Source organism: Telmatherina bonti, assembly GCF_933228915.1.
Source record: "Telmatherina bonti genome assembly, chromosome: 14".
Lineage (NCBI taxonomy): Eukaryota > Metazoa > Chordata > Actinopteri > Atheriniformes > Telmatherinidae > Telmatherina > Telmatherina bonti.
The window spans coordinates 12455786-12519834 of record NC_136612.1 but is presented as its reverse complement, the minus strand read 5'-3'; the positions used below and the strand labels follow the sequence as shown (position 1 = coordinate 12519834).

Below are 64049 nucleotides of genomic sequence, written 5' to 3'. Positions count from 1 at the left end.
GGCCTTTTGGGCTGGTGTTCTGTTGAAAGGCGCCACTGTAAGCTGAGTTTATAGGTTTGTATATTGATGAATGCTGCATTTATTTTAAATAGTTTCAAGATTATTAATCCACAAATTTGTGGATTGATGATCTGTAATTACATATTTAAGGGGATTTTGGAATCCTGGAGGCACAACCCACACGATTCCACAGAAGCTCTGTCCTGACAAGTTGTACATGATTGTAAAGAGGAATAGTCACACACACAAGCTCCATGTATAACAATGTGTGACATAGTTTTTCATTTTATTGATGAAAAAACAAAGAAAACTGGCTCATCTATCATCTAATTTGCACCAAGTCCAGGAGCGAGTGCTAAGCAATGTCTCATGCTGCTGCACCTCAAACTCAACTGTCTCTACTTGTCTTTGTATTTAGTTAATATTTTCAAGGTTACCATTAAAGTGGAACTATTCTGTGCATTTCAGGCCAATTTATTTTTATTTCTGAGCCCAGATTGATTGAGTTATTGTCACAAATGGCTTTATTTACTTCAGACCGACCCTCTCCGTAGGCTGTCAGATCAGCCTGCGGGCAAAATGAGTGGATTGAGACTCCACATTAAGCCCCGCCTCCCGCCACTACACTACATCGGGAGCGCGCACCACAACTGCTTTTGCCATCATTGTAACGTCTCATAAACAGAAGGATTAGGCTAATATGAACTCAATAAAATAAACAAAATACAATGTCAACACATAGCATACCGCCCTACATGTTGGAACCTGAATCAGACCCTGAAAACGAAGTGGAAAACAGCAACCCACAGCAACGAATGCAGCAGGATGTCTCTCTTTGGTAAACTCACCAGCCATCGCTGGAAATAACTTTATCCCACGTTTTCCACCCGCCTGATGTATTTGTACATGCCCTTGTTAACCAGTAGAAGGTAACCAATCACCGAACCTTATCCCCCGGGACGTCACAAGGATTTCCAAGTAGAAAAAACTCTCTAAAACGACGCGTTTTTCGTCGCCATGGAAACCAAACGGACAGAGTGCTCAAACTCAAACTCAAACATGCGTTTAGGTGATAAAAAACAGTGCCGTTCACATGTCTGATGAGGATTCAACACTGTAACACTGTAGAAAGCTCAGAAAACTCCAAATACCACAATAGGACCCCTTTAAGATTTCTTGTTGTGAAATATATGATAAATATTTTGCTGTGGCTGATTCTGGTCTTGCACTAGTAAAACTTGGATTCATTGTACATGTAAAAAATACCAGCCCATTAAAATTCATGATATAAGCTGCAAATCAGCACATTTCCTGTGTTGAAGACAAAGAAGAGGGAACTGATTCTAATAGATGCTAAAATAAAAAAAAAAGTCCTTTATGACTTAATGCTGTAAACTTGAAACTTGTAAAATAGTTTCTAATTTTGCCTCTGCTGACTGGGGAAGTGTTATTAATGTTCTCCAGCCATCATTCCTGTTAATTTCACTTAATTTCCTCAGCGGTATTTTCATTCATCCTTTCAGAGTCACACGCTGCTTCTCAAATATGTTGCAGGCAGCGAGGGAAGACATGGGGGAGTGTTTGGGACTGACAGACAAGGCCCGCCATTGACGGAGAGCAAATGACAGCGCTGGAACAATAAACCAGATCTGCATGAAGACCCGTGGGGAATCCGGGCTCATGGTCGAGTCCTTTTGTCTGTGGCAGGAAGCCATCGCCACTGTGGGGAGGAATAACATATCCTGAAACATGTCAGTCAGAAAAGCTGCTTCTACAGACACAATACATGACTGTTGGGATCTCAGTGCGGCTGCTTTGGAGTAAAAGAATCATGTGTTTTTGTTTTTATTTTAAGAAAAAAAAGCTTCTTTATCATGCTGTATCCTTTCAGAGCTCCTCAGCCCCAGTGGGAGCATGCACACCAACATGTTGGTACAAGTATGCAGAAATGCACAAATCCCAAAGAATAAAGCACCAACGTTTACGTAATGTGGCATCTCACAGCATCATGAGGCTGATTCTGCTTTTCTGTTGGACAGATTGTGAGGAAACGACCCCCACCATGAATGAGGCATAACAGAGCCTAAATAAGAGGCCCCCTCTGACCTACTGACATGGCTTTAGGCTGCCTTCATTGCTTGTGTTATTTTAACAGAGAGCACAGGGGACGACCTGCAGCAAAGGGCTCCAGGCCACAACTGCCTGCATGGAGGTGCAGCAGCCTCTGCATGAACACATTATGCTTCATTTCTGTAGCTCCCAACTTGTTGGTCAGCATGAGTTTATTAACTGTGGCGGAGCTTAAAGAAAATGTCAAATACTTTTAAAATCTTGGTTCTGTTTCACCACGTTTGGCGTGGTGAACATCTTCAGTGGAAAACAGTCAAACGCTGAGCAAGAATGCCAAAAACCGTAACCACAGAAAGACTGGGATTTTACCCTGCCTGTCAAAGCAGCCTGGTTTGATCACGGAGGGGTTTAGACTGCTATTCACATGGATGTGAGCCGATCCTTGGGAAAGGTATTTCGTATTCATCCATGCAGGTCTCAGCTGACTTTCGGGAAAGTGATTTATGTGGATTTTGGTGAGTTTACAGTGAACATAATAATAATAATAAAAAAGAATGAGCAAAAAAAAAAAAAAAAGTGGAAGCAGAAAAACATCAAGTATGAGGAACCCACTGGTGTTCCTGCTCTTATTGCTCCAACGAAGAGAAAAACATCCGTTTCAATGAGGGAAACCTGTTGCTCCTGCACTTGGGTAAAAAGCATAAAAAAAAAAGCTTGAAAAAAAACATAAATGCAGTTAATGTGGTTTGTAGGATCATATTTAATTCATTTGTGGCTTTGAGAAGCAGCCTTAACCAATAAGAACCCACTGTGACATATATATGTGCAGTTTCTGAGACATTTGGCATCATTTTGTAGAACAAACTTTGCTTAAAATCCTGTAAAACACAATCAGATTTATCTTCTGGCCCTGAATGGACCCCGGAAAGCAGAAGATTACACTGTGAACAAACCACATGGTGTCATGGTTTGGACTTTTTGTGTCTTTTTAGTTTCGGTTTCCTGTCTTATTTTGTAGTTTTCCCTGTTTAGTTCCCTTGTGTCTTGTCTCCTGTTTTGCTTTCCCATTCATTAGGTTCACTTGGACTCCATCGGTTCATCCATTTCACCCGGGTCTTGCTCTGTTTCCCAGTATTTATAGCCTTTGGTTTCTGTTCCCACTTGCTGGTTTGCGTGTTTGTTGTTTCTGTCTGCTTCATGTGTTAGTTTGTGTTCAGAAGATTTTTTTTTTCTATTAAAATGTCTAAATTCTGCATCCTGCCTCCCATCCCTACATTTCAGTCCACACCTCCACCACACTGTGACACATGGTAAATAAATGGCAAATCTTCCTAAAAATGTTGGTTCTTTTTTATTTTACATTTTGTTAATGATGCCAATACTCATGCAATTAAATATACAAAAACCCTAACATTTTTTCATGGGTTGGGTCTTAATCTAACATAGATGACTGGACAGAACATGCAGTTATTTCCACCAGCGCTTCTCAGACTGTATTGATCCCCAAACCCCAAGACAACAGACGGTTGTGTTCGTGACCCCCACCTTGATGTACTTGCCGTACTTGTTGCTGCAGGATTTCTTTCCTGTAAGTTCTGGGTCAAACTCAGAGATGGGACCTGAGCCTCTGGACCAGTTTTAGCCGGGGTGAGATACTTTAGTTTCAGCTGCATAGTGCTCAGAAAGCAAGCTGCTGTTGCAGCAGGATTGTATTAATATTAATGGATCTAATCAACCTAATTGTTTAAATTTTCACGTTTCTACAACCACAAAAGCTGAGGAGGAGGCGTGGCAGCTATCTTTAAGTCAGAACTATTGATCAGTTCAGACCAAAGAATAATTATAATTCCTTCTAACAGCTGACTGTCCGTCTATCTCACCTGAAATGGAAATCAGAGAACCGTCACGCTGGACTTTGATCACAGTTTCTGACTGAATTTTCTGACTTCTTATCAGTCTTACTGCTGAATACTGATAAGGTTGTTATACTGGAGGACTTTAACATTCATGTTGATAAAAATCACCTTTGCCTTTAACTCTGTTAAATTCAATTGGCTTTTCACAAAACAACCACAGAGTTGCTCATTCTCATCATACTCTGGATCTTGTTCTGACATATAGCATCGATAGTGAATAACTAATGGTTTTTACTCATAACCCTCTTCTGTCGATCATTTGTTTATAACTTTTCAATTTACCTCATCTAACTACACAAAATTCATTATAGAAGATGTTTGTCAGATTGTGTTGTTAATAAACCAATTTCATCAGTCTTCTCCTGAACAATACTGAGTGTCAGTATGACAGAATATGATGTTTCCCATGGTTTTTCAGTGTTTCTCTGATCCATCACACTTGATTCAAATGAAAAGGTTCTCCAACTTGTGATCATCTTCTTCATCTGCCTGGTAATGAGTCATTGCTTTGGGTCAGGTGTGTTGCAGCGGGGAAACACTAGAACCTGCAGGATGGTAGCTGTGGAGGACGAGAGTTGGTGACTCCATAAGGACACATTCACATCAGCTTTGTTTGGGGAAATGTGAATGCGCCAAACAAATTCTAAATCGGACCAAAGAAGCAGACTCGGCATGCCTACAAAAGCAGGTCTTGTCCCGTTTCAAGCAGACCAAATACCAAAAGCGGGCTCCAAAATAAAGTCATTGTCTGCATTTGACGTAGCATTGCATTGTGGGTAAATACATAGTGATGGTGTAAAGAGTCCTCTTCCTTTGTCTGGTGTTCATACTGCATCCAGTGTTGCAGTGTGTTTCTGCAGTATACTTGCATGAGACACAATAAAAACCCCAAAACAGCCATAGTTTCGTGCTCAATGTTTAACTCGCAACAGTTTTCTTCTTCACGCCGGTCTTCTCCTCTCTTTTCCTAAATACCAGTGCACCTTTGGTGGGCATAGGAATATATTATTCTAATGGTTTGCCGCAACTGACCAAAGTGCAGCACGAGCACGATCTCAGTCTAAATGGATACCCCCCCCCCCCCCCCCCCACAACTAAGCCGAGTCCCCAATCGGGCCAAGTCTAGCGGACTATCCTGATGTGATGCATCCTTAGAGTACGATGGGAGGCAGAGCCTTTGACTATCAAGCCGCTCTCTTATGGAACCAGCTTCCAGGTTGGGTTTGAATCCTCTCTGCCTTTAAGATCAAGCTGAAAACCTTCCTTTTTTTTTTTTTCTTCATTTGTCACTTTTTCTTTCCTTCCTTGGTGATAAATCTTATAATTAGGGAGTCTAGCCATCCCTTAGTTTTGTTGCCTTAGGCTGAGATACGTCCCATGATGCACTTCTTTCCCGATCTTCCATGTATCAATCTGTGGGACATTATCAGCATCATTATTGTCTTTCTCTTCTTTCTGCAGGTAAACCTGATAAAAGCTGCAGTGCATGTTGGTCTCTCTTCCTGTCCTCTCCACCCCAACTGGTCGAGGCAGATGAACATCCTCCCTGACCCGGGTTCTACTGGAAGTTTTTCTTTCTTGTTTAAGAAGAGTTTTCCTTTCCACTGTCACCTCGTGCACACTCAGGATGGAGGATTGGATCCAAGTCAAGACCTGATGCAATCAGTTTTCTTAACTGGGAATTTTTTAAAGAATTGGCTCAAATTATGCCATCGGTAAGATGACATTGTATATCGGCACAACACAAATTAAGCTAAATTGAATTGAAATGAATTAAACCAGTTGGATTTCTACCATCTCCAACATTGTCCTCTGACATCAACAAGACGTTCTGGCCCAGACAGCTGCTCGCTGTATACTTTCTCTTCTGTAAACTATGGGTGTGTGTGAAAGTTTCTGAAACATGACATATTCAGTCTCTTAAATCCTTCTTTCCCCTCATGTTGATGCTCAGTTTGAGCTTCACCAAGTCGTTTTGACCAGGTCTACATAAATATATGTGTCTGTTCTCAAGTCTTTTTCTTTTCCGTCATCTGATCCCAGAAACAGCTTTCCAGCAGGCTCTGTGGAATTCCCTCTCTTGATCCTCTGAGGTCTCACTCACCTGGGGCTTGCTGCCCGCTGCTTTGTGACAAACTGGATTGAACTGGATAAGAAAGTAGGTTCAGTGGCTTCATGTGTGGAGGAAGAAGCATCAGTTACACTGCAGCACACAGGGGCTGCGAGTGTGTGTGTGATTCATAACAACGTGAGCAAAGGAAGTAGCCAACGTGAGCACAAGATGTATGTCAGCAAGGTTGTAATGTATATGTGTGTTAATAGAGAAGACATTGTTTTTGCTGCACAGGAACTGAATAAAATGTAAGAAAAACACTTAATGCTCCAGTTCTTGGCCTGTTTGTGCAGCCAGACCACAGCTTGATCACTCACACACTCTCTAAATGATCCTTTTAAATTCTTGCATTTGCTTCTTTTGTCTTTGGTTGTGTTTTTTATGCACAAGCTGCTGGGCTGTCAGTCCGATACAAAAGGGTCCCTTTAGTACCGAGTTGCGTAACCGAGCACAGTGTTCAGTTTTATGTCTCTGTTTTCAGATCTTATTTTCCTTATCTCACTGGAAACCTCTTGTCAGACGTTTATCTCCTCTTCCCTTCCGTGGTATCTACTTTCCTGTGTAAACTATTTTGAAGCTGAAGCCTCGCTGCTGTTTGCAAGACTACACCCACTTTGTGATTCAAGCCTGGAAGAAGCTTTGTGTTTTTAATCTAGCTGAGACTGGCTGATATAAGCTAATGTAAATGGTTAGTGATGCATGTAGAAATGACTACGGAGCCAGGACAGTGTGGTGCTAAAAGAGAGATATACGTTTTGTAGGTTAACATCAACCTGCAAGTTGGGATTCATTCTGCATGTCTGAATTTACCAGTCAGAAAACATGAATAAATTTGACAAGTTGCACACAAGTCAGAAAATATAAGAGAGTTTTACAAGTACAAAACATTTTCCCCACATACTTGTGAAACTTACATGTACTTTCTGATTGGTCAAATTTACTTGTATTTTTTATGACCCTTATTTTCAAACTCCTAATAGAAATGTGTCTTTTCTGCTTGGACTTGTAAGTATTACGGGCAGGATTTAACCACATTAATTACTACTAATCAATTACACAGAAATTTATTGATGGGAAAAAAAAAAAAAACCCAAAACACACATTGAATTGCAGTTTGTGTTCCAAACGACGTGGAACATTTGTCAGTGTATGATTTTCTGGTACAACAGTTATACTGATGCACACGTCAGAGCTCAGCTAACACAGCTGTGTCTGAATGTCCACCCTTATCCCAAACCACCCATTTACTACACAGGACTACACTACATAGCAGACTACATAGTGCACTCATTCTGCTGGCGATTGGGACATGAAGCTGACGATTTCTCCTCGTCGCAGATCACGTGATTGGATCGTTCCAGATCCAATCCAAACTCGTAAAAAAATTGTTTTTCATATTGAATTTTATCCTTTCTTTATTGCATATTTTTTCAACAAATGAGGATATAAAATCAATGATCTATAATTTTTCTTAATCTGCTTTAATGTTTGTGTCACTTGCGCCACTTTGAGCTCCTGCCCGCAATGCATCGTGGTCTATATTGACCCATCTAGTGACATTCGATGCTGACTACTTTTCAAGATTCATTGTGGGTAATTTTGAGTGCGCTACTTTTTTCTGTCTGGACATTTGGACATCCTTAGAAAATGGCGTGAGCGCTAAATGGAATAGGGTGCACATACGGACACAGCCACAGTATAGCCAATTTAGCTACTTAGATGCTATAGTTGGTGAACTTCAGACCCGTATAGTGACCTTTCAAAAAAGCAACTAGCGACAAACGTAACCTAACTTTTCAGGTGTAAAGCCTGTTATTTAAAGACAAACCACAGAACTTTAGCCATTTTCCCCATCAATTCCCCCTATTGATGGCTAGTTCGGCATCCATCTTGGAACTTCCTGACCTGTTAGCTCTCTCCAGCCAGCAAAAGATGACCTTAAGATGACTCCAGTTTTGTCCCTTTTAATCTTTTTGCATTTCTTTTTTTAATCAGTGACATTGTGTGTTCAAAACAGACAGTTCTTTATTATACCATGTAGAGAAACTGCTGCAACGTCACGTCAGCGTCACGTCAGCGTCCTGGATGTAAAGATTGTATTGTGTGGTTTCTCAGCTTGTGCAGCAATGGCTCTAAAAATGCACGATTGATGTTACTGTATCATCGAACAAGTCTAGAACGCAGAGTTTTAAGGTCAGAAAGTTACGTAATGTATCTTTAAGAAGTGAGAGCTGTTTCTTGTTCTTGAAGCCATAACAACAAAATGATGTCATTTTGTTTTCACGGATGTGGTCGGGGACGTCTTATGGCTTGTCCTTGAGGCATCAGCCAAGCAGAACTTGCTTCTTGTGGGGCCCCAAGAAGTATTGTGTGATTGGTTGGACCCTGGAGGTGAGTGTGCTTAACGTGAAAAAGCATAAAGTGGAATGTTGTCGCTTCCTTGTTTTTGCTGATGTCAGGTTGAACAGATTGTTTTAATAAAAAGTTAATGGAGGAGGTGAGAAAGAGCGACTGTACAACACACATGGCATTTGAAAACACAGATTTGTCGTTCAGTCGACCAGTTTCCTGTTAAATATGAAAAAACACAGACCCCCTCCCAACTCATCGCAGACACTTGGTGTGGATTGTGAAAGAGGTACTGTTTGGTCTACAAACAACGCAAAACATTAAACTTTGTGATTAAACAATTTCACTTATTGCTTCTTTAAAATGCCACTTTAACTTTGGGTCTGTTTAGTTTTGGCCAGAACTATTTTCTAATTTTTCCATTATTTTTTATATGAAATGCAAGTGAATCCATTTTTCTAGACATTATTAGAGCTTGAGTTTGTAATATTATCTGTGTCCATTATTCAGTTAGTTAGTTATAGTAGTATAGTTAATTACAAAGCCTTTAATTAATTTGATCATTTTTAATTGAGTCCCACCACTTGTAAATATACTTGATTTTCCGACCTGTAATAGAAACATCTTCTATTTTCTGCATTTTTTCCTTACTTGTAGTTTCAGCCTTGTAAAATTCACTTCTATTTTTAGTCCTGCAGAATTAATCTCTTCTTGTTCATTATATTTGTACCTGTACTTTAAATTGTAAAATACAAGTTATAAAAATGATGTCCGTATCGTAGCTCCATAGAAATCCCCAACCTGGGACCTTTCTCTGTCTGTCCCTCAGCTATGATCCGTTAATCTTTAGAAACATTTCCCTCCCTCTTAATATTTTCATGTTGCTTAACTTTAACCAATGACTCAACCTGTCAGCCATCCAGCTTCTGGTGGCTGCATCTGTTTGTGTTGTGATGCATAGAGTGGTTTTTTCCAGTGTATGACAGATCGCCCTGACCAACGGGCCTCATAACGGGAGGTTGTGGTCACCCGTCAACAGCCGCGCCGCCAGCTGCTACCAAGGGGCCTTGATGTGAGTCTGTTGCTCACATTCCTGCTTCATGGGAAGCAAAAATCCCCCCATCATTCTGTTCTTTTCCATGTAAATCTACTCCAACTCTGTACAGATCAGATATTACCTTTGTTTTTTCCTTAAAAGGAGTCTCTGTTTCTTCCAACAGTTGCAGGACAGCATCAACACTTGAGCGGACTAAACTTGCTCATGTATAACGGTCAGACTTGAGAGGGGTCACCGCAGATGTGACATTCCTGCAGTTGGCTGCCAAGGCAGAATCAAGGCAGACACGTGACTGCAGTTTAGTCTGTTGGGTGTGTGAGCTCACAGGCTGCTGTATATGGTTCGAATTCTTCTAGCTTGGGAGCTAATTCCTCAGAAGTCAATGAGCAGAAAAAGGGGAGGGTGGTCGCCAAGAGACGGAGCTATGTAGGGAGGGCCGAATTAAGATTTTAGCTTGCTCTTGTGCTGGAGTTTTTCTAGCTACTGATGGGCAACCCCCACCTTTCCCCGCGTCTTCGTTTCTGCTCTGCTCTGGGTTCATTCCAGGATCCGCCGCCTGCTAATGTATTTGGTGAAAGGGTAAAAACAAGGTGGGGTCGTGTTGAAGAAAAATAGGAGGAGCTGACCTACATTCTGCTTCCAGCGCAGACGCCCGATGCTGTGTGCCCCACAAAGGACCGATTCACTCCCAAACATTTTTCATCTTTCAGTTTTTTTATGTCTGTCAAGCATCACAAGACGGATCTTGTCTGAAGATAATATCGCAATGTTTAATAAGTTTACCTTTCACTGGCTTCTTTTCTCAGCTTCAGCATGACAGGGAGGGGGGAATTCACCTGAAATACTGGCAACGGCTTCTTCCAGTGTTTTACTGTAGAACTTCAGTTTATAAACCAGACATGAATCTTTCGTTTCAGTATTTGGTTCTTATTTATTCCCCACATGTAGTAGCAGCTGCTCATTCCTTCAGATGTATCTGCTGTTTGGAAATAATGTTATATCTGTGACAGTTAAGAGTGTATAAATGTTCTGATTGTATTTACAGAGCCCAGGTTGCTCCCAACACATCCCTACTGCACTGTGGTGTCGTGGTTCGTACCACAGCCTCACAGCAAAAAGGTTGCTGGTTTGTGTAATGGGGGGTTCAAACAGAAGTCGTTCTGTGTGGAGTTTGCATGGTCTTCCAGTCTATGTATGGGTTCTCTTCAGCTTCCTCCACCGTCCGGTTTCCCTGCAACCCTGAATTAGATTAAGAGGTATAAAAAAAATGTATGAACCTGCCCACTTATGGCCCTTTTCCACGTCATTCTACTTCGTTTGTGTTGTTTTTGCAATAGGTAGTAGCACCCGGTACCAGGTATGTTTTTAGCATGTACTGAGTTAGGGTTCCAAAAAGTTGAGCTGAAAACATGTTGTTTACAAATAGCAGGCCACTGATTGGCCAGGGAGTCACATGCCTGGGTAATCATCAAAGTGACGACTTCATAAAAACCCATATCTTTTCCAGAGTGTTTCGTTTGGCCTCTTGCAGCCTTTTACAGCTCTTTTCTTTTACCTCCATTCAGACAAAAGGCCAAAGATTGAGGTTACTCATTCCTTTCCTGTGAGAGAAACCATCCAGCAGCATTTTAATGTATTTCTCAACACACCCAATTAAATTAGATGCATGGAACAGTCAATGAAGTTCTGCACCATGACTCATTCATTTGGTTCAGGTATGTTGGAGCAGGGATGCATGGACAACCTGCTGGATTGCTGTCCTAGTAGGACTGGATGAGTGGAAAAAGTAGTGAAAATTCATTCATTCATTCATTTATTTTCCTAACCGCTTAATCCAATGAAGGGTCACGGGGAAGCTGGAGCCGATCTCAGCAGTCTTTGGGCGAAAGGCAGGGTACACCCTGGACAGCTCGCCAGTCCATCGCAGGGCGAGTACTGAAAATTGTAACTAAATAAAATAATCTTAATTGTCTTATGTTCTACTCAAGTAAAATCCATCTACTCGTGTAAAAGTTCAAGAGTACTAAGTTTAAAATGTACTTTGAGTAAAAGTTACGTTGGTACTTTCAATCACCTGATGTAAACAAGGACATCCAATCCAACACTGTTTTTAATAAACTTTAAAACAGTTCATCGGGGAGATTTCTGTCTGGGAGACCATTTATTTTAAGTCTTCATCCTGGTGGGCTAAAGCTAAGTCACACTGTTAACTGGCTAAAAACCGTGGTTGTTCTACGTTTCTCTTCATGAAGTGGAATCAAAAGGACATTCCCCTAAATATGCCAAATTTTGAGAAGAAATTACTTTTAAAGTGGTGTTTTCCAACCTTTTTTGAGCCAAGTTACATTATTTTCATTAAAAAGATCACAGTTCACACCACAAACCAAAAATGTAGAAAAATTAAACTAATTTTTAACCGGGCGCCACTTTGTTCCAATTCAGGGTCTGCTCCCTTCGATATCCATATTCTTCAGCTACTTGCATGCGTCACAGTGGCTTGCAAGGCACTGTTCCAATTTGAAGGTTGCTTCAAATCCACCCTACAAGCTCGTACTTTGTTTGTGACGTAGTGAAGGCTATAAGTGGTGGGTCATCCATGGCTTCTTTTCCCCCAGAATTAATTTCATGCAAGATGGCAGGGAGTGAGCAGCAATCTATGGTTGAGAAGTACATTTGTAAATGTGTGTACGCATATATATGTGTGTGTATTTGAAATTGAACTTGACAGAGTAATTTTTTTTAGTAGTGAGAGGGAGTATAGATGTGTTTTTATGGACAGACGACCTGGGATGATGCTAGCAATGTCTCATGGTGTACTTAATGACAAAAGATTAATTTACTTGCATGGGCTTCATTTCAATATTTTCACTGAAGCTAATGTTAGCTTGACACGGCGTGCTCACCGCCCCAGGAGACATCATCTAGGTCGGCTCCTCCACGTTTCCAATTTAGGCCCACAGGTAAATATAAAGACATAAAATGAAAAATTCTTGCTTTGTTTCTTTAATGACATTTACATTTTCATATGTTCTGTGAAAGAATGAAAAAACTAAACAGTTGCTAGGCAATGGGGAACTGGAGCACTATGGGTAACTCTCGTGCACTTGTTATGCACATACCCTGAACTGGGACACAGCTTGCATCATCATCTTCCTGTTCCTCTTCATCTTCAGTTTGTTTCTTTCTTGGTTGTGTGTCAGCTAATCAGAAAACTGTTTTCTGAACGTTTTCTGCGTTGGGGAATGGATTGCTAAGATTCTTGAAAAAGCACCAAATTATGTACGTAACTGGTGGCGTAAAAGGTGATTTACAAAACTGTTTGCCTGTCTGCATATCCGTCTTCGTACTTAAATGGGCCCCCATAGCTGTGTTGCATTTCAGACAAAAGACATCAAGGGACTTTAGTTTCACTTTGGTCTAATAAACCACCCACATTAAAGTGTTTATTTTTCTAAAGGTTTTTACAAATCTCTTTCACACTTTCTAAACAGTAAAAGATGGAAAGAGACCTCTAGTCTGGCACTGAAACCTGGGCAGGCTGCATTTGTAGCCTCTACTCACATGAAGACCACTCAGCCAGTTGAGCTAAGAGGTGGTACTCAGTTGTATTGGAAAATAAACTAAACTGAGTAGAGAAGAGCCAAGTAGGTACTTGTGGAAAAGAGGCTTTAGTATTGTTAAATGATCTAAAGGGTAACAGGCATAGTGAAACAGCAGTATTTGGTTTTAGCGTGAGAAGTCATAAGTAGAAGCTGGGGATATAATTTCTTTTTAAACTCACGCTTGTGTAGGCAACTGACTGTAATGTGTAACTCCACACATACAGGTTCTTATGTTATGATTGTGCCTGGAGGATTAGATTAGGTGCCTCATTTGACACCTCAGACTGAAAAAGTCTGTTTTAGTTTAAACAAAATACGAAACATAGTGACAGTAGAGGATGTTAGAATTTGGTTCATTTTAAGGTCATGACAGAACAAATGGCAGTACATGATATGAAAGGCCAATAAATCAAACACTTCTTTGAAACTTTCTGTCATTTTAAAACGGTGGCCTTTCTGTGTGGAGTTTGCATGTTTTCCTGGTGAATGTGTGGGTTCTACTCCAGCTTCCTCCCACCCACAAGACATGCATGTTATGGTTAATTACTACGGTTAAATGATCACTGTCACATGTAGGTTGCTTTGGATAAAAAAAAAAAAAAAACAGCACAGAAAAGAAGAATAGAAATTCAAATTAATTTTTGGGGGTACAAATGAAAACTTACTGGCCAGTTTGGCGGATGATGATGAATGGAGTAAATCATTTTGCTTTTTTGACCTTGCAGTGCTGTCATTACACTTCCAATAAACCTTATATTCCATGACCTATCATACATCTGTGTGTGGTGTCATTTACATATCACTGTTTAAACAAAGTGCAGCACAAAATAAGACAAGTTTTAGTACAGACAGTTCATATAAAGTCTTCAAACTGGCACCATCTGATCTCAGATTTGTTTGTTCTTAAGTTTATTTTACAATAATACACAACGTACGCAATGTTAGGGATATTTAAATTTCATAAAAAAATTCACAAAATGTAATAAACGGACATTATGGTGATTATTATGACATAAATGTAGAACATTTATATATTTCCCTCATTCAAAATGATGTACTAACACAAACGTGAAAAACAGTGTATATATCGCACTGTAAAATGCTAATGTGTCAATAACACATACTGTATTAAATGTAATCTTGGTCTAATGATGAAATGGTGACAGCATGATGAAGAGGATTGCTTAGATACAAGCTGTCACTGAACCAGAACATTTAGTGGTTGTTTCATGTTCAGACTCTTCTTCTGAGAACAGCATGTACTCTAATACATACTTGAACTCTGAATTGTTGTACATGTTCACTCAGTAGTTTAGAAAATGTCACATGAAGTTCAGCTTGACAGGTTTTAGTGCAGTTTAGGTACATTCTTGCTGGAAATGCTGAACAGCCATATTTTTTGTGAGTGGAAAAGAGGAAGCAGCAAGAATATACGGATGGTGAGAGAAAGAAAAAAGAAATGCAAAAGGTTTGTATTGCTAATGTGTGTGTGTGTGTGTGTGTGTATACAAAGGCCAAAATGGAACATGTATGATTACATACATGTTCCATTAGCCTGCCTAATGCCACATGATAAACCTACTGACTGGTGATGGAAAGGTTCGTTTAGAGCTCGGCTCAGAGGTATGTGCTGCTCTTAAAAGCCAAATATAGACACTGCACATATACGACACCACATTAAAACTGTAATAAACTCTATAAATTCACCCAGGTTATGTCTGTCCCTGGTTTAAATAAGGCCAGTGTGAAGCCCGCTCATGTCACCTGATGACAAGTTGTAAACTTTAAACAATAAAGTCCATCCAAAACACATTATTTAATTAGACGTAAGGCGCCCTTTGAAAGCCTTGAAACCTGAAGCCAAGAGCTGCTGCCATATCAGCCTGTTAATGGAGCTACGAGAGTACCTTGCACCTGGTCCCTAACAGGTTAATGTTTAGCCTTTGGCCCAATATGAAAATTGTTTCTGTCAGCACGTAGAAGTGCGTAGTGTTCGTGAAGTTATGCATCTATGTACCTTTTGTGTTGTTTCTCAGGGAAGAAATCTGCTTGCTTATTTCAAATATGCATCACTCTTTCGCCATGGAGTCATCATGTTTCAGTCTGAGGGCCAAATCTGAGTGGAAGACGAGCCCTGACTTTACTGTCAGCAGGATCCTTTATCTCTATGACACGTATTGTTTGGTTCTTTGTTTCCTCATTCCTGCCGCTCCCTGTAAACACTCATATCAGGCGTTTAGCCTCATTCACTCCAGCACCTGCAATGGTGACTTTCCACAAGGTCACTGCGGCTGGAGTCCTTCCAAAGTCAACAGTCAGCGTAACACATGGCCAGGTGCCATTTCCATACAGCTCGGCGTAAAAGAAAACTCTTTATGTTGTGGCTGATGGAGGTCAAAGTGCTTGAGTTAAAACTTACAGAACAACACTGACAAACCTGTTTTGTTTTTGTTTATGTCTTGTTTTCTTGACTGTCATTGCTCCACTGGCTGGAACAAATTACATGTGACTGTTGACCTAATTTCCAGTCATGGATGGGGAGTTGAAAACAAAAACAGAGGTGAGGCAAGTGGGGGTAATTTGCTGTGATTGAGCCCTCGTATTACTTACATGCAGCCACAAATAAACAGACTGAGTGCACACACACACACACACACACACACACACACACACACACACACATTTCTTTATCCCTTGACTGGGCCGTCTGGAAACAAAACAAACATTCCTCACTCTCCATGTCCATACCCAAAGAAACTCTGGCGTCTGTATGTTACTCAACTATAACTCCAGGCAGCATGCAGTCCAGGTTGTGTAATACATTCCACTGTGTTTTCTGACCTGCTTCTTGCTATTGATAACTTCAAATCGGCTCTCTAAGAAGCTAGCCCATAGAGAAAGTAAAAAAACAACAACTGAGCACTGTAGATTTTTATCACAACCACAATGTTCTTAAAGCGTGTTGAGTTCAAAAGGAAAGGCTTCAACAATGACTTTGCCTGTTGTGATGATGCACAAACATGCTAGCTCTTAGCATTTAGCTCTGCTTACTTCCATGGTACTGTTGTATTCTGTATGCATCACCAATAAACAGTTCACTGTACTGTATGTCATAAAACTGTTGATAGCCATCAAGTCAATATTTACATGAGATCATGTGTGTCGTTTATAACTCTTTCTGGCTCCACCTTCACTTAGCAGCAATAAGCACATCATCCCACGCCTCACATTAGCGATAGCTCTGTTTTGCTCATGGTTTCACGGCTTTTTATCCCATAACATGGACGCATTCCTTCTCAGTTTCTGATGGGACAAATCATTTAGCCAACTGTTAGCTCATTTAACAAGTTAACCATGACTTGAGGCATATTTTGGGCCATTTTGTTGTATTCATGTTGGTGTTACATGACTTATATCTCACATCTGATGCATGTAAAAAGAGAGATCTTCTTAAGTGCATGTCAAACCCAACAACACCGTCAGACTGAAGCTAGTTCACACAAAGGACTAAACACCCAAGCACAAGCCAAGTGGCGTTGCACATCCAGTGTAGTGCATCCAACCTTTACATAGGAGAGACCAAAAACCACTTCATAAACACATGGCTCAACACAAAAAGAGCCAGCTTTTCAGATTCAGGGATACCTCAAATATGGAGGACACTACGTTGAGAGGTGTCAAGGAATCCATGTACTTTATGTTAAACTGGAAAAACCATCACTGAACAGAGGAGATGGCTTCAGGTGTCACACTAGGTGTCACACTGTTCCTAGCACTAATACAACTGTGACTGACCTCTGCAGATAGCTTAACAATTCACATGTTGGACTTTGTGACCAAAACAGTTTTGGTAGTAAGTAGTAGAGCTGGATTTTCTTACATAGGTGGCCAGAGAGTGAAACAGAGTTTTATCAGGAGGAGTCATACACAAAGAAAGAAATTATTTTGTTCCTCTGTAACATACACACTCCCATACATAGCTGTGAAAACTGTGGTCACATTAGAGAGACATGAGAAATTAAACATCTAATTAATTTGATCGCCAAGATGAAATATAAATATCTGCAACAAGGTCAAAAAGGTCCATAGAAAGGTAAGTCCGTTGTTTTAGGGCTAGATTAAGTGGCAGTAGGTTGATCAACACATCCAACCAATGTCAGGGTGTCTAACAATGAGCTTGGTTTCGTCTTGATCTGTGTCTTTTGGCTTTACAAAAGAGTCTGAAATATCTCAGCGCTCTTCATTCTTGTATCTTTTCTAAAATAAGTTTGGTCACACAATACAGTTCCCCATATTTTACCACTACAGCTTTAAAATCAACTAGCAGCCTTGCTAGCCTCACATTTAAATCTGCATCACTGCATCATGCAGCTGTAGCTTAGTCAAGTTGGATACTGAGATACTTTTTGAGAATTTTTTATAATTTATATTTTGGCTCTAATGTACAAAAAAACTCTATGAACTGAATTGATGTTTTGTCCTAGAACAGACTGACAGAAAAAAATATGACAAAGTTGTCCACATTATCTTAAAGCTAGTGTGACTATAAAACTAGATTAGCACTACTATGTAGCTTCAGGCTAACTCAAGAGTTATAGCTTTACAAAACATTATATTTGTACAAGGACAAAATCTCTCTCAGAGATGAGCAGTATTTTTTTAAAGTATGACTAGTTAGAAAACTAGTACTTTAGCATTTACTTAAAACTGGTGTAGGGGTTCAACTTTATTTGTATAGCACCACTTCACAACAATGTTGTCACAGGGAACTTTACATACATGAATCAACATACACATCATTTTGAGCCAATTCATACATATCCTATAATAGAAACCAACTGATTGCATCGAGTCATGACTTCGATCCAATTCCCCATCCTGAGCATGCACGTGGCGACAGTGGGAAGGAAAAAACTCCCCTTTAACAGGAAGAAAACCTCCGGCACAGGGAGGGCAGCCATCTGCCTCGACTGGTAGGGGTGGAGATGACAGGAAAGACAGATCAACATGTACAACTGCCCTTAATCAGGAAGCTGGGATGCTGGTGATCAATGTGTCTGGAAAGACTTTTTGGTCCTGCTGAAGCAGTGTTTCTTAATCCTTCCTCGGGGACCACTCCCTTGGATGTTTTAGTTCCTACCAACTCCAGTACACCTGATGCAGATTAACTTAACTGCTTGCCTTGTTTGCTGAAAACCTGGTAATCTGCCACTGATTTGAGTCAGGTGTATTAAAGTAGAGTTACCTATAACACATGCAGGGCAGTGGGCCCCTGAGAACCAGGATTAAGAAACACTGTCCTAAAGGGCCTGATGTACTGTTTAATTTTCTTCATTATGCCAGACCGCCTCCATTTTGGTCTCATCTGTTCCAGAAGTCTCTCGGTTTGTTCACATAATAGACTGTATATAAAAAGATGGACGGGGCCTCTGTGGCGTCACCCATAGGTTTCTGAAGAGCTAAAATGAAGCTCGGTGGGCGGTTCTTACCATCGCCATCTTGGCAGCTTCATGCATGTCGTCTCTCCCAGAAAATACAAATATGGGCAAAGAGGTAAGCTGAGAGGGGGGCTGTGGGTGTCATGGGGGAAGATTTACATTGAACGAACTCCAACCTGCCTGTAGCTAAGAGTTGACCGAGCTAACCAGCTCACGGAGGTAAGCGGGCTAATGCTAAGCCTCGCTGTTAACCGGCTAAAAACCGTGGTTGTTCTACATTCTTCTCACTTGAAGCGGGAGATTGGGTACCTGTCAATCGAAAGGACACGCCCCTAAATATGTCAAATTTTGTGAATAAATTACTTTTAAATGGGGAAGTTAGAAAAAAAATCACTCTCCCCACAGTTAGATAATCCTGACCTATTAAACCTAAAATGTTTTTTTGTACCAAGCTGTAAACATGTTTATATCTGCTTTGAAGTTGGACTTTTTAACATGGGAGTCTATGGGGATTTACTCTGTTTTGTAGCCCCTAGTGGATGAAGGATGACCTGCAATTTTTGGCACTTCCCCATCGGCTTCACTTTTAACCGCCAGAGGTTGCCGCTTGGTTCAGACGCAGCTTTCCTAACATCTGTTGTGCTGCCATGTTCTTTCTAGAGAGGAGCCTTTCTACCGACAACCCTTAAAATCAAGCTATACTTCTACATGCAGTCCTTCGCTGAATGTACAGCCATCAACTTTAATATTCTCACACACTAACTGAGGCCTTTAAATGTAGGGTCAGAATCTAGGTTTGCAGTTTATGAATGACACCATCTGACTTTACAGTGAACTCCCGAGAACGTCCACTCCTGAGAAGACTGTCATCTGTCTTAAATGTTTTCCACTTGCGGCTAATCTTTCTCGCTGTAGAAAGATGAACTAAAAATAGTTTGGACATTTCCAAATAGCTCCTTTGAGTTTGATGGACAGCAACAGTTGCTTCTCTATCATAATTGCTGATGACCAGCAAACCGACCAAACATTTGTTTTTATAGATAATCAGTTCATCCAGTGGGATCGATTAGCACTTATGGCTGCTACGTAGCCTCCTATATCCCTGGAAATGGGAAAAGTCGAAGTCATTTTTCACACCCTGCTTTAGTTTTTTGTCTTTTTTTAAGAAGTTAAGTTTTTTCTTTTAAAAAAAAGTTCAAATAAAAGCACTCCTTGAATTAATTGCATTTTGTGACACTGTGTAGTGCAATAAGCATCTAAACCAAATCTTTCTCATGTGACTTTTGACTTTAAAGGCTGTTAAGTTTCTTTTTCTTGTGACTAAAAGAGTTTAGAGAGAAACTGTGCATCTAATTATAGAAGTGACTCAATCCTGTTTTTCCCCAGTTTATGACACACCAAGGTTTAATAGCTACATAATCACCAGCATGGGTGCTCAGTGTACTTGCAGTTGTGAAATCTAAACAAACTCCTCCCGACACTGCCATCCGACGTGTTTTCCATTCTTTGTCTTGGCCTTTTAAAACGACAGATTTCTAAAGCTGCATCAGTGATGTCAAAGCATTGCGCAACCGAGGCCTTTTCGAAGCACCTGATGTACCGTGAATACATGACTAACCGGGGAATAGCAGACGTGCTTGCATCGCTCCGTTTCATGCACCTGCAGCTGAGTTTCTCAGGGAAACTGGATCTGCTGCTGCGGCGCTTGAAGAGAGATGATTGTGGTATTTGTGTTGTCCTCACTTGTTACATCACTGTTGTGCGTTGACCAAGTGCTTTTGGAAGGGATGTGCAGGTGTGGCTGGTGTTTGTGTTGGGGAGCAAGGTCACACTGGGCCGATTTTTTCTGTTTTGTTTTGTGTTTCTTTCCTCCTCTAGCTGCAGTTCATGGCTGTCTTTGTTGGCCGACAGGAAGGAAGCCCATGAGGAAAATAACACAGCCAGCTCTTTGTTTTCCCACTCCCTCTCTTGCAGCCTTTGGGCCTCGCATCATCATTTACTCACTTGAATCCTCGCCAAACGGTCCCACTCTTCCCTTGACTGGTTACTGCAGATTCACGAGCCTTCACCTGCCTCTTCTTTCTTCCTCAGGTTCTCCCTCCAGACTGCTTTCTCTTTCTCTCTAATAGGAGCTGGCAGAGCCTGCTGTTGCAGATAAAACTCTCACCCTGGTGGCTCGCCGCACGCCAGTCGGCAGCCGACTCTCTGCTGCATTTGCAATCTGCTCTGCTGTAGAGGAGCGAAAGTAGTGGGGATCCCACTGCACTGCAGGTGTGGCTGGGATAAAGTACGTAATGTGATATTTGAGAGGTTAAATCAGGATTGAAAAGATTAAAATAGTCATTGGAGAATGTTTCACAACACACATAGAAAACCATGGAAATGTTTTGGTTTCCTTTGAGCCTTGAACACAACACATACATGTGAATTTTAAGAAAGGAAAAAATAAAACTGCTGCAGGATCCTTTAGCAGGTATGTGTGAGCACGCATGACCCAGAGACTCTGATGTGGGGAGGGGAGGTTGTTCGAGTAAGCCAAAAGCTAAATCTGGTCCAGGCCACTCCCTGTCCCTGTTCACTCTGCAGCAGCCGCTTCAGACCAGTTTGAATGCGGATGAACGACTACACAAAGCATTAAACACCTCGCCTCATCTTGGAAACTCTGATTTGCAGCTGTTGACACATTTCCTTACCTTGGCTTCTCTTTTTGTGGCTTTGATGCAGATTCCTGGCGATGCCAACGCAGGAGGAAGTTAGCACTGAGCCTCAAGCTACAAGCTGGTCTCACAAGACTTTCATTTTCTCGTTTAACTTGCCGTGAATAGCAGGATTCCTTCCCAGGAAACCTCTATTTTTCCAAGGAAAAAAACAATGTTTCCCTCTGTCTATGTACAGGCCATGTTATGTACACCTAAATGAAAGTTTAAGATACTTACAGGATGCTCCTTAGTGTTTTAATTAAAGGTCATGCTAACAGCAGAGTCACACTATCAATTATGTCTTAAAGGGGTCCTATGATGGTATTTCATGTTTTCTGAGCTTTCTACAGTGTTATAGTGTTGAATCCTCATCAGACATGTGAACGGCACTGTTTTTTTTTTATCACCTAAACGCATGTTTGAGTTTGAGTTCCAGGACTCTCCCTGTTCGGTTTCCATGGCGACGAAAAACGCGTCGTTTTAGAGAGTTTTTTCTACTTGAAAATCCTTGTGACGTCCCGGGGGATAAGGTTCGGTGATTGGTTACCTTCTACTGGTTAACCAGGACATGTACAAATACATCAGGCGGGTGGAAAACGTGGGATAAAGTTATTTCCAACGATGGCTGGTGAGTTTACCAAAGAGAGACATCCTGCTGCATTCGTTGCTGTGGGTTGCTGTTTTCCACTTCGTTTTCAGGCTCTGATTCAGGTTCCAACATGTAGGGCTGTATGCTATGTGTTGACATTGTATTTTGTTTTTTTATTGAGTTCATATTAGCCTAATCCTTCTGTTTATGAGACGTTACAATGACGGCGAAAGCAGTTGCGGTGCGCGCTCCCGATGTAGTGCAGTGGCGGGAGGTGGTGCTTGATGCGGAAGAGTCTCAATCAAGCGGCAACCTCTGGCGGTTAAAAGTGAAGCCTATGCGGAAGTGCATAAAACTGCAGTTTTATGAACTTCCTATTATGTGCATTTCAGGGTAATAAATTAGCCTGAAATGCACATAATAGTTCCACTTTAAAGAAGGCCATAAGCAACGCCTGCTCTTTATGTTAAGGTGGTTTACCTGCAGGTGAAATCATGCTTTGTGGGTGCAGCTTTGCCTTGGAGCTTGCAGGGAGGGGGAATCATCCCCCAGTCGTACCTGAATTTAACCTGGCTGTGCAGCCGTACCGAAGCCTGCCACAAAAATGCCTTCCAAGCGTCTAGTGTGTCATCTTGGACATAAACCAGATTTCTACAATCATAGGCTTGCCCTTGCTGTTTAACTCATTGCCCTCTCCCACACACACACACACCGCCTGCTCCACTAACCCCCAAGAATGAGAAGCAGGTAATACGAGACTTTCTGCTCTGTTTGCCAAAAGCATCACTGCTGCCAGAGACAAACCCAGGTGACACTGACGGAGCCATAACCGTCATCGACCCGCTGCCTCTGCCCTCCTCTCGTTTCTCCCATCTCGCGCACGGCGACCTACTTTCCTCCTGACCTGTTTATGTAAGCACCGACGCAGCAGCCGCTCAACGCAGGCCCTGAGCTGTCGCCTCGGTACGATCCCATGGCTCTATCGACTTTTTCTGAGGAATGCCACATTTACTGAACTGTCAGAATCCCACGGCGATGCGAGTGTGTGCGCTTTGTTTTTGTTTTTCTCTTTGTTTCATGTGAGTGTTGGTGCATGTTCTGTGTTTGACTGAGAGGGTTGTAAAAAGCGTGATGTGTCGGCCTCAAAGAGGTGCTTTGTTTGCAGCCTGAGACGAAGTTAGTGCACTGGGTTTACCCTCCTCCCCCTCCCCCCCTCTGCACTGCTCCTCCCTTTGCCCTTTATGCTGTTATGAAAATGACCCCATTCTGGTTCGATGGGACTAAATGAGACCCCTTCATGTCGCCTTCTGGACGACCACATCATCTAATAGTGATGTGACAATATCTTATTTCATTTTAAAGGACTTGTACGAGATAACTATGAAATTGTCTTAATTTAATCTACAAATATTGATTTAAGTATGTAATGGTTATGCACAAGCTTCTGTTTGAGCTCCTCCTCTCACACACGTTGTTTTCACAAGGGGTTTCATATGTCCCTGATGAACCTGGACTTAAACAGGATTACACAACATGCTTTTCTGTGTTAACACAAAGAATGCTGGGGGACTCGGTCAGGAGGTTGGCAGGACAGTTGAGCTGCTTGCATCAGACAGAGGCTCAGACTGGCTCTGTCCTAGCTTTGTCCTGGCCCAATCACATAAAGCTGACTCACTCCGTTCACATCTATGCCGTTCACTTGGGCCTGTTTTGCTCCTCTGCTATAAATATTCTGGATTTTACTGGGGAGCACCTGCTCACACAGTGAGAAAAAAAAAAACTGAGTAATCCCTGGCAGAGGTTTTATTTGCTTTAAAAGTCCCGCTTGTGTGTTAACTCAAGGTTGTAGCCTGTCAAAAGCAAAGAGGAGTAAATAAAAGGCTTAAAATAGACTTAAATGAAGAGAAAGTTTGATGCTTTCATGACTGGCTCTGCCAAAAAAAAAAAAAAAAAAAAAGCCCCTAAAAACAAAAAGTGCAGGGTTTGATGGTGTTCGTGCTGTGAGCTTGTAGAAGTAGGCCAGTGTTACATCAGACGAGCTTGCCAGGGAGTTTTCTAGCCCATCTGAGCAAAGTGTGTCAGTATGTCGCTGCAGTGTTTTCTTTATTTGCAAATTAGCCTCCGATGCCAAAAAGAGCGCGTTACCCCCGGGGAGCGGTGCGAACATACTCGGTTATCTCCCTCCAGTGAAAACAGGGTGTGCCCTGTTGAGCTTGGACTTCTCTGAAAAGATGACTTTCTGAGAAAAAACCCAGAAGGTTTGTCAACAACAAGTGACATGTCCTGGTGTAAGACAAGACAGATAAAGAAATGGACCTTTAAGCATTTTAGGAGGAAAAACGTCAACTTTTTTTTGCATTTGTTGTGTTGTACCAATTAATATGGTTTATTTGGCAATGATGAGTCATTCCCTTCTGTCAGTCACTGAGTAATGTGTTATCTAACTGATGATTCTGGCATAAGGTTTATACCTCATCATTTCAGATTATACGAGTCAGCCTGTTGACGAAAAAATGGCTGCTCCATTACCAGTCAGTCCCCAATTATGGGATAAATGGCCGCTATTTCAACGAAAAACACTACAACACACAAAAAAACACAAGAACAAAAAAACACATTTTCTTGATATGTAACAGGTCAACCTTGATTTTTTTTATTCTTTTCTTGAAATGTTCCCATCTTTCACAATGAACATTAGTGTCTTTACATACATATTGTTGTCAGAAGTAAGACATGGTAATGACCAGCCAGACCAACCACCACCTGTCTCTGAACACCGCACTATTTTTGCCTGTTTATTTTGTATTTTTCAATATTTTTTTAAAACCATCAGCAAAAAACCACAAACATTACTGATTATTACACACTGAAAAAGTGGGAAATGGGAGGAGGAATGAGGCAAATACACACTGTCATGTCACAGTCAGTAGAAGGAAAGACGATACGGAAGAAAACAGATCATCACCTTGACTAAAAACAGGATATAAAAGCAATGAAACAAACATTACAGTGTTTGTGAAACTTTACATTTATACACAAGCACCAAAAAGCCAAACATGGTACATAGACATAAAAACTAGAATCCAGTGAAGGCAATTCATCACAACCCAGTAGCAAAACTACCAATGAGAAGGGGGTGAAAGGGAGGTGAACCAACCCTTGAAATGCACTCTAAAAGCCTCATTTATGCTCTATATATGTACGTAATTTGTTTTTTTTTATGTCTGTTTCAAACAAACAAACTCCCAAACAGCCTTTATGGTTGCATAATTGTTAGAAAATTAATCCACTAGGGGGCAGGGCAGAGTTCACTCAAGAGTCCCGACGTCAGACAATTGTAAACATGGCGGCGGTTATGCTGCCTTTACTTACATATATAGACCTGTTTGTTCTAAATGTTGCCAAACATCTTTGCCTACAAACTCCCATGTATCCTTTATGTTTGCATGACTGTTGGTCTATAAATCCACCAGAGGACAGTGCAAAGTTAACATCCAAGTTCTGATGTGACTTTCAGACAACTGCAAACATGGCAACAGTGGAGGTAATCGTGATCAGGTACATTCTTGGAAAAAGACATTAAAAAATCAGCACAGTAGACGGTAGGGGGTCTATGTGGTTATTAAGCAGGGCTTTTACTTCTTTGTTCCTTTCCCTGGTTATACGTGACCGATACCACGCAACACTGCCCCCGCAGTTTTTCCGGTGCTTTTGCTCCGATTGCTACGTCTGGCTACACATTAACAAGCTCTGTAAAAATACTACTAAAATAGGCACGTAAAGATTGCAAATAACAGGAAAAAATCCTTTACTGTATGTAGTGTAGAGCATAAATGAGGCTTTAATGGAACTCCAATTGAAGGGGTGGCAAAAAGGTTTGCATAAGCATGAACTTTTACCATCCACAGCCTTGAAGGGTGTGTGTGGTCACACTACAAAACCATAAACAGTAGCTATACAGGTATCCTCGCTTAGGTCTTCACACACGAGGAGTTCCTGTTTTCAGTGCAGTGTAGTGTGTTTACATGAATGTGACTGAATTCTTCTTATTTTTGCTCCCAGGCATCCCATGCCAACATTACCATCTCAAACCTTGGCTGCGACAAGTATCTAAAAGGGTCTGTACACACTCTGTCTATGTTCCTGTGGGCTTGTTTTCTTCTCTTTTTTTATAGTGACGGGTATGTTGAAGGGAGGGGAAATAAATACATGGGGCCAGTGAATGGTGACAACATGATAGGGTTGATAAAGCTCAAATAAACTAAAGGCTTATAGCCTGCAGCTGGTGAATCCCACCAAATATTTAAAGGCTGGTTTAAAGGTTTAAAAATCAAGACATTTTTAATGAGGCCACTGCCTCAGGGAACAGGTTGTTCTCCATTCAGTGCTGCTGGCGCTCCAAACTGGACGGCCACCTATGTGTAAACATAGCATCAACCAATGGTCAATGCCAAATCTTAACAATCAAGATGGAGATGTTTCATTTGAATGGGATCCTGTAGCAATGGTAGACAACGTAGCTGTACAGTAATCGGGATTTATCATAGGGCCGCCGCTTTCAGAATCCTCCAACACCATTGCAGGTTTGTCGCATTTTTTGTTGAATTTGTATTCAAATTTATTTCTAAAATAGAAGTTTATAATAGATACATATATGCATATATCACAGTTATATACAAACCAAGTGCTTAAAAAATAAAGATGATGGCGATCTTTTGTGAGTTAAAGGAAATGGTTGGTTGGAGAGAGTCGGGGTTGGTAGAGGTAGGGTCAGGGAAGAGGTATGGAACTTGATATCTGTAGTGTTGGAGGCTTTTCTTTGGTCGAGGGGGTATCCCCAGAGTATGTTTGCATTTGATTTAAGTTAAGGCAAAGAGCCATACATGTGTATGTTTATCTACAGCTGGATATGTACCGAATTTATTCTATGCATAAAGCTTGATTCTTTTTGTTGTTTTCTACATTCCTTTGTGTGAGTTATCAAAATGTGCTTTTTCTGTTGTACGCTGCCGGATATTGTTGAATGACAGTAAGTAAAAAAACTGGTTCCATTCCTCCTCTTGTCACATAAACAAAAGTGCTTCTCTAAGTATGGAGAGGATGTAAGAAATGACCAATCTGTACACTATACACAAATATGATACAGCCCTACAAAATGTCCAGCTGTCTGATGACACTGGGGGGGTAGAGAGGGGTGTAGGGCTTAAGGGGGTGATTTGATTGTAGGGCAAAGGCATGATGGCAGGGTAGTTCTCAGAGGAGTTCAGAAGTGAATGTCATTTAATCTCGTCTCTTGTTTCGTCGTCCACCAGACTCCTTTTTTTCCCCGTCTCCATTCAGACCCTCTCGATTAATGTTCTGCTGTGGTGAGAGGGACAGGTAGGGATGCTGGGGGAGGGGAGGCGGCGTTGCAGAAGGAGGAGTGGTCGGTGACTCCTGGCCGGAGCAGTTGCCACCACTGCTACCGGTGCTCATGGCCCGGTGTTTGAGTCTCAGTTTGTGTGGCAGTGCTGTTCCCCGCACCTCCCCCTGAGGATCCCAACCTTGGGTTTGGGAGCAACCTTGGTACTGGTTCAGAGGTGAAACTGGCTGCAGAATGGCTGAAAGATGTTGGCTGTGGAAGCCCAAAGAAAGAGACTCGTCCTCATCCGTGGAAGCCTCTTTATCAGGGCTGCCGGGGTCTCCTTCGCTTGACGTGGGGTCCTTGCTAGAAGAGGCCATTTGGCCTTGATAGTACGCCTCGTTTCTGTGCTCGCCTTCATAATTAAGCACAGGTGGCTCGTCTTCTTGAGCGCTGAGGTATGACTGGTGAGACTGCTGGAGACGGTGGTACAGGTGGGAGTGGCTGACCTCCTCTGCTTGTTCGTCGAGGAGCTCTGCAGACAAATCGCTTTCTTGCTGGGGAGGTTGGCACACTCTGTAAACCTGTCTCTCTTTGGCCTCATTACAGCTGTCCGACAGCTCGTATGGAGGGGAGTCTAATGTCTTCCTCTCCAGCTGCTTCGTCACCTCAGCCAGAGTCTCTATGGAGCTTTCTGTGATGGACTGCGGCAGCTGGTTGACACAGATCTGGCTGCTGCTGCTACTTTGCTTTGGGGCTGGCTGCATATCAACGTCCTGGGACCTGGCCATGGTGTCCACAGGGTAGGAGGCACTGCTGGCGCCATACAAAATGACGCTCCTTTGAGCAGCAGGTGGGTGAGAGGGAGCTTTGATGGGAGCAACAGGCTCCTGATGGGGTTGTGGTTGCTGCTGAATTAGATGCTGCTGCTGGCTGTGATACGCAGCATCCATCTCTTGATGCTGCTGGATCTGGTGGTGAGTGGGTACAGAAGCCAGCCCACGGTGGATGTTAAACATAATCTGGGTGGTGGTGCCATTAGCAATGTCCATCTCCAACCTGTCCCCTTCCTGTTTGATCTCAAAGGGGATAGGCTCTGGGCTGTCCCGCGATGAGGCATCGGACATGTCGGAGAGGGAGCCACATGGAGAGTACTTCACCAGCTGCCTGTGGCCCTCGCTTCGTCCAGACTGCTCGGTTTCAGAGGAATCAGAGTTCATCATCACCTGAGAACCACTGGAGTAACCACTGGAGTAGTATTGACTAGAGGAGGAGGACGAGGAAGAGCCTCCATTTCCCGCGTTGTTGCTCACGCCAATTTGTTGGCTCTTTTCGATGTAGGAGGCTGTGCTTATCAGGCCGAAGCGCAGCTTCAGCTGCAGCAGCTCCGTCTTGAGCCTCACATTCTCATCGTTCAGCGCAATAACGCGGTTTTCCAAAACCATGTCATTGAGGCGCCGCTTCTCCCGAGAGCGCTTGGCGGCCTCGTTGTTCTTGCGCCGTTTCTCCCAGTACGAGGCGTCCTTTTTCTCATCAGATATGAACTCGCGCTTCCGCCTGCAGGTGACGTTGGGCTTGGGTTTGATGAGACGCCCCAAGCGATTCGGCGTTCCCTGGAGAGAAGTCTCTTCATAGCTGTTGTAGGTCTCAAGGCAGCCTAGGTTATTCCCTGAGTTTTTGTTTAATGTTTTGAGAGCTGATGTAAGATTTTCCATTCTTGTATGATGGTAGCCAGTTTGAAATGTTGGGGTTGCAATGAAAACGCCTCACCTTCCACAGATTCTTTTTACTGCAGGTTTGGTGTAGTTATACAAGGAATGAACTCATGTGTCCAAGTTAGCCAAAAAGATGAATAGTTGAAGCTCAGCATTAGAAAACCTCATTTATCCACTTTCAGAATTCTTGTTTCAGAGTCCAGTAGATCAGATCAATCCTCCAATTTCCTTTCTTTTACTTCTCTGGCTTTTGTTGGTTGTTAAAGGTTAGGTATGAGAACAGCACGGTGTGCTAAGCTGGCGAAGAACTGTCCTAGATCTCCACCCAAACAGCGAGATGTAGGTCGGCCTGTCTACCTCAGCATGTCAGTCTCTTGGGGAGCCTCTCTCTCTCTCCGTCTGTCTCTTCCCTCTGCAGTTAACTGCAAGATGAAAGGCTGCAAAGATAAAAAAAAAAGAGATATGTGAATCCACTCAGACTGCTGCTGTTCCACTAAGCACTCTAATATAGCATTTATACTTTACTTTTGGCATTTTTAAAAGAATTCCTCTTTTTTTTCAAAATGAACACCAGTCAGAGGTACATTTCTAAGAAAGTAAAGCTTTCTTCCATGGCTTTGGCATGTCTGGCTTTTGCTGACTCTGTCACCCATGGCAACCACTGAATGGCTGCTAAACCCCAGTGTCTGACCTTTTGGCCCTGCTATTGATCCGATCTGTCTGCAGCCCATGACCTCTGATCCTTTGCCTGGCATGTTGATGTTGGCTTTTGTGATGTAATGTGGGCAATGAGTTCATAGCAAGGCCGACAACCTCATTTCATTTCGTCACCCAAGACTTAAAAAGCCATCTGTGAGACATGTTGAAAGATCTGAGCTCACACTTTTATGGAAGCCAAAAGCAAAGCCGAGGGCTGGTAATTATAAACTGCACACACTGAGAATGAAGCAAGCACACACATAAAATAAAAAGCATAACACCACTGACATTACATCAGTCTGAGACATGCTGAGAGCATGAAAACTAGATTGTACAAGAATTAACTCTTTTGTTTTCCCGGCCTGATGATTATTTGAGCCAGACAGAGGAAAGGGTGAGTCAGTTCCAGAGCTCGCGGGGGTTTCCTGAATCTGTTTTAAAGCATTTCCCCCCAAATAAAAAAAAAAAAAAAGGAGAATAGATTTCAACTGAGAAACCCCATCCACAAACACTGCTCATACACTGCCACCCCCCACCCTAACCTAGTGCGTTGATCCGCAAAGGAATGTGGCAACAATCTTCGCCAAAACAACTCAATGCCAAATCAATGATGCAGAGTGAGCAGATAAGGCAGACAAAGACATCTGCTAATGCAGGTCAAGGATAAAGAAGCTGAGACTCTGCTGAGAGATTTGGAGGTGTGGGGGCAGCTGGGAGGTGGGGCATTGATAAATATAGGTCAAGGACCCCCAGAAAGAAGGGAGGTGGGATGTAGGCTGGAAAAACTGAGAATGCTGAATCTCAGTAAGGCATCAGATGGCCTGAAAACAATGGAAATGGGGACTTATGTTTATTACAAATGGACACCAAACAGGTGTGTCTTTACATGAAAGAGCTACAGTATAACATTTGTTAAAGATCCATATTCTCAGATTCAGCATCACCAGCAGGTTGATATGTGTTGCCATATCAAATATATTAGTTTTAATTGGGTTTTGTTTAACTTAGGAACCAAATCTTGAGTAATCTTTTTTGAGAACCATCAATAATTAAATGTGAATCAACACTAATAATTTAACAGGTTTTAAATGATGAATGTGACTGTAGTTTCACCAGAGTGATTGCTTGTGGATGGAACAGGGTAGTCAACCTGACCTATAGTCAGACATGAAGAGCCCAATTCTTTATACTGAATGGGAAGACCTGATTCTTTAATGAGAAGTCTTGCTGAGGGGCGGGACTTTATTGTGATAGGCACACCATACGGCCAATCACATGTAAGGAAAGACCAGGGGCATACCATTATGCAGAAGAGGGGTGGGAGGATGGCTGTAGTAATACAAGCCAGTTAAACAAAGAAACAGATAAACTGATTTAAATCCAGGTCCATCTGCAAAAAAATTGGAAAATCTAAAGAGTACTTTTATGTTTCCTTCCTACCAACGACTAGTTAATATTTTAATCAAACCTTTAAATAAAAACAACAACAACAAATGCATTAAAAAACATCAAGCTTTTATATAAAAATTGCTAAGAAACATGCAAACTATTCATAATTTCTAAATTAGGATGAAGTAGAAGGTTGTAGTGAGACTAAATAAAGAGTTGGCTCTTCTTAGGGAGCAAAATCAAAACAGCTGAATCTTCAGAAAGAGATCTGGACTTCAAACCAGTAGAAACAAATAATGAGTTATCTTTAGAAGATATTCTTTTAACTGGTTTGAAGTGAATAAATTTCACCAATGTAATCCAGTGGAAGTGGCTGACCACCTGGAAACAAACTGAAAGGAGGGGGAAAATGTGGTAGATATATATGAAAAAAATGAACAAAGCTCCTGTTTGAAAATTAAGTTTTTGAAATATCTGGGATGTTATGTCATGTCTGGGAGGATTCTGGAAATCTTGACATCTCATGATTCAATGACTCAATGACCTTAAGATTGAGTCATTGAATGAAACAGAAACGTTTTGTTTCTGTTTCATTATTTTGGACTTTTCCTTCCTATCATCAAGCCAAATACTCATAAGAACTCCTAATTCACTTCTAATTCGATAACAATTCAGAGTGCAATTAGACTATTAAACAATTTTAGGATTTTCAATGTATCCTTTTCCCCACTGAGAGTTTTTTTTCTCTATGTATCTACATTTATACTACTTTACACTCCATTCACTGTCTAAAGAAACAAATTGATTGTCAATATTTATGTTGAACCATAAATAAATTCAGGACATATCAAACATTTCTTTCAAATGTTCTTACATGTTTCCCTGGTATTTACAGATATAATGTGTTAGCAACAGTTAGCAACAACAGGCTCCTCTAAGCTGGAGCTGCTGTCAAATGTTTGTAGTATTACTATTAAATTTTAATTTGGGATTAAACTATTTCTATATGGAGTAAGTCTTGTCTAGACCTTGTATATTTGCATTTCCATAAAAACCAAAAGTTTCCAAACATTAGCCTTTAAACCTGATGAGTGACATCTACGTAAAACTAGCTGCTAGCTTGTTAGCTAGCTGCTAGCTTGTTAGCTAGTATCTCTGCTGTTTGCTGCCCGGATACTTAGGTGGGATGGACTGGAAGTCTGCGCAGCACGTGACTTTTAGCTTCCTGTCCCACTTAACAGCTGTGTTTCTGTCATATAATTATTATGAAAATAATTATATTTGGATATTTACAAATCATGATAGAATTGCGATGTATCAATTAAAAACCGAAGCTGGTTTAGTAAGCTATCCGTCCCTGGCTGGAAGTATGATTTTATATTTATCATGTTTGTTGAGTTTCCAAACATTTTTAGTCTGGTGATGTAGAATTTTTACATAAACTAGATTAAAAGACAGAGGACGCCAGTTGGAGTTCATGTTGCGACGACTTGTCCACAAAGCAGACCATCAGGGCACTTTTCCAACATCTTTTCTTTTGGACTCGAGAAAAACTTGAGTCCTCGGTCAACAAGAAAAACGTCTTTTGACTTTTTACATCCGCATCTTTATGTACGGTGATATCATTTGACTGTTGCGAAATCAGTTTTGAAACAGGCAAAAGCCATCTCAAGCATGGGCCAAATACCTTTTTGAAATGTTTTCCTAATCACGTCTTTTAACTGTGAATCAAAAGCAATTGGTCTCATGATTTACTGACATATTTTGTACAAAACCTAATTAATCATCATCCTTTTGTTCATACCTGCAGCGCTGAATGAAACTCAGAACAATGTTCTGCATCAGCTATGATGTTTGACCTCCTTTTATCCGCACGGAGAACCATGATCTAGGTCAAATCTTTAATATGTCTCATGCTTGTCTTCCAGACTAAATACAAAGCAAAAATAAATTCAGACATGTTTATGTCAAAAGGAGACCTGAAAGAGATTTAGGTCACGCTATGAGGATGAGGTTTTTATCTCTACTTGTTGAGTCTGATTGAAAAGTGCAGGAATGAAGTCGTGTCAGAAGTGCTTTTGTTATGGGAACATACAGCAAAACTAATCTGTGTTCTTAACCAGCTGCTGGAAATGCCTGTTGCTCAACTTCGGCGCTCCTGGGTTAATGTGGAAAAGTACTATTGTACAGTCTGAATCTCATGATCTGTCAAGGCGTTTGCATCAGTTTTACTCTGCTCCTCCCCTGGATCTAACGCTATTACATAATTCCTCCTAACAAAAATAGATTTCACCTCTGATCCTGAGTAAGGGCCTATAAAGGCAAAAAATGGTTAACGTAATTGTTAGTCCAAATTTCTCCCCCAGAAAAACTGAATCAGTTGTTGGAAAATGTGCTCAATTCTCAAGTTATTCATTTGAAATTAAAGCTGTGCAGTCTGGAGTGTTTTCTTTTCTTCTTCTTGTGGCTAAACGGTTTAAGGGTCATCCTCGTGAGCCTCTGACATGTGCCTGTTGGGCACAGGAGCGAAGAGCAAACCAGGGGAGAGTTTTTTCTTTGCGTGTCCCACTGACCCAGAAACTGGGGACCGGCCGCACTCCATAAACACAAGTCTAGCTCTCTACTGTACGCCCTGCTGGAATATAGGTCAGCTGGGAGGCGGAGGCAAAAGGGAGGACTTGGAAAATGATACTGAGACAAAACAAAGCAAAAGAAGTGTGGAGAAATAGAGCACTGCGGGATTATCAACAAAGGTGTGAGCAAGTGGAGCGGAGACAAAGAGATGGAGGGAATTAATGAGCGAGAGTTAAAACAAAGAAAAGGATGAGATTATGCTGTTGCTCTGAGACGTGACGAGGTGGTGGTGGGGGGGGGGACTAGTGGTGGTTGCAACCGTGTTGCTATTGCATCAATACAAGAAATGTGTCGCCCATAGCAACAAAAAAAAGGGGGGGTGACGGTTGTAGCCAATCAGACGTTCTCTCCTTATAAACCAGTGGCTCGGCGCGGTCAGAAGCAGATGGTGAAAAACAAGGTTTCATAACAAAAAAAGGAGGGTTGAAGTGACGTCAGAGCGTGCGTATATTCCATATCTCTGTGACACACAAATGACCTCTGTTTCATCAACTAACAGTGGAGGTCTGGTCCTTTCCTCTGTTGGACATTTAGCTGAGCGAATGATGCAGGTTTACATCCTGAAGATGCTTAAAGCAGCTGCAGCATAAAGAAAGCAGAGGCTGAGTTTGCAGGGATTCAACCCCCCCCCACACACCGCCCCACCCCACCCCCGGCTCCAGCTCAAATATACAAATACAGGCACGGACGCGAGCTCCTGTGCACACACTCCCTTGACCTAGATTACTCTTTCCGTTTATCATATACTCCACATGTCATCGTTTGGTCCCTGTGGCACTTGTGGAATGATAGCACAGTAAAAGAATCCCAAGTGGCCCTCCCTCACACGACCGCAGGGCCCCCACACCGCAGGAGTCTAAATGTGGTCGCGGGCTTTGGAAACGCTGGTTCAAAAGCCGCCGCACGTGTTTTTCAGCGCACTGTTTCAGGAAACGGGAGCAGGTCGGAAATAAAGGAGAGAAGAAGACACATCCTGTACAGACGAGGAGAATGATGACCCCCCCGCGCTCTTCGTGCTCTACCTTACAGTAAAGCATGTTTGGCACGTGGTGCAAAACTTGGGTTTAGTGGGGGTCTGCTTTAAATACAAATCTTGTCAAGAAAGAGATGTCAAGGAACGAGGAGGGAGGGCAGGAAGCCAACTAGGCGAGGGCGGAGACCCAAGCTGGATCCTTGTTCCATGAACACAGCCATATCATCACCCCTCTCTCTCCGAAAGGGAAAAAAAAAAAGGCAGAGTGACTAAGTCCATGTGTTGCACCAGTCACATGTGCTCCCTTGGCCTACTAAACGCTGTAATTCGGCTTTCTGCTAGCTCCAAACCGCAGGACAATAACAAAGCAAGGCCCTCATCTTTCATCATCTTCCATGTGCCAGGAAACCCCGAGAAAGTCAAGAGGCCGTAAAGTAGGACAGGATGGAAAACAGCGCTGCCTCCGATCCACCATCCTCCCTTTATTAAGCCGAGCCGGACAGGCTCTAATAAAACCTTTCATTCCCACACAACAGATATCTCAGAAGCTCTAATGATTTATGCCCTGATTCCCAAAATGTTTACATTTTTAGATGAACCCCCCCCCCCTGCTGTTTATTTAAGTTGCAGGGCTTTTAGTTTTCTATTTCTGCATGAATGTCTCGCTTCTTTGTTATGACTGGGGAGGGGGCAAGGATTTATTTAGGTAGGGTTCTGACTCCTGTTCTTGTCAGCAGCCCCCCTCTCAATCCTCCCCTCCCCGCGGGATTGATGTGACCTACATTCATGGCTGGCATAGAGACCCAGCGTGCCACGCCAACCAATTGGCAGCTGCGCTCCGCAGCAGAGCGCAGCGCACCGCCACAGACTCCGGGTTTCCGCCTATTGCATAATCTGCTCCATTCTTTAATCCATTTTGATTATTTAATTCATTTATTATGCAACCTGCAAACTATGATTCCTACAGTTCGGGGAACACAGGGGGCAAACAAACAAGTTAGAGATCTTAAAAGTCACGCATCTTTCATTTAAAGACGCTTTAAATCTGCTCTATATTTGGCCAATATGCATATAATACACGCCATATCTGGAGTGGAAACACGCAAGAGAGGTATGGTTATATGATCTCCACGTGGAGCTTTGATATAAAATGCAACTACGTATGGAAAGTAAAACCCTGATGCGGTTTATTTTCCAAAACACAACCACAAAACAGCGCATAAAATAAGCTGGCAATTAATAACAATAAAACCCAACAGATCTGCAGCCAAGAGCTGCTGAAGTTCAGTTTCAGGCCATGCTGTAGGCTATTCTTCGGACAAGCAGGTGAGAAAATAAATGCATAAATAAATGTCATGGAGAGAGCAACACATTGTGAGCAGTATGTCTCCCCGCACGCTTCCTTTGTTGCGCTGTCTGACAAATCGTGTTCATGCATATTTAACCAGATCTCCAGTCATCCGAGGCGACTCTAACTGTGCCATGGAATTCACCCACCTCCTCAAAAAACGCTTCAGACATATAAATAAACACAATAATAAATCCCGTCTGCAGAGCTGATCAGAAATACTGAAAACACATCACATCTGGACCCCCCCTCCAGAACTGATCCAGATGCGCCCTCACCTTCGCCTTTATTCCACCTCCACCACCCCGCATGTGGCTGCCATCAGTCCGAGCAGTCGGGTTGTAAACACACAAAGAGGGCAAACGAAAAATTGTACAAAAAAAGTCCACATCACTGTGTCGGTGTTGCGCGTGCCGGCTTGTGTCGCGCTCCTTCAGCGTGCCGTCGCCTACTAAAGGGTTAACTCAGAGGGCTGCACAGCCGCGGTAACCTTTCCAGAGAGCTGCTACACGTGACGGGGAGAAGTGTGTCCTCGGAGCCTGCGTGGGATTTTTTTTCTCTCTCCTCCACTTGTCTGCATGGACAAGCCTACTAACCCAAAAGAGAGCGCGTGCGGCTCAGATAGCCGTTTATAAACCCGGCTCTATTTATGTTATCACTAGCAATTAGCTCACATAGAAATAGGTTAAGTGGTGGTAAAACTATAGGGTAATAGTTCTGATACAGGCTACTAGTTATAATAATAACTAACAATAACTAACATGTTGATGTAGGAAGAGGCGTCATATGGGGGGGGGGGGGGGGGGGGGGGGGGGGGATCATTAACCTTCATTAAAAATAATAAATACTTTCTTTTTCAAAGGTTGTAATAAAATATAGCTGTAATATAAACTGATAAATCTTTTATATTAAAATAACCTAGTTACATGTATGCACTGTGGTTTAACCCTTTATAGGGTACTCAATGAAATACCTTCAAATTAGAAGTTTTAATCTAAAATTGTCCTTGTGGTATGAATCAAGACCTCCAGGACGAATGGAATACACCTTCTTACATTAACAAAAAAAAAAACAAAAAAAAAACGTTTCATGCAGAATATGAAAAGTGATCAAAAATAGTCACTTGCCCCATAAAGGGTTAAACACAGCCTTGATCTTAATTACTCCCATGAAAAGCTTTTTTTAATTTATTTTATTTTATTTTATTTTTTATAAGGTTAAAGCAATAAAAATAAATAAATTTAAAAAAAAAAAAAAAAAAAAAAAAAAGCTAAATTTTGCGGTCAAGTGGTGGGGTCTTTGCCATTGTCTTTCATAGGACTCAAAATCCCTGGCGGCGCCCCTGGATATAGGCTTTAATGGAATTAATAATATTTATGTAGACTAATAATAGTATAAATAAGCTAACTAGTCGTGTAGTTATTATTATTATTATTCTATTAATAGGCAGTAGTGTTAAAATAGTCTATACAGGCGACATGCAGATGCCATAATATCACTGTGTTCAGAAAGCAGGTGTTTGGCAGAAACACATTATTAATGCAGCACAGCACCATAATACTCAGCTTTGTTAACAACCACGGCGCAGCTACAACTGCATGTGTTTCCACTGCAGCCCCAGCTTCTTCTTTTTACCCTCCTCTGAAGGAATCCCAAAACATCAGGCCACCCACATAGCTCCTGTCCGCGCACACGGACCCCCACGCACAGCTCCACGGAGGTGGGAAGCTGCTGAGGCAGTCGCGCCCAAAGCAGCAAAACAAACCGTCATTAGGCGGCTATAAACTCTGCACACAAACTAAAGTATAATGACACTATTCAACAGCACTTACCCTTTTTATTTCTTAAATATAAGAGCATCCACAGAGTTGTGTTGTTTCCCAACAATCCGCTGCTTTGCGTGACAGCCTCAGCTTAAAGTCCAGCTCTCCTGTTGGACGCAGGTAGATGCGACAGTGTGAACGCAGTGTCTTGTTTTGGTGAGCTCCTCGTGTCATGTTCGCTTCAATTCCTCCCTCCCCTCCTCGATTTTCCTCTCTATTTCCTCTTCTCGCTCTCTCCTTCTCGCTCGGAGTCTCTAAATGTATGTTAGTAGGTCAGTTGTTGCATAACAGGACGCTTTGGTGCCTAGTCACGTTTTTTGTTTCTCTCTCTTGGCTCTGCCCCCTTTCCCTCGCTTCCTCGCCTTCAAATCCCGTGGCAGGAGGAGAGGAGCTGCAGGGAGCAGAGACGGGGGAGGAGACCGGTCCCAGAGAGGGACGGACCGGCCTGTGGGGCTGATGAAAGCTTGTGATACAACATAATAAGGTTAGCAGACAGTAATGAAAGAAAAACCAACACAAAGTGGAAACATACAGACACAAACCATGAACACAGATGCAGATAGATAAATAAAAAAAAGTCTGTTTTATAAGCTACACTTGGTGCTTCGAGGAAATCTGATTCTCATGCAGTCCTGATGGTACTTTCACAAAGAAGCTCGTGTTGTTGGATTCCGCTGCCTTTTCCAATCAATATTTTAAGGACTTTCAGGAATTTGTGACATTTTGAGAAACCCGTGTTGCTTTGGCTGAACAGATGGATTAGAAACCTGATTGTAGCAGATTCGAAAACGTGTCTTTAAAGACTAGAAAGATTTGGATGAATCACTTTAAACGACTTAAAACACAACTTCTTCTTTAAGTTTTTATAAACATTTAACAACGATGACATTACTGAGCTTTCGTGAGGCAGTGCAGGGGCGCGTCTAGAACGTGTTTCATGGGGGGCCAGGATGGGGCACAGCCTGACAAAAGCGAGGCACATGTAATTGAGACTTTTTTGTTTAATGAATTAATAATTTATTTTGAAACATATTAAAAATAAGAAATAAAATGCAAAATAGGGGTCAGATGTAATTATAAATCATGTAAAATTAACTGTTGAAAATCAGATTAGGAAGAAATGTAATTTATTTAACCCAACACTTTTTAAAATAACATTAATCAACTTCCACTGTCATCTTATATACACATAGTGTGTGGATAATTGTAAATGTATTAATAAAGATTATGAAAAATGTATACTTTTAATGAATCCTACAAAGACTAATACTTCAAACTTCTCTTTTATGCTTTTCAACACTTTTAGCTTTTGCAGTCAGTAAAGGCTCACAAAAGCAGCAAAATGTAGTTGAGTTTATAAAACACAATTTAATTCACTTAAACTTCATCTATATGGCTACAGATCACAACAAAAGCCACTTCGATGCTCTTACAAAAATAAGGTCCAATTCAGTTACATCCTGCTGAATTATATTAGTCATAACCCACACTAATCTAATTCAATATAACTGCGTTCAGATAAAACATCTGTAAAAACCAGCCTAGCTAAAACCATGCATAGCATAGAACTACCTTGGTTGTCTTTATGGACCGAATTTCTAAACCAAGTTATGGTTTTAAAGGTAGTGTACTTTGGATTGCATCTTTCCTCTTTGCAGATGATGTGATCCTGTTGGTCTCATAAAGTGGAAACTTGGACAATTTGAAGTTGAACATGTTTAGATGAGAATCAGCATCTGGAGGCTGGAAGTTTTGTTTTTCAGCACAAACAGGAAGTTAGATTCTGCATCATGTTGAGAATTTAAAGTATCTCAGGGTTTTCATTGATTGACAGATAGACTGTGTCCTCGGTGACGTGAAAACTGTTTTGTGAAGAGCGGAGCTGTAAAGTGATGCTGTCAAACCCTCACCAGTTGTCACAAGATATCAGTAGCAACAGGAAGAATGAGAGTGAAAGTGCAGGTGAGTTTCCTCAGAAGGAATCCGAGGCTTACTTTCAGATTAAGGGTGGGGAGATCAGTTATCCAGGAAAGGCTCAGAGTAGAGATATCACAACCAGTTGAGGTGGTTCGCACATCGGATTCAGGAACCCTTTACAGACATCACCCAGGTAAGTGTTTCAGGTATGCCTGATTGGAAGGTTAAGCTGAAATCCTGGAAGAAGTAGCTAAAGCTAAAGCTACTGTACTGTCAGAACTTGTGAAATCATGTTAATATGTGTCCTAACTGACCCTAATTGTTCCACATGCTGATTAAAAGCATCAATATGGCTGAATGATATAGTGAAAAGTATTATCACGGTTTTCTATATTGATAAGGTTCAATCTTTATTAGACTGAGGACATCACAGTGGCATTTGAATACATTCTGCAACAGGATACATTTTCAGATGAATAAATATATTAGTCATACTTCCCGTTTTGTTAATGACTGACAAAAGACACTCCCAAAGCTTTTCCTGTTGATACGATACCATTGGTTTATGGCCCTTTTTCATCAATATTGGGACTTTATACTTCTTACCTTTAAGGAAAAATATTTACACTACAGATAAATATAGGATTTTTGACATTTATTAAGTGTGACATAAAAATATAATTTGTAAATGTTTTACCATAAATATAATCCAACAGAATGTGGAATAACCTGCAGTAAACCAGAAGAATATCATAACAAAACCTCCTCATCATGTACAGCAGCAGCATCATCTTGACATCTGATAGGCTACCATTATCTTGCAACGGAGAAGGAACACACTGATGCTGGGATTCATGAGCAATTTTATAGCCTAAAAATCTCAGAAGTGAAAACAAATATCATCTTTTTATATCAGCGGAGTGGAATCTCCATACTAAAAAACCTATTGAATCAGATATTTTGGCTAGCAGATATCATCATTTCAACTACAGAGTATCAATCTGCCCGTCCTCACAAAAGACCAAGTTTTCACATTGAACTTATCTGTTCTCGTCGTTTTCCACCAACTTCAAACCAGCTCCATATTTCTGATGTTCTGGGATCTTTATTTGACAGTTTAGGGAGAAAATATGAGATCAGTTTTAGTCTTTGTCCTGCTTTCATGATTCCTCGTCTACTCTCATTCTCTCAGATGTCTCCTCCAAATTTCCCTCCACGATCCAGTTTTTTTTTTAATATAGTATATTATCTTTTTCATTATTTAAATATTTTTAAGTTTTAAATTAAAAAATTTGTTTATGAGTTATTCTTATTTTCTATTTTATAAGGAATTCTTCTTCTTCATCTTCATCTTCTGCCGCTTATCCGGGGTCAGGTCACGGGGGCAGCAGCCTAAGCAGGGAAGCCCAGACTTCCCTCTTACCAGCCACATTTGCCAACTCTGCTGGGGGGATCCCGAGGAGATCCCAGGCCAGCCGAGAGATATAATCCCTCCAGCGTGTCCTGGGTCTTCCCCGGGGACTCCTCCAAGAGGGACGTGCCTGGAACACCTCACCAGGGAGGTCCAGGAGGCATCTCGACCAGATGCCCGAGCCACGTCATCTGGCTCCTCTCGATGTGGAGGAGCAGTGGCTCTACTTGGATCTCCTCACAAGAAAATAGTCATGTTTATTATTTCTATCAAGCAAACACACAACCATGCAAAACAAATAAAAAAGAAATAAAGGCCAAATTCACTATGACAGTTTAAATTATGTAATTATCTACATCTCCATCTTTTGCCGCTTATCCGGGGTCGGGTCGCGGGGGCAGCAGCATAAGCAGGGAAGCCCAGACTTCCCTCTCCCCAGCCACATTTGCCAACTCTGCGGGGGGGATCCCGAGGCGTTCCCAGGCCAGCCGAGAGATATAATCCCTCCAGCGTGTCCTGGGTCTTCCCCGGGGTCTCCTCCCAGAGGGACGTGCCTGGAACACCTCACCAGGGAGGCGTCCAGGAGGCATCCTGACCAGATGCCCGAGCCACCTCAACTGGTTCCTCTCGATGCGGAGGAGCAGCGGCTCTACTCTGAGCCCCTCCCGGATGACCGAGCTCCTCACCCTATCTCTAAGGGTGAGCCCGGCCACCCTGCGGAGGAAACTCATTTCAGCCGCCTGTATACGAGATCTCGTTCTTTCGGTCACGACCCACAGCTCATGACCATAGGTGAGGGTAGGAACGTAGATCGACTGGTAAATCGAGAGCTTTGCCTTCTGGCTCAGCTCTTTCTTCAGCACGACAGACCGGCGCAGAGCCCGCATTACTGCAGACGCCGCACCGATCCGTCTGTCGATCTCGCGCTCCATCCTTCCCTCACTCGTGAACAAGACCCCGAGATATTTAAACTCCTCCACTTGAGGCAGGACCTGACTCCCGACCCGGAGAGGGCAATCCACCCTATTCCAGCTGAGGACCATGGTCTCAGATTTGGAGGTGCTGATTCTCATCCCAGCCGCTTCACACTCGGCCGCGAATCGCTCAAGCGAGAGCTGGAGATCACGACCAGATGAAGCCAACAGGACCACGTCATCCACAAAAAGCAGGGACCCAATCTTGAGGCCACCAAGTCGGATCCCCTCAACACCTCGGCTGCGCCTAGAAATTCTGTCCATATAAGTTATGAACAGAATCGGTGATAAAGGGCAGCCTTGGCGGAGTCCAACCCTCACCGGAAACGAATCCGACTTACTACCGGCAATGCGGCCCAAGCTCTGACACCTGTCGTACAGGGACCGGACAGCCCGTACAAGGGGGTCCGGTACCTCATACCCCCGGAGTACCCCCCACAGGAGCCCCCGGGGGACACGGTCGAATGCCTTTTCCAGGTCCACAAAACACATGTAGACTGGTTGGGCAAACTCCCATGCCCCCTCCAGGACCCCAAAGAGGGTATAGAGCTGGTCCACTGTTCGACGACCAGGACGAAAACCACACTGCTCCTCCTCAATCCGGGATTCGACTATCCGGCGGACCCTCCTCTCCAGGACCCCTGAATAGACTTTACCAGGGAGGCTGAGGAGTGTGATTCCCCTGTAATTGGAACACACCCTCCAGTCCCCCTTCTTAAAAAGGGGGACCACCACCCCAGTCTGCCAATCCAGCGGTACCGCCCCCGATGTCCACGCAATGCTGCAGAGGCGTGTCAGCCAGGACAGCCCCACAGCATCCAGAGCCTTAAGGAACTCCGGGCGGATCTCATCCACCCCCGGGGCCTTGCCGCCAAGGAGCTTTTTGACCACCTCAGCGACTTCAGCCCCAGAGATAAGAGAGTCCACCCCTGAGTCCCCCAGCTCTGCCTCCTCATCGGAAGACGTGTTGGTAGGATTGAGGAGGTCTTCGAAGTATTCCCTCCACCGACCCACAACGTCCCGAGTTGAGGTCAGCAGCTCCCCACCTCCACTGTACACAGTATTGATGGAGCACTGCTTCCCCCCCCCTGAGCCGCCGGATGGTGGACCAGAATCTCCTCGAAGCCATCCGGAAGTCTTTCTCCATGGCCTCGCCGAACTCCTCCCATGCCCGAGTTTTTGCCTCGGCAACAGCCGAAGCCGCATGCCGCTTAGCCCGCCGGTACCCATCAACTGCCTCCAGAGTCCCACAGGCCAAGAAGGCCCGATAGGACTCCTTCTTCAGCTTGACGGCATCCCTCACTGTTGGTGTCCACCAACGAGTCCTGGGATTACCGCCACGACAGGCACCAACAACCTTACAGCCACAGCTCCGGCCGGCCACCTCAGCAATAGAGGCACGGAACACAGCCCATTCGGACTCAATGTCCCCCGCCTCACTCGGGACATGTTTGAAGCTCTGCTGAAGGTGGGAGTTGAAGCTCGCTCTGACGGGGGACTCAGCCAGACGTTCCCAGCAGACCCTCACAACACGTTTGGGCCTGCCAGATCTGACCGGCCTCCTCCCCCAACATCTGAGCCAACTCACCACCAGGTGGTGGTCAGTTGACAGCTCCGCCCCCCTCTTCACCCGAGTGTCCAAGGCATGTGGCCGCAGGTCCGACGATACGACTACAAAATCGATCATCGAACTGCGGCCCAGGGAATCCTGATGCCAGGTGTACATATGGACACTCTTATGTTGGAACATGGTGTTCGATATGGACAATCCATGACGAGCACAGAAGTCCAATAACAAAACACCATTGGGGTTCAGAGGGGGGGACCATGCCTCCCAGTCACTCCCCTCCAGGTCTCACTGTCATTGCCCACGTGAGCATTGAAGTCCCCCAGCAGAACAATGGAGTCCCCAGAAGGAGCACCCTCCAGCACTACCTCCAAGGACCCCAGAAAGGGTGGGTACTCTGAACTGCTGTTCGGTGCATAAGCACAGACAACAGTCAGGACCCGTCCCCCCACCCGGAGGCGGAGGGAAACTACCCTTTCATCCACCGGGGTAAACCCCAACGTGCAGGCACCAAGCTGGGGGCTGATGAGAATGCCCACACCTGCTCGGAGCCTCCCACCATGAGCAACTCCAGAGTGGAAGAAAGTCCAGCCCCTTTCGAGGGTACTGGTTCCAGAGCCCAAGCCCAAATAAGAATAATAAATAATAATAAATTTAATTATTTGATTATTTTATGTTTCTCTTTTTTATTGGATTTATTAGGCAGTCAGCAACCAATTTGTTACAATCAACATTCAGATTCAAAGCTTGACTAACTATGTTGTACATTTACATTTGTACATTTATATTTATGTTTATTCATGTTTATTTGTCCTTTTTCAAATGACATTTAAAGAAGAAATAGTGGACTGCAGAGCGCTGAGGACTGGACTGATGGATTGATGAGATCCATGTTAATTCAATCCAAATCTAATTTTGACCTGGTTTTCTTGCCTCGCATCGAATTCCTCTTGACCTTCTGCCCTCCTCACCAGTAACCAATAACATATCATTACAGTCATACAGCAGAGCTGTTTTAAACACCCCAGGGCAAACTACAGATCGTTATGTCATTATCAGACACGTATGAACACAAAATCATGAGCTTAATCATAACAGAAGAATGCAGATGGCGCCTGGAGACTCTGTTCCCTGCAGAGCTGGGAATGATGCCGACAGACCAGTTCTCCTGGAGAGAGTCGAACTACTTTCACATGACTGAAAGACGTTCATAAAGGAGGGAATGTGTGCCATGTAGGCAGGGATGGAGCCTACATGCACAAAGAGCTGAGTCTGTTTGTTCTTCTCTGAACTGTGACTCAGGTAGAAACACTTTGGCATCATCTCAAACGGTTGATCAGTTATCAACGAGGACGACGCGCAGAGAGCTGGATCCGGATCCAAGACTCAGTCTGGGAGGGATGAGATCAATCTGCTCTGAAACAGCTTCAGCAGACAGTTTATTACAGGAAGGAAAGGGTCGTTGTTTGTCCTCCATTTGGTCTCTGATGGCAGGAACTCTGTCAGGTCCAGGTGGACGCTGCTCTTCATCAGACGCCACAGCAACGCGCCTCCTCATTGGTGGTTAAAACGTCCGAATAGCGCCCGGCTTTAAGCCTTTAAAGCTGCTGCAGAGTGTAAAAGCATTCCCAGAAAACATTTTCTGCATATTACACAAACATTTGTGTTGTTAAATACTTGAGTAGTTACCCAGATCCTGGAAGGCTTTTTGGACTAATCATGTATCTTCCTTTGTTTTTATTGATCACTCTTTTTACAAATTGTTTGCAGATGCGAAACCCCTCCAGCCATTTTCATTTTGTTACTCTAGTAATCAGAAGGCAACCTCGAGCGTGAACCCTTAATTCTGTGTGGGACAGTTCCCAATTCCTCTGCATGTCTTTGTTTCCTCCTGTAGCAGTAGGAGACAAACGGCACTGAGGCAGCAGCGGCATCGGCCATGAACTCCAGTCCCCCTCCCCCCGCTTAAAAAAACACTCAGTTTCTCTGTGTCTGCATCGCTCCTTTTTTACTACCCATCCTTTACCCCACCCTAACCCGACATTTTATCACCCCCCCCCCAGCTATGTCTGCAAGCGTTACTATGGCAACTGTCGCACTGCCTGCCTAGCAACAGGCTTTACCCTTTCTTTGGCATAATAAAAAAAAAAGAAAAAGAAAGAAAAAGGGGAAAACCGAGTAAGCGAAGGGGGCTTGTTTTATTTATTTATTTGTTAATGGGTGAGGATGGTGGAGTAACAGCCGCATGTTGCAGAGGATTTATTTAATAAAATGCTGCTTGTTGTTTCTCAACCTTGCAGAAACTCTCGCATCTGGACCAACACACCCTGATAAATTCATCAAAAAGGGAAAAATAAAGAACAAAACCAACCAAACAAAAAACATTTAAATCCAAAAAGTGTTTTCCTGCTTGTTTCCTGCTTTTTAAAATTTAAAAAAAAAAAAAAATGATTAAAGTCTCCTATAAATACTTACAAAGCACTAATCATCATACATGTATTGATAAAACAATAACAGGAAATGTCACGCTGTAGAAATGACTGCACAGAAAAAGGAAGAAAAAACTTGAAACAGTGGGATAAATGTTGTTTAGTCCCATTTCTACAAGAGTTGGCTGTAAATATGAAATAATCTCCAGATGAGCTGCAGGAACAATAAAGTAACCAACCAGAAAAGCAGGAACGTATCCAGGATTAAAAGAAGAAAGTTGCTCCTTTCAGTGATATCATGCAGGCTATGAATGTTGTTTTCTTTCTTTTCTTTTCTTTTTTTATAAAACAGGGAGCAGAAGCAGGTTTTAGCTGTAAACCAGATGGAGTTAGTGGCTTCTTACTGATCACACACTCATCATGTTACTTGCAGCTGCAGAAGCATTGGGAATGAATGGAAACAGCTGTTTCCCTGAATGCAAACAATCATTTTAAAAGACAATATTAAAATGAATAATTTTATGATTTTTAAGGGGGGGGTAAGAACATTTTAGGGACCCCCTAACGTAGGCCGGATGACGTCCATGAGTTCCAGATAAATACTGCTTCATGGCTGCACTGACTGAAATGGGTTTGCTGCCCTCTGCTGATGTCTGAACAGACGTTCAACATGGTTGATGTGAATGCTACGGTTTGCTTGTCAGTGACCAACCAGCTCAGTAAAGCAGTAAACTGTTTCAGTTTGCACTCTGCCATGTTTCAGATGTCACTGTGATTTAGGTAAATATTCATAGGAGCCACTCTACCAGATCAGACTTACCAGTTCTTCTGTTTTACCTTCAGAAGAGCCTTAATTATTGGTGCGACAGATTCAACAAGATACTGGAAACATTCCTCAGAGATTCTTCTTCATGTTGACATGAAGCGTCACACAGTTTCAGCACATCATGATGAGAATCTCCCCTTCCACCGCATCCCAAAGCTGCTCCGTTGGACTGCACTGCAAAAACTCAGCCTTAAAAAACAAGAAAAAAAAATACAAAACTTAGGTAAATGTTGCTTAAAATAAGATAAATTATCTGCCAACAGAACAAGAAAATTTGGCTTGCCAAGACTTCCCAAAACAAGTAAAAATACTTCTAAAACAAGAGGAATTCTCTGGCATAAAAACCAAGAATTATCGTACCTTTAAAAAAATAAGGTATGTTTATAACAATGTTACTCAATTTAAGATTTTTAATCTTACTTAGATTTCAGTTTTTTGCAGTGTGAGATCTGGTGACTGTGGAGGCCGTTGGAGGACAGTGAACTCATCATCATGGTGGAGATGATGTGAGCTTTGTGACATGGTGCATCATCCTGCTGGAAGTTTCCATCAGAAGATGCTACACTGCGCTCAGAAAGGGATGGACATGGTCAGCAGAAACACTCAGGTAGAAAATCAACAAATAAAAGTCACTAACATGGAGGAGGACGGTTCTTTTTTTTTTTGTACATTTGACACTTCAGTGAATTTCCCACTTATTTCAGAATAAATCAAAATAAACATACAAAAATGGTCATTTCTAAACATGGCTTGATGAGAAAAAGGAAAAAAGATACAGCTGTATTTTTATTGCATATTCACATCATGTAAACATGAAAACATCATTATATAAATGTTTCTGTGGAATACATCAAGTTGAGTTTATTTAAAGAGCATTTTTTTTAAAAACAACCACAGTTCAGCAAAGAGTTGTACTCGGCATGGGAAGTTTAAAGCAACACAAAATATCCAATTAGAATAAGTTCATTAAAGGCAGGTAATTACAGCTGAGGAGTAATGAGAACAAATGCACGGTTAAAAAAACGGTTGAAAAGAAGCAGGTCTGGTGGGGAACAGAGTGAGCTAAAGCAGCTGTTCCAGAGGTTTGGCATCAGTGTACGGACAGAGGAGTGTACTGAGGTGTCGACCCATTCAGAGCCTTCAGAGCAGACAAAAGGAACTTAAAATCCATCCAGTGAAGAGATGCACGGACAGGTGAGATCTGAAGCAGCTGCATGACGTCATCATACAGGCAGTCAGAAAGCCTCTCTTCAGGTGATTAGTGCTGTAATAACTACCTTCACATCATCGGATGTGCCTATCGGGGTATGAGTGTGTTGAATGAGTGTGTGTGTGAATGGGTGAATGTGACAAGTAGTGTAAAGCGCTTTGAGTAGTTTGTATGACTAGAAAAGCGCTATAGAAGTACAAATCCATTTAAACAAAAACTGTTTAATTAAATACAATAAAATAGTTAAATATGATTTAGAAAGTATTGCTGTGTGTATTTATACAAGTATAATGTAGTAAAACATGCATGAATGGATGCATGAAAGGGTTAAATCTCCCGTCTTCTTCATCCAGATGCTCAGTTTGAACTTCAGTTTGTGTCTTCATGACTAAATGTGTTGCTGTCGTGTGATTGGCTGATTAGATGTTTGCATTAATAGGAAAGGACACAGATTCAGGACACCTTTAGCCTCGCTGCAGGTTAGCAGTGTGGAAAAGGAACTTCTCAGACACCTCGCCGAAGGTTTCCCCCAACTGCTCCGCCTCACGTTCTGCAGCTGTTACAGCTGGATCACACACACACACACACACACACACACACACACACACACACAGTCTGTGTCTGGTTGACCTGTAGTACTGCCGATAGGGACCATGTTAAAGAAACCTGCCAAGTGCCCCCCGCCCCCCCCCCGAATTTGTCAGCACTTGCCAGATTTGCTGCAACTCTCTTTTAATAACGCATGTTATAATAATGTTATAATGTTATAATAATTTAATAACACATCTTTTAATAACGCATGTTATAATAATGTTATAATGTTATAATAATTTAATAACATCTTTTAATAACGCATGTTATAACATTATAATGTTATAATAATTTAATAACACATCTATTAATAACGCATGTTATAATAACGTTATAATGTTATAATAATTTAATAACACATCTTTTAATAATGCATGTTATAATAATGTTATAATAATTTAATAACATCTTTTAATAACGCATGTTATAATAACGTTATAATGTTATAATAATTTAATAACACATCTTTTAATAATGCATGTTATAATAATGTTATAATAATTTAATAACATCTTTTAATAACGCATGTTATAATAACGTTATAATGTTATAATAATTTAATAACACATCTTTTAATAACGCATGTTATAATAACGTTATAATAATTTAATAACACATCTTTTAATAAAGCATGTTATAAGAACGTTATGTTATAATTTAATAACACATCTTTTAATAACGCATGTTATAAGAACGTTATGTTATAATTTAATAACACATCTTTTAATAACGCATGTTGTAATAACATTATAAGTTATAATTCAATAACACATCTTTTAATAACGCATGTTATAATAACGTTATAATGTTATAATAATTTAATAACACATCTTTTAATAACGCATGTTGTAATAATGTTGTAATAATTTAATAATGCGTATTTTAATAACCCATGTTGTCTCTCATCCTCCGACAAATAATCTGTTTCCAAGTTATTTTTCCTGATGAGACGACGGGCTTCGTTGTAAACCTCCACTGTGGTCGTCTGCCCGTTCACGTCCGAGTGCAGAGATCAACTCACCACCATCACAAGCAAGCCGTCAAATATTCATTTATTTTTATTGTGAAAATGCACAAAGACAGCACAGTGAATTTTCGGCACAAATCGAGCCGGAACGGTGACGTGAAACAACACAAGTGTTTTACCTAAACCGAGCGCGTCCCTCGACGAGACAATGTGACACAATGACATGTTTTCCTGGTTCGGAACAACTCCTTCCTGTTTGCTAGCTAACAACTTCCTCTGGGGTGTTTTTGCTGTTTGTTCTGCAGCTTTGCAATGGGTCACACCATCCTAACTACACAAGTACACAAACTTCCCCCATCGCGTTGCGTTCCCTGATCCAGTTGAACCCAGTCCACTAGCAGCTGTTTCTCTTGCTGTGGAGGAAACAGACACTATTTTACACTTTAATACAGTGAAGACTTGTGTTTCTCAGCAGTGGTGAAACTGGAGATTAAAGTAAGTTGTTAAGTGGCAAATATAGGATGAGTGTTCAAAGATGTTTAATACAACATTTAGCAAAAGGTAAAGTTAGCGGGACTTCAGAGTCCTCGTGAGCGTCTGGTGGTCCGGCACTGAGGCTTTTCAGGTTAAAGTCCGAGGCTTTGTTCGTAAACATGGAGGCTCATCCGTTGATTTTACCCATCAGCTGCTCTGTGAAAAGCTTCTTCAGCTGCGCCACCTCCTCGCTGAGAGAGCTGAGCTGGGACTTCAGGTACGTGTTCTCGTGCTTGATCTCGCTTTGAGCTGGCGTGGAGGGGGAATGGAGGTTGGAGGCGGTAGAAGCGCCATTATGAGGGCATTGTCTCTCCCTTCGGGGCTCCTCCCCTTCCAGATGCTGGAGCCAGGAGCCACCACATAGCCCCGCTTCCCCTCCCGTCGGTCCTTTGACGGCCTCTCTCGGACCTTCCCGTCCTGGGCTCCTTCTGTGGTCGCCTGAACCTTCGACTCCCTCGCCACTTCCGGGCGTCTTGAAACGCAGCTTGTGAGGAAGGTTTTTCATCCCTTCTCCTTGATCCAGCTTTCCTCCGCTGAGCGCTGCAGCGTGGTGGGCGTCACCATGTGAGGGATGGAGGTCGTAGCCCAGCTCCTCCGCCCTAGGCGGTGAAAACTTCCCATGTTCGCCAAGACGCTCTTCAAAGAAGACCGGGCTGCCCACACTGGACCCGCCTGGCGTTGAAAAGCCTGAATCTTCTGACATGTTCCCAGTCTCCCTGGAGCTCCTGGTGCTGGACTGGCCGGTGTGGTTGTTGGGGTTTGGCGTCGGGGCGCTCTGGAGACCTCCATCCTCTCCGTGGAGGTAATAGTGAGGAGTTAAAGTTTGAGAGGTGTGGTGAGGAGTCGTAGTTAGGGGAAGAATCTGCGCGTTGGAGGGATCCTTCACCAGACCGAAGCGAAACTTCAGAGCCAGCAGCTCAGCCCTCAGGCGAGCGTTCTCCTCCAGCAGCGCTAGGACCCGGCTCTCCAGGACCATGTCGTTCACACGCCGCTTCTCCCGCGAACGCTTGGCCGCCTCGTTGTTCTTCCTCCTCTTGTCCCAGTAGCCTTCATCCTTTTTGTCATTGGGGATGAATTCTCGCTTGCGTCGGATGCTGGGAGGGGGGCTCTCCTTGCGTTTGATGGCTGTCGTGCGACCCAGCAGGGAGCGAGCCAGCAGGCTGCTGGAGGTCAGTATGGACACCGCTTCGTCTGTGAAAGACATCGACCCTGCGCCTGCTCCTCCACCGGAAGCTCCTGCTGCAGGAGGCTCCATGTTATGGAGCACAGCCACCTCCCGAGGCTCCTCATCAAACATGACGACTGATGGATGACTTTTTCCTGTTTTCCTGGCTGCTGGGAGGAGTGAAGAGGACCACTGTGAGGTGCCGAGCGCTCGCTGAACTCTCAGGGAATTGTGTGCAGCAACAGTGCCACCTAGTGACAATAAGGAGGAGAGGAGAGGAGCAGAGAGATTTGCTGGTTACGCAACAGCCATTACAACACAACATTATGTAACTCCATTACATCCCTCCAATAAAACAGGAGCTACTTGTACCACAAAGTTACAGGCGTCATTACATGTTCAGGAGGAGGCATGTAAAGTCAAAGCTGGGTATCTGCAGAGGATTTTTGGCAATAATTCACACGCAAAGCACCTCTTCACTGTCATATGACAAATAAAATATTACACTCTGATATTAATAGTTTTTCAGAATGATTATAGATAATTTATTTACATAAGGCAACAAAAACACAAATGAAGAAATGTTTTAGAGTTTATCGGTGCGTTTAGGAAAGAAATGTGCTTCTAGGTTGACTGTCGTTTGAGCAGCTGAAGCAGTTTCCGGTGTCTCTGCTGCTCCATGCCTCATCAGCACTGACCCACATGTCTCCGCTCGGTCTCTTCTAGAGACCACAACTGACCTCATTCCGCTTTTTTTTTTTTGCGTCATTGTTGAAATATGGGACACAAATTGAGAATTTAAGGCACACTGTGTGTTTTTAAGGAATATGCAACTATACGTTCATTGAAACTATAGTTTAAATAAAGCGCGCAGGTGAAGACGTGACACCACGACGTGCGTAAAAATGTTCAAATTCAACAACACAACAGCTTAGGACTTAAGTTTATGCCATTTTTGAGAAGATAAAGTTAATGATTTCTTCAGGTCTTGAATAATTTCATGAACAATTTAACTTTTTTGTTTGTTAAATAACCATACCTCAGTGAAATGATCCGTTTTCTCCGCCGGTGCGCGTGAGTCCGTTCCGCGTCTCCAAGCTTGTTTTCCTTTCCTGTCCGGGAAGACGCGCTTTTCTGTCTCCCTCTCTGGTAAAATGCCGCAGATTCTCTGTGTGCTGTTACTTAATATTATCCCCGGCGTGCTGCGCCTCCACTCTGCTCCACTTGGAATGCCGCAGCTCCTATTTGTAACGTCGAGTTCACCTCAGGACGGTCCTTATCCTCACTTGAACCAGCGGGGCCCTGCTTGTGTGTGTGTTTCTGAGACCGCCTCCCTCCCTCTGCCATCCAAAGGAAAGCTCCCATCGACGTTCACATAACATAGCTTTTCAGACATCATCATCACCATCATCATCATCTGACCTCTGTGGCCACGCCCCCTCAGATAGGACAATCTTACAACAATTAGATAATGTTGCGCCCCTCTCTGCAGGCAGCTTCTTCTCAGCCTGGCAGGAAAAATGCCTCCAGCTGTTTGGAGGGTCCTTTTTTTTTTTTTTTTTTTTTTTACTAATATTCTCTCATCATCGGCAGGACCTGCCTTTTAAACACGATTTCAAGTCAATTCAGTGTTTTTTATACATCAGTTACACAATATTTTCTGTCTCAGCAGTCAGAAGGGAAAGTGGAGATATTACATTTTGCTGTGTTATCAAGAACATGGGAAGTAGTTTCTGTAGTTTATTGGAACCTAAAAACAGATAAAAACAAGTAACAAGCAGTCTGAACTCTCATAGAGTCTCCAGGAGCAGTTTTCAGGCTTCTTAAAGGACTTTCCAAAACTCTTTGGATATTTTCCGCCTGTTATTCTCACACGGCTTCAATGCATCCATGCAGAGGGTTTATCCCTCCATCAGACCTTTTGCCTCTGATTTTCATTCCTCGAGTCATGTGACACCTCAGTCTTTCCTCCCTGTTTTCATTCCTTAGAGATGTGGGCAACATTTTTGACGAGGCTTTGATAAACAGCAGATGGACCTACTGAGGGTCCACATGCATCTCTCAGGTCTCATGACAGGTCTTTGCTGAGTTTGTTCCTTTATTTGAAGGACATCACTTTCAGGCACTGTTCAGTTGTTGTATGTTAGGACACCTCTTTGCGTTCAACTTGTCCAGTTTCTCCACCATGAAACAAGTTCTCAGCCTACAGCTCATTGGGAATCATCATACTGGTGGAAAACGCCACTTTATGTCTGTGAAACTGTTTTATCTACAGATTAACATAAATAGTCTTTTTGAACAAGCTTTTAGTAACAACGCAGCTACATTTACTGGTGCCTTCCTAAATGATCTGCTACGTGTCAACACAACACGGGTTTGTCCGTAAGTAAGGAATTATTTTAATGTACAAACAATTAAACAATTCTCTGTTATTGTTCTATAAATGTTTAATACAAGAGGAATGAAATTATGATCCACAAGATCGATTGTGCAGCATAGTCAAAAAAGCAAACACAAAGAATCTGACAAATAGTTTATTTTAAAGTAGAAGAAAATTTATGAGAATAAAATACTAAGATGAGATCAATTAAATAAAGCTAAATAAGTTAGCAAGGAGTTGAGACATAAACAGATAACTGTGCTACTCAGGTGGCACAACGACATATGGCACATCACCATCATTAAGCTTATAGCACATGTGATGGTTGAGATAACATAGGCTTACCTTTCTCCCCATAACCACAGTCTAAGAATTAATTCATAATGTGATTTAATTTTAAAATGGATAAAATGGTTTAAAGGAAGCAACAAGGTTTGAATAGTAAAATACAATTTAGTTAAGAGTAGATGTAGCTAAAAGATTCACTCATTTAATGTATTACTCATTAGAATTTGGTTATCTGGTTCAACATAAGCCATTATGCACAGCCTTAAATCCTGTTGCTCTGGGATTGATTGGTTCCCCTACCGCTAGGGGGATTGCATGCTATATCCTCATCGCATAAACCACCGCATGAGGGAAACTGTAGTAATCACTCGTGTGATTCTTTCCATTCTAGTTCAGGTAATGGTTAATAACGTAAATGTTTTTATGTTTCGAACAGTTTTTAAACATATTACAGCATGTTTTATGTTAGTTTGGTGAAGTCAAATTTAGGATTTATGCTGTTTTGAGATGTGATGGTTTTACCTCAATACGTGCCTTGTGTCACAAAATATAGCAGTTGTCTACTGTTTATTCGTGACTTCATTTGCATTTTAATATAAAAAATGTATTTTGGATGGCAATAAACCCACCGCACGAGGGAAGCAGTAATAATCACTTGTGTGATTCTTACCACCCTAATTCAGGAGTATAACTATAGACTGTATATAAAAAGATGGGCGGAGTCTCCGTGACGTCACCCATAGCTTTCTGAAGAGCTGAATTGAAGCTCGATGGGCGGTTCCTACCATCGCCAACTTGGCAGGGGCATGTGTGTCGTCTCTCCTGGAAAATACAAATACGGGCAAAGAGGTGGACTCCGAGCTGTCTAGCTAGGGCTTGCTGAGCTAACCCGGAGATAATAAGGGCTAACCAGCTAAAAGAGGTAAGGGGGCTAAAGCTAATTCACGTTGTTAACCGGCTAAAAACCGCAGTTCTGCGTTCTTCTTACTTAAAGTGGGAGATAAGGTACCTGTCAATCAAAAGGACACACCCCTAAATATGCCGAATTTCAATATTAAATTACTTTTAAAGGGGTGAGTTAGAAAAAAATTCACTTCCCCCACAGTTGTCATGATGGTAAACCTGACCTATTAAACCTAAAATGGATTTTTGAACCAGGCTGTAAACATGTTTATTTCTGCTGTGAAGTTGTTCTTTTTTAACATGGGAGTCTATGGGGATTTGTTCTGTTTTACAGCCCCTTGTGGATGAAGGGGGAACTACAGTTTTATGCACTTCCGCATAGACTTTACTTTTAAGGTTTTTTAGGTTGCCGCTTGGGTATAACGCACATTCGTAAATTGGAATTTAGCGACTTCAGCTCAAACAAAACACACTCCTCTGGAAATGATCATGAATAAGAACTGAACTAAAAGCGACTGAAAAAGCAACAAATACTCTGTTATTGTGTTATTTTATGGGACAGCTTCTCCTTTTACTGCTGGTCAAATCTTCTGGGTATCAATAAAGTTACTTCAGAAAGACTTTCCTCCTGTCCGCTGTTGGACTCATCGATGACGCTCCCATCCACACACATAACTGACATTCATTCATTCATTATCCTAACTGCTTAATCCGATGAAGGGTTGCCGGGAAGCTGGAACCTTACCCAGCAGTCTTTGGGTGAAAGGCAGGGTACAACCTGGACAGCTCGTCAGTCCATTGCAGGGCCAAATAACACTTCCCTATAAATAAAAACTTACCTAACAGTCCTATTTCATATTTTATTTATTCCCTCCCCAGTTCCTCTACCTCTTTGCACTACACACTCCGCTGTGTACAGACATTTTGTTTTTTATATGTATGAGCACATTTTCATACTTTTCTACTTTACGTCCTACAAATACTGTTGTATTTTAATGGTCTTTTTGTTTAGTTTTTATACTTTAACACCAAGAAAAGTATAATGTTTGTGCAAACTTAAAGAGGAATAAAGTCTCTAAGCGGTAACTGGTAGAACTGTCAAACCAATAATACAGAGATATTCATTCATTTTCTGAACTGCTTAGTCTGATTAGTCGTGGGGAAGCTGGAGCCTACTCAGCACTTATTGGGCGAGAGGCAGGGTACCTGTGTACACCCTGGACAGGTTGCCAGTCCATCGCAGAGCCAACACAGAGAGACAAGCAATCATTCACACACACTTACTCCTAGAGACAATTTAGAGTTACCAACAGTGGGAGGAAGCCAGAGTACCTGGACAGAACCCACTCATACACTGGGAGAACTTGCAAACTCCACGCAGAAAGGCAACCATTTGAGCCTCCCACCAAGCCGAGGATTGAACCAGCTACCTTCTTGCTGTGAGGCCACTACGCCACCGAGCAGTCTAATACAGACATAAATCCATGAAATTAGCGACTGGATTTTTTTAAACACACATTAAGTAATGAATTTGGTTTATCCTGAGGAGAGCAGCTGATTTTGTGCATGTGTGTTTTGTCACAGCGGTGAACAGAATCCACCAAAAACACTTTTTCCTCCTTATCAGTGAAGATTCTGACAGCTTTCAGGCCTTACACTCAGAGGATGCTGAAAGACAACCCATTTTATGTGTTTCACAATTAATCACTCATTTGCTGTGTGTGTACGTGTGTGTGCATGTGTGTGTGTTGGAGGGTCACCAACACCAACGTATGCCATATCTGGAGGGTCGTGACTCTAAAGTTTGTTAACCACTCCTTTAAGAGAATCCCAGTAAACGGAGTGTTTTTGTTGATACAGGTATACTGTCGAGCACATGTGTGAGAGCCGCACGAGGGCTTTCGCCAGAAACCTGAACTGACCTCAGCTTTTGCAGTGAACGTTTGTGCACACAGGAGACAATGAACTGCCCGGACTGTATTATATCATTTATGTAAACTCCCTGAGCAAACACAGCGGAGTTGACAGTGAGATACACTTTGAGCCCCCCACCCACTACTGTTTTTTTCTGACAGAGACTGAGGCCAGTGCTTAAAACCATTGTGACCTTAAACAACTTTCTGCTAATGTGGAATTTTCCAACTAACACCTAAATTAGCCTGCATTTGGCACCAGAAGGATCCACCTTTACTGTTTTATCCAGGTAAAAGTATATGTACTAGAGTGTAAAACAGTGTTTTTCAACCACTGTTGAGAGATTATCAGGTGTGCCCTGAGATATTAACCAGTTTCACCTAATTGGTCTAAAAAGCAGCTGTGTTCATCCAAACATGTCCCAGTGATAGATAATAAAATTCCATTTTCTTGTGTTTATCTCATTTCTATTCAAAAGGCCTGGACAAGATGGACTTTATATTAATAATATGGATTTTTTTTTTTTTAATATAAACAGTTTGGTTTGTGGTGTGCCTTGTGTTTTTTCAGTGGAAAAAAGTGTGCCTTGGCTCAAAAAACCTTGAAAAACACTGGTGTAAAATATCTTCCATACAAGCTGAAATACCAACTCCAACTTTTTACTTGAGTAAAAGTGCAAAAGTACTGCTTTCAAAAATATTAAAAGCATAAAAGTAAAAGTAACGTAAGGAAAAAAGTTAAAGACAAAACCTTAGATAATATAATAATGCGTATATATAATGCGTTACCATACCTCCCCCATTAAACATTGTTCCAATATATAACTATAGACTATAACTTTATTTTAAACGTAATGTTGAACATTTTGGGAAGCTAGGGTTCTCAAACTGGGGTTTGGGACCCCATGGGGATTGCAAGATCATTTCAGGGGGTTGCCAGGTATCAGTGAAACATGTATACAGCTACATTTATCAGATGCATTATTTTTAGCATAACTGTCAATATCAATCTTTGAAATTAACACCTTTTAACACACAAACAAAGGTAGAAAACATGTCATATTAAAACTCTGAATTTGATGTTGTCTCCATGATAGAAGATTATTTGATATATCACACATTGGTAGAACCAATGCCAAAGGCCACCTGTTGCCTTGAGTCTCTGCTCTGAACGTATTTATACAAGGCTGCGTACGCCTGCTATGTCCTTGCTTCACCACGAAGTAAGTTTTGACATTCACAGGTGCGATGGATTGCATACGAACCAAAAGGGTGTCGGAATGGTTTATGTTTATACTCCTCCTCCAACTACAATCAAATTCACTTGATCTGGAAGTTGCAATTTATCAAGACAAGTATTTAAAAAAAAAAAAAAAGACAAGTATTTTTGTTAGTGCGTGTTTTTTTTCTTTGTTTTTAAACAATGACTAAACAAAATGATTTTTTTTTTAATTAAATAGGAGTAACAGGGGATTTTTTTTTTTTTTTTTTTTAACAAATGAGTAGAAAGTACAAAAAAATTTTGAGTAGAAGTAAAAAGTGGGCTGGAAAATAATTATTCCACAAAGCATAAATACCCAAAATTTGTACTTAATTAGGTGAGAGTGTACACAAGTACTGTGTTTGTACTTTGTTCCTTGACACCTCTGTAGTAACATCATCCATCAACCGACAAGAAAACATCACATTGACACTTGATACGGCTACACACAAAGACATCTAACTTTCATTAACTCAGCAACATCAAGGGAGCAGATCTTGTCGGATCTTAATGTGTTAAATTTAGCAAAAACCAGACATTACACTATCATTATTTATTTGATAAACATGAGTCCAAAAATTGGAGATATTTTTTGACAGTCTGATATTCCTTTTACTGCTCATAAACTTGGTTTGTTCTTCTTCACAACTCATTTCTTTGAGGTTTGCAGGTCTTTGTTTCTGCACAGCTCCATCAGTCAGTTCAGTCAGCTTAAACTCTGAACAATTCTTTTCTTTTTCAGTCATCCTGTTGGAAATTTGCAGCTTCCTTTGGGATTCCTGACATGATTTGACTAGAATATTTTGATATACAGAGAAATTCAGGAAAACAAACCCAAATCACCATCCCTCCACCACCGTGGTTAACAGTTGGTGTGGTCCTTCACAACAGAGAGAATTAGAATGTCTTACCAAGAATGAGTACTTTAAGTTATTCCTGTTAAAAGTGGTTCTACTTTACTAAAACTTATTTTTCCACACACAGCTTCTGTGTTATAATTTAATTAGGTAAAATAGATCATATGCTTTTCATCTGAGATTGAATTTACTTGATTAAAATTTCTCTGCTGATAGATTTTGATGGCAGTGACATTATTTATGTACGTTCTTGGAGCTTTTGTTGCCCAGCGGTGTAATGAAATGGAAAAAAAAACCAACAAAAAAAACAAACTCAAATTAGAACTTAATATATCAATGAGTAAAGTGCTGAATAAGATAATACTTTTTCTTAAAGATCAAATAACAATCACACTTCCATAAATATATGAGATTATTTAAATTTCTTAAATTAAATATAATATAGTCTTAAAAGATTGTGTCTTTAAGGATGAGCCATCAACAGACTAACTTTTACTCAGTGGAAAGAGCTCAGAAAAGAGACAAAATACAGGATGCTGAATTAGCCACTGAGTGGAAGCCTCAGTGAAAAAGTATATACCAAAATCCAGTAGCAGGACTTAAAGCCCACATGGTTATTTTTCATTGTATCCTATTATGTAAAATCCTAAAACTGACTGTACTTAACATAATTGCATACAAGTTCGAATGTTAGTCAAATTTTTTTGTTTAAAATTACCCTCAAAACAAGGTTTAAAGTGGAACTATTCTGTGCATTTCAGGCTAATTTATAATTATTTCTGAGCCCAGAAGGGCTGGGATTGATCGAGTTATTGTTACAAATGGCTTTATTTACTTCAGACCGACCCCCTCCGTAGGCTGTCAGATCAGCCTGCGGGCAAAACGAGTGGATTGAGACTCACATTAAGCCCCGCCTCCCGCCACCGCGCTACATCGGGAGTGCGCACCGCACCTGCTTTCGCCGTCATTGTAACATCTCATAAACAGAAGGATTAGGCGAATATGAACTCAATAAAATAAAGAAAATACAATGTCAACACATAGCATACAGCCCTACATGTTGGAACCTGAATCAGACCCTGAAAACGAAGTGGAAAACAGCAACCCACAGCAAGGAATGCAGCAGGATGTCTCTTTGGTAAACTCACCAGCCATCGTTGGAAATAACTTTATCCCACGTTTTCCACCCGCCTGATGTATTTGTACATGCCCTTGTTAACCAGTAGAAGGTAACAAATCAGCGAACCTTATCCCCCGGGACGTCACAAGGATTTCCAAGTAGAAAAAACTCTTAAACGACGTGTTTTTCGTCGCCATGGAAACCAAACGGATCGAGTGCTGGAACTCAAACATGCGTTTAGGTGATAAAAAACGGTGTCGTTCACATGTCTGATGAGGATTCAACACTGTAGAAAGCTCAGAAAACTTGAAATACCATAATAGCACCCCTTTAATGAAAACAAAACTCTTTTGAAGTGACAAATACTTTCAACACAAAAAACATCTTAAAATCTAGATTTAGATTGTTTGGTCGAAGAGATGTACACATCTATACTGTGGGTGTATTTTGCCCAAAGTATGAAAGATTGTACCTTCAGTTTGTCATGGACCAAAATGATCTTGTGTAGTCAATTCAATCTGCTCTGTTCATCAATACCATGTTTGATGACCTTCATCTTTACTTATTGCTGGTTTTGGCTTCACTCAGAAGTGGAATAAACATCACAGGGAAATACTGATTCCGATTCTCCATTAACAGAATTTATTGAACATCTTGTACAGTCACAACATTACAGTCAACATTAAAACCTTTTTTATCTACAAAGTGATGTCACCATGGCTGTAGTTTTTATAGCTTAAATATTGGTTAAACTGTTACTGAGTACTTGTAGCTGTGTACTCAGGTTTACCTTTAATGACTGACAGGGTAAGAAATTAGCAGAAAGTGGGCTTCATGAGTTGATGAACCTGTAGGCTTCATCATGCAGTTATAGATTAGAGAAATAAAAGCATGACAGGAGGTATGAGTAAAAACGTGGATATTGCAAAGAACAATTAGATCATATCCAGTTATAAACAAACAGGTTATTTTGGTTGAATTCACATCAATAAAAGTTACTTTTATCCCATAGCACTTAATCAAAACTAGCCTCCATTATTGATAATCCCCTTTTTGTCGATATGTCTTTTACCCCTTACTTTGTGGCAAGGGCTGTGAGAGACGATGGTCGCCATCTCTAAGATCTGACTGGACACCCCATGTATGATTAAAAAGTCTAGAGAAGCAGGACAAACCAGCTAATAACATGATGTTAGCATTAAGCTATGGAGTATCGCTAATCCAGTTATGTGGTAACACCAGAATAGTTTCAACATAATTAGCATAATATTTAGCTCTCAGTAAGTGTATAAAAAAAACTTCACATCAACTCAGAGAACCTAGATTTCCACAACAGAGCTGAAAATAAACTGTAAAGATCCTCAACGTGTACTTCAGTAGCCAAAAATTGTACAAAGCTACATTATCCAGTTTAATTTCAACAGGAGGCTAGCAAGGCTGCTAGTTGATTTTAAAGTAGCTAAAGCATGAAAATGTGGAGAAATTAAATGAAAAGAAAAACTAAATGAAAAATACTTTATTAATCCCCAAAGGGAAATTCAATATTGTAGTATATAATTAATTTGAGGAGGTCTTGTTCCGGAGGCTGATGGCTGCTGGCAGGAATACAAACATAACCTGTAGCCAAAGATTCTTCCAACTTTTTTGCCAAGAAGGAGACAGTCTGTCTTGACCGAGACATTCATTCATTTTCCGAACCGCTTATTCCAATTCAGGGTCGCGGGGAAGCTGGAGCCTATCCCAGCTGGCTTTGGGTGACAGGCAGGGTACACCCTGGACAGCTCGCCAGTCCATCGCAGGGCCACACACAGAGAGACGAACAACCACACTCACTCCTAGGGGCAATTTAGAGTGACCAATTAACCTATCATGCATGTCTTTGGATGGTGGGAGGAAGCTGGAGTACCCGGAGAGAACCCACGCATACACGGGGAGAACATGCAAACTCCACACAGACCAAACCAGCCAAGGATCGAACCAGCGACCTTCTTGCTGTGAGGCCACAGTGCTAACCACTGCTCCACCGTGCAGCCCTGACTGAGACAGACCCTGTAAGATATGAATGAATGTTTGGACTCATAGCAAAGGCCAGTGATAAACAGATTGAAAGTAAATATATTTAATGATAGAAATGATGTTGAATATCTGGGAAGGGGACATTACCAGGACAGCCACCAAATGAAGAATGGACATCAGTGTTACGGGGTCGAGGAGCAAAACACAACCATTAATATATTCTTAAGAATGAGTCTTCTAAAAATCTTAGATTTAACTCACGTGGAATTGCCCAGGACCAAAGCGCTTGGATCAAGAGCTGGTCAGCTCAATCCAGAAGGGGGCCAGAGGCAGAGATCAGGGTCGGGGTCTGGGTCGGATCCATGTTCAGAGCAGGTCAAAAATGTAGATTCCAAAACAGGCTTGAGAACTGAAGACAAAGAAGGCTTGTGGATAATCAGGCAGAGAGCAGAGGGTTGCAAGGTGCTTAAAAGAGGAGTGGAACAGGTGAAGTGGATTGAGGTAACTAGATGACAATTGCAGTCAACAGAAAGCATGCCCAAATAAGGCATGAGTCCGGGAGGCAGACCAGAACCATGACAGACCCCCACCTAGCTAGCAGACATCATGATGATCTGTAGGTTCTAGTTTGGAGTTTGTTTGTATCGTCATTTTGGGTTCTGTTCTTAGTTACGACACATTCCACAACTCGGAATTCCGAAATGAAGCGAATTCATTTTTCTGAACTGCAAACTCGTATGTTTCCAAAATTCCAGGTTTCACTATGGCTGCGCCTTGTACCACTTGTAGTCCGCTGCCTTTTTAAAAATTCTTCAAAACACATTTTGTGTCTGTTAAGTGTAAATAGCCTTAAGTTGCTGTTATCAATAATTACGTTGCTGTGATGGGCTTGTTTGTCAATATTTGTGGTATTTTAAAGATAATCACTAAAGTAGGCTGTTGTTTGCATGTTGCACAATTTTATGATGGGTTTGTGATTCTCTTCTGTTATTCAGCATTTTTGTTCACACATTGGCTGTTTTGGAGGCAACCATTTTTTCCGAGTTGGTGCAACTGGAACACCATCATCCTGGTAATGATAAATACTTTTGACCACTTTGAATTTTAGGACAGCTACAACTCACCATTATTCCCACTGTGTGCTCAGCTAATACGGTTTAACCTTCAACACACTGCCAGCGTATTGTGCCCGATTTTTGCAGGCACTCGACAGCAGTAACACAGTTAACTGTTTGTGAACTTGCAGGGCCGCTTTTAGAAGACGACGATGTGTCTGAAGGGGAAATGTTTGAGCTATTCTTCAACGAAGACATCATCGCTCTGCTCGTCCGCGAGACTAATCGGTATGCAGACCAAGTAAAAGATGCCATGGGGGACAGAGTAGGACGATCGAGTTGTGTTGCTCACTATGAATTTCAAGGTAGAAAGCACCCCTGATCTTCACCAGTAAAAGTTCCAAAGAAAAAATGTAAATAAATTTTTGTTTGTGTGTCTGTTTTTTTTTTTTTTTTTTCCCAAGAAATATATGCAAAAGATAATGAAAAAGATACTATGAACATATTTTTCTTTATTCTTTATTAAAACAATAAACAAGAAAGATATGTGCTTCTAAAACAGGTAGGCATGATGTTTTTTTTTCTGTTTGTAAAAAAGAATGCAGTTTTATAAGGAAAAAACATCCTTTTTTATGCAGTGTGATGAAGGTTAATTTGCTATCTCACTTCATCTGCTTCTTGTTAGTTGTCCTCTGTGTAACAGCTGAGTCATTGTGGTGTTGCTCTTACTCTGCTTTGGGGTTAAATTAGATTAAGTCCAAGCTACAATACTGGCCAAAACTTTAACATGAAGAGGCCCAAATTCTATTTTAATACTTGTTGTCTGAAACTGTTGGATATGTAGACATGTAGTTCATGGAAATTCTTCTTAAACTGCTGTGTTTGATTTGCGCAACAGGAAGCGAGTTTC

At 41.9% G+C, this 64049-nt stretch overlaps 2 protein-coding genes across 3 annotated transcripts; both read right to left on the bottom strand.

Annotated features, from left to right (window-relative positions):
* Positions 1–24471: 24471 nt before the first annotated feature.
* nfil3-2 (nuclear factor, interleukin 3 regulated, member 2) lies at positions 24472–37940 on the bottom strand. 2 transcript variants are annotated; one of them, XM_079253321.1, is made up of 2 exons: positions 37765–37940; positions 24472–29326 (listed from the first exon to the last, which is right to left on the bottom strand). In XM_079253321.1, the coding sequence occupies exon 2, from the start codon at positions 28887–28889 to the stop codon at positions 27114–27116; it is 1776 nt and encodes a 591-aa protein (XP_079109447.1). In that variant the 5' UTR covers positions 28890–29326; positions 37765–37940; the 3' UTR covers positions 24472–27113. The 2 variants fall into 2 exon arrangements, with proteins under 2 accessions (XP_079109447.1, XP_079109448.1); XM_079253322.1 differs by lacking the exon at positions 37765–37940 and adding an exon at positions 36211–36365.
* An 11783-nt stretch (positions 37941–49723) lies between these two features.
* nfil3-6 (nuclear factor, interleukin 3 regulated, member 6) lies at positions 49724–52663 on the bottom strand. Its single transcript, XM_079253521.1, has 2 exons — positions 52386–52663; positions 49724–51597 (listed from the first exon to the last, which is right to left on the bottom strand). Exon 2 carries the CDS (start codon positions 51476–51478, stop codon positions 50309–50311), a length of 1170 nt encoding a protein of 389 aa, XP_079109647.1. The 5' UTR covers positions 51479–51597; positions 52386–52663; the 3' UTR covers positions 49724–50308.
* Between the last annotated feature and the right edge of the window lie 11386 nt (positions 52664–64049).

Bases quoted from the DNA above. Each gene is read 5' to 3' on its own strand.
- nfil3-6 (XM_079253521.1), bottom strand. From the start codon at position 51,478: ATGTTTGATGAGGAGCCTCGGGAGGTGGCTGTGCTCCATAACATGGAG.
- nfil3-2 (XM_079253321.1), bottom strand. From the start codon at position 28,889: ATGGAAAATCTTACATCAGCTCTCAAAACATTAAACAAAAACTCAGGG.